The following is a 72,089-nucleotide window of genomic DNA, read 5'->3' as shown; positions in this document are numbered from 1 at the left end:
AAATTCCCTTCCACCCAGCTTTGCCCCAAGTCTCCCGATAACAATGGTACCTCTCTTGTGTGGGTAGGCCTAACGCCCGCGTCAGGAAATGGCCCAAAACACAACGTGGGCACATCCCATTTTTTTAAATAGAAAACAGAGGTGTTTTTTGCAAAGTGCCTACCTGTAGATTTTGGCCTCTAGCTCAGCCGGCACCTAGGGAAACCTACCAAACCTGTGCATGTTTTAAAACTAGAGACCTAGGTGAATCCAAGATGGGGTGACTTGTGGGGCTGTGACCAGGTTCTGTTACCCAGAATCCTTTGCAAACCTCAAAATTTGGCTAAAAAACAAATTTTCCTCACATTTTGGTGACAGAATGTTCTGGAATCTGAGAGGAGCCACAAATTTCCTTCCACCCAGCGTTCCCCCAAGTCTCCCGATAAAAATGGTACCTCACTTGTGTGGATAGGCATAGCTCCCACGAAAGGAAATGGCCCAAAACACAACGTGGACACATCCCATTTTTTTTACAGAAAACAGAGGTGTTTTTTGCAAAGTGCATACCTGTAGATTTTGGCCCCTAGCTCAGCCAGCACCTAGGGAAACCTAACAAACCTGTGCATTTTTTAAAACTAGAGACCATGAGGAATCCAAGATGGGGTGACCTGTGGGGCTCTGACCAGGTTCTGTTACCCAGAATCCTTTGCAAACCTCAAAATGTGGCTAAAAAAACACATTTTCCTCACATTTCGGTGACAGAAAGTTCTGGAATCTGAGAGGAGCCACAAATTTCCTTCCACCCAGCGCTCCCCCAAGTCTCCCGATACAAATGGTACCTCACTTGTCTGGGTAGGCCTAGCGCCCATGAAAGGAAATGGCCCAAAACACAACATGGACACATCCCATTTTTTTTTACAAAAAACGGAGGTGTTTTTTGCAAAGTGCCTACCTGTAGATTTTGGCCCCTAGATCAGCCGGCACCTAGGGAAACCTACCAAACCTGTGCATTTTTGAAAAATAGAGACCCAGGGGAATCCAAGATGGGGTGACTTGTGGGGCTCTGACCAAGTTCTGTTAGCCAAAGTTCTTTGCAAACCTCAACATTTGGCTAAAAAAACAAATTTTCCTCACATTTCGGTGACAGAAAGTTCTGGAATCTAAGAGGAGCCACAAATTCCCTTCCACCCAGCGTTCCCCCAAGTCTCCCGATAAAAATGGTACCTCACTTGTGTGGGTAGGCCTAGCGCCCGCGACAGGAAATGGCCCAAAACACAACGTGGACACATCTCAATTTTTTTACAGAAAACAGAGGTGTTTTTTGCAAAGTGCCTACCTGTAGATTTTGGCCTCTAGCTCAGCCGGCACCTAGGGAAACCTAACAAACCTGTGCATTTTTTTAAACTAGAGACCTAGGGGAATCCAAGATGGGGTGACTTGTGGGGCTGTGACCAGGTTCTGTTACCCAGAATCCTTTGCAAACGTCAAAATTTGGCTAAAAAACACTTTTTCCTCATATTTTGGTGACAGAAAGTTCTGGAATCTGAGAGGAGCCACAAATTTCCTTCCACCCAGCGTTCCCCCAAGTCTCCCGATAAAAATGGTACCTCACTTGTCTGGGTAGGCCTAGCGCCCACGAAAGGAAATGGCCCAAAACACAACGTGGACACATCCCATTTTTTTTATAGAAAACAGAGGTGTTTTTTGCAAAGTGCCTACCTGTAGGTTTTGGCCCCTTGCTCAGCCGGCACCTAAGGAAACCTGCCAAACCTGTGCATTTTTTAAAACTAAAGACCCAGGGGAATCCAAGATGGGGTGACTTGTGGGGCTCTGACCAAGTTCTGTTAGTCAGAGTCCTTTGCAAACCTCAAAATTTGGCTAAAAAAACACATTTTACTCACATTTCGGTGACAGAAAGTTCTGGAATCTGAGAGGAGCCACAAATTCCCTTCCACCCAGCGTTCCCCCAAGTCTCCCGATAAAAATGGTACCTCACTTGTGTGGGTAGGCCTAGCGCCCGCAACAGGAAATGGCCCAAAACACAACGTGGACACATCCCAATTTTTTTACAGAAAACAGAGGTGTTTTTTGCAAAGTGCCTACCTGTAGATTTTGGCCTCTAGCTCAGCCGGCACTTATGGAAACCTACCAAACCTGTGCATTTTTTAAAACTAGAGACCTAGGGGAATCCAAGATGGGGTGACTTGTGGGGCTCTGACCAGGTTCTGTTTCCCAGATTCTTTTGCAAACCTCAAACTTTGGCTAAAAAAACACATTTTCCTCACATTTTGGTGACAGAAAGTACTGGAATCTGAGAGGAGCCACAAATTTCCTTCCACCCAGCGTTTCCCCAAGTCTCCCGATAAAAATGATACCTCACTTGTGTGGGTAGGCCTAGCGCCCGCGACAGGAAATAGCCCAAAACACAACGTGGACACATCCCATTTTTTTACAGAATACAGAGGTGTTTTTTGCAAAGTGCCTACCTGTAGATTTTGGCCTCTAGCTCAGCCGGCACCTAGGGAAACCTACCAAACCTGTGCATGTTTTAAAACTAGAGACCTACGTGAATGCAAGATGGGGTGACTTGTGGGGCTGTGACCAGGTTCTGTTACCCAGAATCCTTTGCAAACCTCAAAATTTGGCTAAAAAACACATTTTCCTCACATTTTGATGACAGAAAGTTCTGGAATCTGAGAGGAGCCACAAATTCCCTTCCACCCAGCGTTGCCCCAAGTCTCCCGATAACAATGGTACCTCTCTTGTGTGGGTAGGCCTAGCGCCCGCGTCAGGAAATGGCCCAAAACACAACGTGGGCACATCCCATTTTTTTTATAGAAAACAGAGGTGTTTTTTGCAAAGTGCCTACCTGTGGATTTTGGCCTCTAGCTCAGCCAGCACCTGGGGAAACCTACCAAACCTATGCATGTTTTAAAACTAGAGACCTAGGTGAATCCATGATGGGGTGACTTGTGGGGCTGTGACCAGGTTCTGTTACCCAGAATCCTTTGCAAACCTCAAAATTTGGCTAAAAAACAAATTTTCCTCACATTTTGGTGACAGAATGTTCTGGAATCTGAGAGGAGCCACAAATTTCCTTCCACCCAGCGTTCCCCCAAGTCTCCCGATAAAAATGGTACCTCACTTGTGTGGATAGACCTAGCTCCCACGAAAGGAAATGGTCCAAAACACAACGTGGACACATCCCATTTTTTTTACAGAAAACAGAGGTGTTTTTTGCAAAGTGCCTACCTGTAGATTTTGGCCCCTAGCTCAGCCAGCACCTAGGGAAACCTAACAAACCTGTGCATTTTTGAAAACTAGAGACCATGAGGAATCCAAGATGGGGTGACCTGTGGGGCTCTGACCAGGTTCTGTTACCCAGAATCCTTTGCAAACCTCAAAATGTGGCTAAAAAAACACATTTTCCTCACATTTCGGTGACAGAAAGTTCTGGAATCTGAGAGGAGCCACAAATTTACTTCCACCCAGCGTTCCCCCAAGTCTCCCGATACAAATGGTACCTCACTTGTCTGGGTAGGCCTAGCGCCCATGAAAGGAAATGGCCCAAAACACAACATGGACACATCCCATTTTTTTTTTACAGAAAACGGAGGTGTTTTTTGCAAAGTGCCTACCTGTAGGTTTTGGCCCCTTGCTCAGCCGGCACCTAAGGAAACCTGCCAAACCTGTGCATTTTTTAAAACTAAAGACCCAGGGGAATCCAAGATGGGGTGACTTGTGGGGCTCTGACCAAGTTCTGTTAGTCAGAGTCCTTTGCAAACCTCAAAATTTGGCTAAAAAAACACATTTTACTCACATTTCGGTGACAGAAAGTTCTGGAATCTGAGAGGAGCCACAAATTCCCTTCCACCCAGCGTTCCCCCAAGTCTCCCGATAAAAATAGTACCTCACTTGTGTGGGTAGGCCTAGCGCCCGCAACAGGAAATGGCCCAAAACACAACGTGGACACATCCCAATTTTTTTACTGAAAACAGAGGTGTTTTTTGCAAAGTGCCTACCTGTAGATTTTGGCCTCTAGCTCAGCCGGCACTTATGGAAACCTACCAAACCTGTGCATTTTTTAAAACTAGAGACCTAGGGGAATCCAAGATGGGGTGACTTGTGGGGCTCTGACCAGGTTCTGTTTCCCAGATTCTTTTGCAAACCTCAAACTTTGGCTAAAAAAACACATTTTCCTCACATTTTGGTGACAGAAAGTACTGGAATCTGAGAGGAGCCACAAATTTCCTTCCACCCAGCGTTTCCCCAAGTCTCCCGATAAAAATGATACCTCACTTGTGTGGGTAGGCCTAGCGCCCGCGACAGGAAATAGCCCAAAACACAACGTGGACACATCCCATTTTTTTACAGAATACAGAGGTGTTTTTTGCAAAGTGCCTACCTGTAGATTTTGGCCTCTAGCTCAGCCGGCACCTAGGGAAACCTACCAAACCTGTGCATGTTTTAAAACTAGAGACCTAGGTGAATGCAAGATGGGGTGACTTGTGGGGCTGTGACCAGGTTCTGTTACCCAGAATCCTTTGCAAACCTCAAAATTTGGCTAAAAAACACATTTTCCTCACATTTTGATGACAGAAAGTTCTGGAATCTGAGAGGAGCCACAAATTCCCTTCCACCCAGCGTTGCCCCAAGTCTCCCGATAACAATGGTACCTCTCTTGTGTGGGTAGGCCTAGCGCCCGCGTCAGGAAATGGCCCAAAACACAACGTGGGCACATCCCATTTTTTTTATAGAAAACAGAGGTGTTTTTTGCAAAGTGCCTACCTGTGGATTTTGGCCTCTAGCTCAGCCGGCACCTGGGGAAACCTACCAAACCTGTGCATGTTTTAAAACTAGAGACCTAGGTGAATCCATGATGGGGTGACTTGTGGGGCTGTGACCAGGTTCTGTTACCCAGAATCCTTTGCAAACCTCAAAATTTGGCTAAAAAACAAATTTTCCTCACATTTTGGTGACAGAATGTTCTGGAATCTGAGAGGAGCCACAAATTTCCTTCCACCCAGCGTTCCCCCAAGTCTCCCGATAAAAATGGTACCTCACTTGTGTGGATAGACCTAGCTCCCACGAAAGGAAATGGTCCAAAACACAGCGTGGACACATCCCATTTTTTTTACAGAAAACAGAGGTGTTTTTTGCAAAGTGCCTACCTGTAGATTTTGGCCCCTAGCTCAGCCAGCACCTAGGGAAACCTAACAAACCTGTGCATTTTTGAAAACTAGAGACCATGAGGAATCCAAGATGGGGTGACCTGTGGGGCTCTGACCAGGTTCTGTTACCCAGAATCCTTTGCAAACCTCAAAATGTGGCTAAAAAAACACATTTTCCTCACATTTCGGTGACAGAAAGTTCTGGAATCTGAGAGGAGCCACAAATTTACTTCCACCCAGCGTTCCCCCAAGTCTCCCGATACAAATGGTACCTCACTTGTCTGGGTAGGCCTAGCGCCCATGAAAGGAAATGGCCCAAAACACAACATGGACACATCCCATTTTTTTTTTACAGAAAACGGAGGTGTTTTTTGCAAAGTGCCTACCTGTAGATTTTGGCCCCTAGCTCAGCCGGCACCTAGGGAAACCTACCAAACCTGTGCATTTTTGAAAAATAGAGACCCAGGGGAATCCAAGATGGGGTGACTTGTGGGGCTCTGACCAAGTTCTGTTAGCCAGAGTCCTTTGCAAACCTCAAAATTATCTAAAAAAACACATTTTCCTCACATTTCGGTGACAGAAAGTTCTGGAAACTGAGAGGAGCCACAAATTCCCTTCCACCCAGCGTTCCCCCAAGTCTCCCGATAAAAATGGTACCTCACTTGTGTGGGTAGGCCTAGCGCCCACGACAGGAAATGGCCCAAAACACAACGTGGACACATTCCATTTTTTTACAGAAAACAGAGGTGTTTTTTGCAAAGTGCCTACCGGTAGATTTTGGCCCCTAGCTCAGCCGGCACCTATTGAAACCTACCAAACCTGTGCATTTTTGAAAAATAGAGACCCAGGGGAATCCAAGATGGGGTGACTTGTGGGGCTCTGACCAAGTTCTGTTAGCCAGAGTCCTTTGCAAACCTCAAAATTTGGCTAAAAAAACACATTTTCCTCACATTTCGGTGACAGAAAGTTCTGGAAACTGAGAGGAGCCACAAATTCCCTTCCACCCAGCGTTCCCCCAAGTCTCCTGATAAAAATGGTACCTCACTTGTGTGGGTAGGCCTAGCGCCCGCGACAGGAAATGGCCCAAAACACAACGTGGACACATCCCATTTTTTTACAGAAAACAGAGGGTTTTTTTGCAAAGTGCCTACCTGTAGATTTTGGCCCCTAGCTCAGCCGGCACATAAGGAAACCTACCAAACATGTGCATTTTTGAAAACTAGAGACCCAGGGGAATCCAAGATGGGGTGACTTGTGGGGCTCTGACCAGGTTCTGTTACCCAGAATCCTTTGTAAACCTCAAAATCTGGCTAAAAAAACACATTTTCCTCACATTTCGGTGACAGAAAGTTCTGGAATCTGAGAGGAGCCACAAATTTCCTTCCACCCAGCGTTCCCCTAAGTTTCCCGATACAAATGGTACCTCACTTGTGTGGGTAGGCCTATCGCCCAGGAAAGGAAATGGCCCAAAACTCAACGTGGACACATCCCATTTTTTTTTTACAGAAAACAGAGGTGTTTTTTGCAAAGTGCCTACCTGTAGATTTTGGCCTCTAGCTCAGCCGGCACTTATGGAAACCTACCAAACCTGTGCATTTTTTAAAACTAGAGACCGAGGGGAATCCAAGATGGGGTGACTTGTGGGGCTCTGACCAGGTTCTGTTACCCAGATTCTTTTGCAAACCTCAAACTTTGGCTAAAAAAACACATTTTCCTCACATTTTGGTGACAGAAAGTTCTGGAATCTGAGAGGAGCCACAAATTTCCTTCCACCCAGCGTTCCCCCAAGTCTCCCGATAAAAATGGTACCTCACTTGTGTGGATAGGCATAGCTCCCACGAAAGGAAATGGCCCAAAACACAACGTTGACACATCCCATTTGTTTTACAGAAAACAGAGGTGTTTTTTGCAAAGTGCCTACCTGTAGATTTTGGCCCCTAGCTCAGCCAGCACCTAGGGAAACCTAACAAACCTGTGCATTTTTTAAAACTAGAGACCATGAGGAATCCAAGATGGGGTGACCTGTGGGGCTCTGACCAGGTTCTGTTACCCAGAATCCTTTGCAAACCTCAAAATGTGGCTAAAAAAACACATTTTCCTCACATTTCGGTGACAGAAAGTTCTGGAATCTGAGAGGAGCCACAAATTTCCTTCCACCCAGCGTTCCCCCAAGTCTCCCGATACAAATGGTACCTCACTTGTCTGGGTAGGCCTAGCGCCCATGAAAGGAAATGGCCCAAAACACAACATGGACACATCCCATTTTTTTTTACTGAAAACAGAGGTGTTTTTTGCAAAGTGCCTACCTGTAGATTTTGGCCCCTAGCTCAGCCGGCACCTAGGGAAACCTACCAAACCTGTGCATTTTTGAAAAATAGAGACCCAGGGGAATCCAAGATGGGGTGACTTGTGGGGCTCTGACCAAGTTCTGTTAGCCAGAGTCCTTTGCAAACCTCAAAATTTGGCTAAAAAAACACATTTTCCTCACATTTCGGTGACAGAAAGTTCTGGAAACTGAGAGGAGCCACAAATTCCCTTCCACCCAGCGTTCCCCCAAGTCTCCCGATAAAAATGGTACCTCACTTGTGTGGGTAGGCCTAGCGCCCGTGACAGGAAATGGCCCAAAACACAACGTGGACACATCTCAATTTTTTTACAGAAAACAGAGGTGTTTTTTGCAAAGTGCCTACCTGTAGATTTTGGCCTCTAGCTCAGCCGGCACCTAGGGAAACCTAACAAACCTGTGCATTTTTTTAAACTAGAGACCTAGGGGAATCCAAGATGGGGTGACTTGTGGGGCTGTGACCAGGTTCTGTTACCCAGATTCCTTTGCAAACGTCAAAATTTGGCTAAAAAACACATTTTCCTCACATTTTGGTGACAGAAAGTTCTGGAATCTGAGAGGAGCCACAATTTCCTTCCACCCAGCGTTCCCCCAAGTCTCCCGATAAAAATGGTACCTTACTTGTCTGGGTAGGCCTAGCGCCCACGTAAGGAAATGGCCCAAAACACAACGTGGACACATCCCATTTTTTTAATATAAAACAGAGGTGTTTTTTGCAAAGTGCCTACCTGTAGGTTTTGGCCCCTTGCTCAGCCGGCACCTAAGGAAACCTACCAAACCTGTGCATTTTTGAAAACTAGAGACCCAGGGGAATCCAAGATGGGTTGTCTTGTGGGGCTCTGACCAAGTTCTGTTAGCCAGAGTCCTTTGCAAACCTCAAAATTTGGCTAAAAAAACACATTTTACTCACATTTCGGTGACAGAAAGTTCTGGAATCTGAGAGGAGCCACAAAATCCCTTCCACCCAGCGTTCCCCCAAGTCTCCCGATAAAAATGGTACCTCATTTGTGTGGGTAGGCCTAGCGCCCGCGACAGGAAATGGCCCAAAACACAACGTGGACACATCCCATTTTTTTACAGAAAACAGAGATGTTTTTTGCAAAGTGCCTATCTGTAGATTTTGGCCTCTAGCTCAGCTGGCACCTAGGGAAACCTACCAAACCTGTGCATGTTTTAAAACTAGAGACCTAGGTGAATCCAAGATGGGGTGACTTGTGGGGCTGTGACCAGGTTCTGTTACCCAGAATCCTTTGCAAATGTCAAAATTTGGATAAAAAACACATTTTCCTCACATTTTGGTGACAGAAAGTTCTGGAATCTGAGAGGAGCCACAAATTCCCTTCCACCCAGCGTTCCCCCAAGTCTCCCGATAAAAATGGTACCTCACTTGTGTGGGTAGGCCTAGCGCCCGCAACAGGAAATGGCCCAAAACACAACGTGGACACATCCCATTTTTTTACAGAAAACAGAGATGTTTTTTGCAAAGTGCCTATCTGTAGATTTTGGCCTCTAGCTCAGCTGGCACCTAGGGAAACCTACCAAACCTGTGCATGTTTTAAAACTAGAGACCTAGGTGAATCCAAGATGGGGTGACTTGTGGGGCTCTGACCAGGTTCTGTTTCCCAGAATCCTTTGCAAACCTCAAAATGTGGCTAAAAAAACACATTTTCCTCACATTTCGGTGACAGAAAGTTCTGGAATCTGAGAGGAGCCAGAAATTTCCTTCCACCCAGCGTTCCCCCAAGTCTCCCGATACAAATGGTACCTCACTTGTGTGGGTAGGCCTAGCGCCCATGAAAGGAAATGGCCCAAAACACAACATGGACACATTCCATTTTTTTTTTACAGAAAACAGAGGTGTTTTTTGCAAAGTGCCTACCTGTAGATTTTGGCCCCTAGCTCAGCCGGCACCTAGGGAAACCTACCAAACCTGTGCATTTTTGAAAAATAGAGACCCAGGGGAATCCAAGATGGGGTGACTTGTGGGGCTCTGACCAAGTTCTGTTAGCCAGAGTCCTTTGCAAACCTCAAAATTTGGCTAAAAAAACACATTTTCCTCATATTTCGGTGACAGAAAGTTCTGGAAACTGAGAGGAGCCACAAATTCCCTTCCACCCAGCGTTTCCCCAAGTCTCCCGATAAAAATGGTACCTCACTTGTGTGGGTAAGCCTAGCGCCCGCGACAGGAAATGGCCCAAAACACAACGTGGACACATCCCATTTTTTTACAGAAAACAGAGGTGTTTTTTGCAAAGTGCCTACCTGTAGATTTTGGCCCCTAGCTAAGCCGGCACCTAAGGAAACCTACCAAACCTGTGCATTTTTGAAAACTAGAGACCCAGGGGAATCCAAGATGGGGTGACTTGTGGGGCTCTGACCAGGTTCTGTTACCCAGAATCCTTTGCAAACCTCACAATTTGGCTAAAAAAACTCATTTTCCTCACATTTCGGTGACAGAAAGTTCTGGAATCTGAGAGGAGCCACAAATTCCCTTCCACCCAGCGTTCCCCCAAGTCTCCCGATAAAAATGGTACCTCACTTGTGTGGGTAGGCCTAGCGCCCGCAACAGGAAATGGCCCAAAACACAACGTGGACACATCCCATTTTTTTACAGAAAACAGAGGTGTTTTTTGCAAAGTGCCTACCTGTAGATTTTGGCCCCTAGCTAAGCCGGCACCTAAGGAAACCTACCAAACCTGTGCATTTTTGAAAACTAGAGACCCAGGGGAATCCAAGATGGGGTGACTTGTGGGGCTCTGACCAGGTTCTGTTACCCAGAATCCTTTGTAAACCTCAAAATTTGGCTAAAAAAACACATTTTCCTCACATTTCGGTGACAGAAAGTTCTGGAATCTGAGAGGAGCCACAAATTTCCTTCCACCCAGCGTTCCCCTAAGTTTCCCGATACAAATGGTACCTCACTTGTGTGGGTAGGCCTATCGCCCAGGAAAGGAAATGGCCCAAAACTCAACGTGGACACATCCCATTTTTTTTTTACAGAAAACAGAGGTGTTTTTTGCAAAGTGCCTACCTGTAGATTTTGGCCCCTAGCTCAGCCGGCACCTAAGGAAACCTACCAAACCTGTGTATTTTTTAAAACTAGAGACCCAGGGGAATCCAAGATGGGGTGACTTGTGGGGCTCTGACCAAGTTCTGTTTGCCAATGTCCTTTGCAAACCTCAAAATTTGGCTAAAAAAACACATTTTCCTCACATTTCGGTGACAGAAAGTTCTGGAATCTGAGAGGAGCCACAAATTCCCTTCCACCCAGCGTTCCCCCAAGTCTCCCGATAAAAATGGTACCTCACTTGTGTGGGTAGGCCTAGCGCCCGCGACAGGAAATGGCCCAAAACTCAACGTGGACACATCCCATTTTTTTAATAGAAAACAGAGGTGTTTTTTGCAAAGTGCCTACCTGTAGGTTTTGGCCCCTTGCTCAGCCGGCACCGAAGGAAACCTACCAAACCTGTGCATTTTTGAAAACTAGAGACCCAGGGGAATCCAAGATGGGGTGACTTGTGGGGCTCTGACCAAGTTCTGTTAGCCAGAGTCCTTTGCAAACCTCAAAATTTAGCTAAAAAAACACATTTTCCTCACATTTCGGTGACAGAAAGTTCTGGAATCTGAGAGGAGCCACAAATTCCCTTCCACCCAGCGTTCCCCCAAGTCTCCCGATAAAAATGGTACCTCACTTGTCTGGGTAGGCCTAGCGCCCACGAAAGGAAATGGCCCAAAACACAATGTGGACACATCCCATTTTTTTAATAGAAAACAGAGGTGTTTTTTGCAAAGTGCCTACCTGTAGGTTTTGGCCCCTTGCTCAGCCGCCACCGAAGGAAACCTACCAAACCTGTGCATTTATGAAAACTAGAGACCCAGGGGAATCCAAGATGGGGTGACTTGTGGGGCTCTGACCAAGTTCTGTTTGCCAATGTCCTTTGCAAACCTCAAAATTTGGCTAAAAAACACATTTTCCTCACATTTCGGTGACAGAAAGTTCTGGAATCTGAGAGGAGCCACAAATTCCCTTCCACCCAGCGTTCCCCCAAGCCTCCCGATAAAAATGGTACCTCACTTGTGTGGGTAGGCCTAGCGCCCGCAACAGGAAATGGCCCAAAACTCAACGTGGACACATCTCAATTTTTTTACAGAAAACAGAGGTGTTTTTTGCAAAGTGCCTACCTGTAGATTTTGGCCTCTAGCTCAGCCGGCACCTAGGGAAACCTAACAAACCTGTGCATTTTTTTAAACTAGAGACCTAGGGGAATCCAAGATGGGGTGACTTGTGGGGCTCTGACCAAGTTCTGTTAGCCAGAGTCCTTTGCAAACCTCAAAATTTGGCTAAAAAAACACATTTTCCTCACATTTCGGTGACAGAAAGTTCTGGAATCTGAGAGGAGCCACAAATTCCCTTCCACCCAGCGTTCCCCCAAGTCTCCCGATAAAAATGGTACCTCACTTGTGTGGGTAGGCCTAGCGCCCGCAACAGGAAATGGCCCAAAACACAACGTGGACACATCCCATTTTTTTACAGAAAACAGAGATGTTTTTTGCAAAGTGCCTATCTGTAGATTTTGGCCTCTAGCTCAGCTGGCACCTAGGGAAACCTACCAAACCTGTGCATGTTTTAAAACTAGAGACCTAGGTGAATCCAAGATGGGGTGACTTGTGGGGCTGTGACCAGGTTCTGTTACCCAGAATCCTTTGTAAATGTCAAAATTTGGCTAAAAAACACATTTTCCTCACATTTTGGTGACAGAAAGTTCTGGAATCTGAGAGGAGCCACAAATTTCCTTCCACCCAGAGTTCCCCCAAGTCTCCCGATAAAAATGGTACCTCACTTGTCTGGGTAGGCCTAGCGCCCACGAAAGGAAATGGCCCAAAACACAATGTGGACACATCCCATTTTTTTAATAGAAAACAGAGGTGTTTTTTGCAAAGTGCCTACCTGTAGGTTTTGGCCCCTTGCTCAGCCGGCACCGAAGGAAACCTACCAAACCTGTGCATTTTTGAAAACTAGAGACCCAGGGGAATCCAAGATGGGGTGACTTGTGGGGCTCTGACCAAGTTCTGTTAGCCAGAGTCCTTTGCAAACCTCAAAATTTAGCTAAAAAAACACATTTTACTCACATTTCGGTGACAGAAAGTTCTGGAATCTGAGAGGAGCCACAAATTCCCTTCCACCCAGCGTTCCCCCAAGTCTCCCGATAAAAATGGTACCTCACTTGTGTGGGTAGGCCTAGCGCCCGCAACAGGAAATGGCCCAAAACACAATGTGGACACATCCCATTTTTTTACAGAAAACAGAGATGTTTTTTGCAAAGTGCCTATCTGTAGATTTTGGCCTCTAGCTCAGCTGGCACCTAGGGAAACCTACCAAACCTGTTCATTTTTTAAAACTAGAGACCTAGGGGAATCCAAGATGGGGTGACTTGTGGGGCTCTGACGAGGTTCTGTTACCCAGAATCCTTTGCAAACCTCAAAATTTGGCTAAAAAAAACAAATTTTCCTCACATTTTGCTGACAGAAAGTTCTGGAATCTGAGAGGAGCCACAAATTTCCTTCCACACAGCGTTCCCCCAAGTCTCCCGATAAAAATGGAACCTCACTTGTGTGGATAGGCCTAGCTCCCACGAAAGGAAATGGCCCAAAACACAACGTGGACACATCCCATTTTTTTTACAGAAAACAGAGTTGTTTTTTGCAAAGTGCCTACCTGTAGATTTTGGCCCCTAGCTCAGCCAGCACCTAGGGAAACTTACCAAACCTGTGCATTTTTGAAAACTAGAGACCATGGGGAATCCAAGATGGGGTGACCTGTGGGGCTCTGACCAGGTTCTGTTTCCCAGAATCCTTTGCAAACCTCAAAATGTGGCTAAAAAAACACATTTTCCTCACATTTTGGTGACAGAAAGTTCTGGAATCTGAGAGGAGCCACAAATTTCCTTCCACCCAGCGTTCCCCCAAGTCTCCCAATACAAATGGTACCTCACTTGTATGGGTAGGCCTAGCGCCCATGAAAGGAAATGGCCCAAAACTCAACGTGGACACATCCCATTTTTTTACAAAAAACAGAGGTGTTTTTTGCAAAGTGCCTACCTGTAGATTTTGGCCCCTAGCTCAGCCGGCACCTAGGGAAACCTACCAAACCTGTGCATTTTTGAAAAATAGAGACCCTGGGGAATCCAAGATGGGGTGACTTGTGGGGCTCTGACCAAGTTCTGTTAGCCAGAGTCCTTTGCAAACCTCAAAAGTTGGCTAAAAAAACACATTTTCCTCATATTTCGGTGACAGAAAGTTCTGGAAACTGAGAGGAGCCACAAATTCCCTTCCACCCAGCGTTTCCCCAAGTCTCCCGATAAAAATGGTACCTCACTTGTGTGGGTAAGCCTAGCGCCCGCGACAGGAAATGGCCCAAAACACAACGTGGACACATCCCATTTTTTTACAGAAAACAGAGGTGTTTTTTGCAAAGTGCCTACCTGTAGATTTTGGCCCCTAGCTAAGCCGGCACCTAAGGAAACCTACCAAACCTGTGCATTTTTGAAAACTAGAGACCCAGGGGAATCCAAGATGGGGTGACTTGTGGGGCTCTGACCAGGTTCTGTTACCCAGAATCCTTTGCAAACCTCACAATTTGGCTAAAAAAACACATTTTCCTCACATTTCGGTGACAGAAAGTTCTGGAATCTGAGAGGAGCCACAAATTCCCTTCCACCCAGCGTTCCCCCAAGTCTCCCGATAAAAATGGTACCTCACTTGTGTGGGTAGGCCTAGCGCCCGCGACAGGAAATGGCCCAAAACACAACGTGGACACATCCCATTTTTTTACAGAAAACAGAGGTGTTTTTTGCAAAGTGCCTACCTGTAGATTTTGGCCCCTAGCTAAGCCGACACCTAAGGAAACCTACCAAACCTGTGCATTTTTGAAAACTAGAGACCCAGGGGAATCCAAGATGGGGTGACTTGTGGGGCTCTGACCAGGTACTGTTACCCAGAATCCTTTGTAAACCTCAAAATTTGGCTAAAAAAACACATTTTCCTCACATTTCGGTGACAGAAAGTTCTGGAATCTGAGAGGAGCCACAAATTTCCTTCCACCCAGCGTTCCCCTAAGTTTCCCGATACAAATGGTACCTCACTTGTGTGGGTAGGCCTATCTTCCAGGAAAGGAAATGGCCCAAAACTCAACGTGGACACATCCCATTTTTTTTTTACAGAAAACAGAGGTGTTTTTTGCAAAGTGCCTACCTGTAGATTTTGGCCCCTAGCTCAGCCGGCACCTAAGGAAACCTACCAAACCTGTGTATTCTTTAAAACTAGAGACCCAGGGGAATCCAAGATGGGGTGACTTGTGGGGCTCTGACCAAGTTCTGTTTGCCAATGTCCTTTGCAAACCTCAAAATTTGGCTAAAAAAACACATTTTCCTCACATTTCGGTGACAGAAAGTTCTGGAATCTGAGAGGAGCCACAAATTCCCTTCCACCCAGCGTTCCCCCAAGTCTCCCGATAAAAATGGTACCTCACTTGTGTGGGTAGGCCTAGCGCCCGCGACAGGAAATGGCCCAAAACTCAACGTGGACACATCTCAATTTTTTTACAGAAAACAGAGGTGTTTTTTGCAAAGTGCCTACCTGTAGATTTTGGCCTCTAGCTCAGCCGGCACCTAGGGAAACCTAACAAACCTGTGCATTTTTTTTAAACTAGAGACCTAGGGGAATCCAAGATGGGGTGACTTGTGGGTCTCTGACCAAGTTCTGTTAGCCAGAGTCCTTTGCAAACCTCAAAATTTGGCTAAAAAAACACATTTTCCTCACATTTCGGTGACAGAAAGTTCTGGAATCTGAGAGGAGCCACAAATTCCCTTCCACCCAGCGTTCCCCCAAGTCTCCCGATAAAAATGGTACCTCACTTGTGTGGGTAGGCCTAGCGCCCGCGACAGGAAATGGCCCAAAACACAACGTGGACACATCCCATTTTTTTACAGAAAACAGAGATGTTTTTTGCAAAGTGCCTACCTGTAGATTTTGGCCTCTAGCTCAGCCGGCACCTAGGGAAACCTAACAAACCTGTGCATTTTTTTAAACTAGAGACCTAGGTGAATCCAAGATGGGGTGACTTGTGGGGCTCTGACCAAGTTCTGTTAGCCAGAGTCCTTTGCAAACCTCAAAATTTGGCTAAAAAAACACATTTTCCTCACATTTCGGTGACAGAAAGTTCTGGAATCTGAGAGGAGCCACAAATTCCCTTCCACCCAGCGTTCCCCCAAGTCTCCCGATAAAAATGGTACCTCACTTGTGTGGGTAGGCCTAGCGCCCGCGACAGGAAATGGCCCAAAACACAACGTGGACACATCCCATTTTTTTACAGAAAACAGAGGTGTTTTTTGCAAAGTGCCTACCTGTAGATTTTGGCCCCTAGCTAAGCCGGCACCTAAGGAAACCTACCAAACCTGTGCATTTTTGAAAACTAGAGACCCAGGGGAATCCAAGATGGGGTGACTTGTGGGGCTCTGACCAGGTTCTGTTACCCAGAATCCGTTGTAAACCTCAAAATTTGGCTAAAAAAACACATTTTCCTCACATTTCGGTGACAGAAAGTTCTGGAATCTGAGAGGAGCCACAAATTTCCTTCCACCCAGCGTTCCCCTAAGTTTCCCGATACAAATGGTACCTCACTTGTGTGGGTAGGCCTATCGCCCAGGAAAGGAAATGGCCCAAAACTCAACGTGGACACATCCCATTTTTTTTTTACAGAAAACAGAGGTGTTTTTTGCAAAGTGCCTACCTGTAGATTTTGGCCCCTAGCTCAGCCGGCACCTAAGGAAACCTACCAAACCTGTGTATTTTTTAAAACTAGAGACCCAGGGGAATCCAAGATGGGGTGACTTGTGGGGCTCTGACCAAGTTCTGTTTGCCAATGTCCTTTGCAAACCTCAAAATTTGGCTAAAAAAACACATTTTCCTCACATTTCGGTGACAGAAAGTTCTGGAATCTGAGAGGAGCCACAAATTCCCTTCCACCCAGCGTTCCCCCAAGTCTCCCGATAAAAATGGTACCTCACTTGTGTGGGTAGGCCTAGCGCCCGCGACAGGAAATGGCCCAAAACTCAACGTGGACACATCCCATTTTTTTTTTACAGAAAACAGAGGTGTTTTTTGCAAAGTGCCTACCTGTAGGTTTTGGCCCCTTGCTCAGCCGGCACCGAAGGAAACCTACCAAACCTGTGCATTTTTTGAAAACTAGAGACCCAGGGGAATCCAAGATGGGGTGACTTGTGGGGCTCTGACCAAGTTCTGTTAGCCAGAGTCCTTTGCAAACCTCAAAATTTAGCTAAAAAAACACATTTTACTCACATTTCGGTGACAGAAAGTTCTGGAATCTGAGAGGAGCCACAAATTCCCTTCCACCCAGCGTTCCCCCAAGTCTCCCGATAAAAATGGTACCTCACTTGTGTGGGTAGGCCTAGCGCCCGCAACAGGAAATGGCCCAAAACACAATGTGGACACATCCCATTTTTTTACAGAAAACAGAGATGTTTTTTGCAAAGTGCCTATCTGTAGATTTTGGCCTCTAGCTCAGCTGGCACCTAGGGAAACCTACCAAACCTGTTCATTTTTTAAAACTAGAGACCTAGGGGAATCCAAGATGGGGTGACTTGTGGGGCTCTGACCAGGTTCTGTTACCCAGAATCCTTTGCAAACCTCAAAATTTGGCTAAAAAAAACAAATTTTCCTCACATTTTGCTGACAGAAAGTTCTGGAATCTGAGAGGAGCCACAAATTTCCTTCCACACAGCGTTCCCCCAAGTCTCCCGATAAAAATGGAACCTCACTTGTGTGGATAGGCCTAGCTCCCACGAAAGGAAATGGCCCAAAACACAACGTGGACACATCCCATTTTTTTTACAGAAAACAGAGTTGTTTTTTGCAAAGTGCCTACCTGTAGATTTTGGCCCCTAGCTCAGCCAGCACCTAGGGAAACTTACCAAACCTGTGCATTTTTGAAAACTAGAGACCATGGGGAATCCAAGATGGGGTGACCTGTGGGGCTCTGACCAGGTTCTGTTTCCCAGAATCCTTTGCAAACCTCAAAATGTGGCTAAAAAAACACATTTTCCTCACATTTTGGTGACAGAAAGTTCTGGAATCTGAGAGGAGCCACAAATTTCCATCCACCCAGCATTCCCCCAAGTCTCCCAATACAAATGGTACCTCACTTGTGTGGGTAGGCCTAGCGCCCATGAAAGGAAATGGCCAAAAACACAACATGGACACATCCCATTTTTTTTTTACAGAAAACAGAGGTGTTTTTTGCAAAGTGCCTACCTGTAGATTTTGGCCCCTAGCTCAGCCGGCACCTAGGGAAACCTACCAAACCTGTGCATTTTTGAAAAATAGAGACCCAGGGGAATCCAAGATGGGGTGACTTGTGGGGCTCTGACCAAGTTCTGTTAGCCAGAGTCCTTTGCAAACCTCAAAATTTGGCTAAAAAAACACATTTTCCTCATATTTCGGTGACAGAAAGTTCTGGAAACTGAGAGGAGCCACAAATTCCCTTCCACCCAGCGTTTCCCCAAGTCTCCCGATAAAAATGGTACCTCACTTGTGTGGGTAAGCCTAGCGCCCGCGACAGGAAATGGCCCAAAACACAACGTGGACACATCCCATTTTTTTACAGAAAACAGAGGTGTTTTTTGCAAAGTGCCTACCTGTAGATTTTGGCCCCTAGCTAAGCCGGCACCTAAGGAAACCTACCAAACCTGTGCATTTTTGAAAACTAGAGACCCAGGGGAATCCAAGATGGGGTGACTTGTGGGGCTCTGACCAGGTTCTGTTACCCAGAATCCTTTGCAAACCTCACAATTTGGCTAAAAAAACACATTTTTCTCACATTTCGGTGACAGAAAGTTCTGGAATCTGAGAGGAGCCACAAATTTCCTTCCACCCAGCGTTCCCCTAAGTTTTCCGATACAAATGGTACCTCACTTGTCTGGGTAGGCCTATCGCCCAGGAAAGGAAATGGCCCAAAACTCAACGTGGACACATCCCATTTTTTTACAAAAAACAGAGGTGTTTTTTGCAAAGTGCCTGCCTGTAGATTTTGGCCCCTAGCTCAGCCGGCACCTAAGGAAACCTACCAAACATGTGCATTTTTGAAAACTAGAGACCCAGGGGAATCCAAGATGGGGTGACTTGTGGGTCTCTGGCCAGGTTCTGTTACCCAGAATCCTTTGCAAACCTCTAAATTTGGCTAAAAAAACAAAATTTCCTCACATTTCGGTGACAGAAAGTTCTGGAATCTGAGAGGAGCCACAAATTTCCTTCCACCCAGCGTTCCCCTAAGTTTCCCGATACAAATGGTACCTCACTTGTGTGGGTAGGTCTATCGCCCAGGAAAGGAAATGGCCCAAAACTCAACGTGGACACATCCCTTTTTTTTTTTACAGAAAACAGAGGTGTTTTTTGCAAAGTGCCTACCTGTAGATTTTGGCCCCTAGCTCAGCCGGCACCTAAGGAAACCTACCAAACCTGTGTATTTTTGAAAACTAGAGACCCAGGAATCCAAGATGGGGTGACTTGTGGGGCTCTGACCAAGTTCTGTTAGCCAAAGTCCTTTGCAAACCTCAAAATTTGGCTAAAAAAAACACATTTTCCTCACATTTCGGTGACAGAAAGTTCTGGAATCTGAGAGGAGCCACAAATTCCCTTCCACCCAGCGTTCCCCCAAGTCTCCCGATACAAATGGTACCTCACTTGTGTGGGTAGGCCTAGCGACCATGAAAGGAAATGGCCCAAAACACAACATGGACACATCCCATTTTTTTTTACAGAAAACAGAGATGTTTTTTGCAAAGTGCCTATCCGTAGATTTTGGCCTCTAGCTCAGCTGGCACCTATGGAAACCTACCAAACCTGTTCATTTTTTAAAACTAGAGACCTAGGGGAATCCAAGATGGGGTGACTTGTGGGGCTCTGACCAGGTTCTGTTACCCAGAATCCTTTGCAAACCTCAAAATTTGGCAAAAAAAAAAAAATTTTCCTCACATTTTGGTGACAGAAAGTTCTGGAATCTGAGAGGAGCCACAAATTTCCTTCCATACAGCGTTCCCCCAAGTCTCCAGATAAAAATGGAACCTCACTTGTGTGGATAGGCCTAGCTCCCACGAAAGGAAATGGCCCAAAACACAACGTGGACACATCCCATTTTTTTTTACAGAAAACAGATTTGTTTTTTGCAAAGTGCCTACCTGTAGATTTTGGCCCCTAGCTCAGCCAGCACCTAGGGAAACCAACCAAACCTGTGGATTTTTGAAAACTAGAGACCATGGGGAATCCAAGATGGGGTGACCTCTGGGGCTCTGACCAGGTTCTGTTTCCCAGAATCCTTTGCAAACCTCAAAATGTGGCTAAAAAAACACATTTCCCTTACATTTTGGTGACAGATAGTTCTGGAATCTGAGAGGAGCCACAAATTTCCTTCCACCCAGCGTTCCCCCAAGTCTCCCGATACAAATGGTACCTCACTTGTGTGGGTAGGCCTAGCGACCATGAAAGGAAATGGCCCAAAACACAACATGGACACATCCCATTTTTTTTTTTACAGAAAACAGAGGTGTTTTTTGCAAAGTGCCTACCTGTAGATTTTGGCCCCTAGCTCAGCCGGCACCTAGGGAAACCTACCAAACCTGTGTATTTTTGAAAAATAGAGACCCAGGGGAATCCAAGATGGGGTGACTTGTGGGGCTCTGACCAAGTTCTGTTAGCCAGAGTCCTTTGCAAACCTCAAAATTTGGCTAAAAAAACACATTTTCCTCACATTTCGGTGACAGAAAGTTCTGGAAACTGAGAGGAGCCACAAATTCCCTTCCACCCAGCGTTTCCCCAAGTCTCCCGAAAAAATGGTACCTCACTTGTGTGGGTAAGCCTAGCGCCCGCGACAGGAAATAGCCCAAAACACAACGTGGACACATCCCATTTTTTTTTACAGAAAACAGAGGTGTTTTTTGCAAAGTGCCTACCTGTAGATTTTGGCCCCTAGCTCAGCCGGCACCTAAGGAAACCTACCAAACCTGTGTATTTTTTAAAACTAGAGACCCAGGGGAATCCAAGATGGGGTGACTTGTGGGGCTCTGACCAAGTTCTGTTAGCCAAAGTCCTTTGCAAACCTCAAAATTTGGCTAAAAAAAACACATTTTCCTCACATTTCGGTGACAGAAAGTTCTGGAATCTGAGAGGAGCCACAAATTCCCTTCCACCCAGCGTTCCCCCAAGTCTCCCGATACAAATGGTACCTCACTTGTGTGGGTAGGCCTAGCGACCATGAAAGGAAATGGCCCAAAACACAACATGGACACATCCCATTTTTTTTTACAGAAAACAGAGATGTTTTTTGCAAAGTGCCTATCTGTAGATTTTGGCCTCTAGCTCAGCTGGCACCTAGGGAAACCTACCAAACCTGTTCATTTTTTAAAACTAGAGACCTAGGGGAATCCAAGATGGGGTGACTTGTGGGGCTCTGACCAGGTTCTGTTACCCAGAATCCTTTGCAAACCTCAAAATTTGGCAAAAAAAACCAAATTTTCCTCACATTTTGGTGACAGAAAGTTCTGGAATCTGAGAGGAGCCACAAATTTCCTTCCATACAGCGTTCCCCCAAGTCTCCAGATAAAAATGGAACCTCACTTGTGTGGATAGGCCTAGCTCCCACGAAAGGAAATGGCCCAAAACACAACGTGGACACATCCCATTTTTCTTTACAGAAAACAGATTTGTTTTTTGCAAAGTGCCTACCTGTAGATTTTGGCCCCTAGCTCAGCCAGCACCTAGGGAAACCAAGCAAACCTGTGCATTTTTGAAAACTAGAGACCATGGGGAATCCAAGATGGGGTGACCTCTGGGGCTCTGACCAGGTTCTGTTTCCCAGAATCCTTTGCAAACCTCAAAATGTGGCTAAATAAACACATTGCCCTTACATTTTGGTGACAGATAGTTCTGGAATCTGAGAGGAGCCACAAATTTCCTTCCACCCAGCGTTCCCCCAAGTCTCCCGATACAAATGGTACCTCACTTGTGTGGGTAGGCCTAGCGACCATGAAAGGAAATGGCCCAAAACACAACATGGACACATCCCATTTTTTTTTTTACAGAAAACAGAGGTGTTTTTTGCAAAGTGCCTACCTGTAGATTTTGGCCCCTAGCTCAGCCGGCACCTAGGGAAACCTACCAAACCTGTGTATTTTTGAAAAATAGAGACCCAGGGGAATCCAAGATGGGGCGACTTGTGGGGCTCTGACCAAGTTCTGTTACCCAGAGTCCTTTGCAAACCTCAAAATTTGGCTAAAAAAACACATTTTCCTCACATTTCGGTGACAGAAAGTTCTGGAAACTGAGAGGAGCCACAAATTCCCTTCCACCCAGCGTTTCCCCAAGTCTCCCGATAAAAATGGTACCTCACTTGTGTGGGTAAGCCTAGCGCCCGCGACAGGAAATAGCCCAAAACACAACGTGGACACATCCCATTTTTTTTTACAGAAAACAGAGGTGTTTTTTGCAAAGTGCCTACCTGTAGATTTTGGCCCCTAGCTCAGCCGGCACCTAAGGAAACCTACCAAACCTGTGCATTTTTGAAAACTAGAGACCCAGGGGAATCCATGATGGGGTGACTTGTGGGGCTCAGACCAGGTTATGTTACCCAGAATCCTTTGCAAACCTCACAATTTAGCTGAAAAAACTCATTTTTCTCACATTTCGGTGACAGAAAGTTCTGGAATCTGAGAGGAGCCACAAATTTCCTTCCACCCAGCATTCCCCCAAGTCTCCCGATACAAATGGTACCTCACTTGTGTGGGTAGGCCTAGCGCCCATGAAAGGAAATGGCCCAAAACACAACATGGACACATCCCGTTATTTTTTTTTACAGAAAACAGAGGTTTTTTTTGCAAAGTGCCTACCTGTAGATTTTGGCCCCTAGCTCAGCCGGCACCTAGGGAAACCTACCAAACATGTCCATTTTTGAAAAATAGAGACCCAGGGGAATCCAAGATGGGGTGACTTGTGGGGCTCTGACCAAGTTCTGTTAGCCAGAGTCCTTTGCAAACCTCAAAATTTGGCTAAAAAAACACATTTTCCTCACATTTCGGTGACAGAAAGTTCTGGAAACTGAGAGGAGCCACAAATTCCCTTCCACCCAGCGTTTCCCCAAGTCTCCCGATAAAAATGGTACCTCACTTGTGTGGGTAAGCATAGCGCCCGCGACAGGAAATGGCCCAAAACACAACGTGGACACATCCCATTTTTTTACAGAAAACAGAGGTGTTTTTTGCAAAGTGCCTACCTGTAGATTTTGGCCCCTAGCTCAGCCGGCACCTAAGGAAACCTACCAAACCTGTGCATTTTTGAAAACTAGAGACCCAGGGGAATCCAAGATGGGGTGACTTGTGGGGCTCTGACCAGGTTCTGTTACCCAGAATCCTTTGCAAACCTCACAATTTGGCTAAAAAAACAAATTTTTCTCACATTTCGGTGACAGAAAGTTCTGGAATCTGAGAGGAGGCACAAATTTCCTTCCACCCAGCGTTCCCCTAAGTTTTCAGATACAAAATTACCTCACTTGTGTGGGTAGGCCTATCGCCCAGGAAAGGAAATGGCCCAAAACTCAACGTGGACACATCCCATTTTTTTACAGAAAACAGAGGTGTTTTTTGCAAAGTGCCTACCTGTAGATTTTGACCCCTAGCTCAGCCGGCACCTAAGGAAACCTACCAAACATGTGCATTTTTGAAAACTAGAGACCCAGGGGAATCCAAAATGGGGTGACTTGTGGGGCTCTGACCAGGTTCTGTTACCCAGAATCTTTTGCAAACCTCAAAATTTGGCTAAAAAAACAAATTTTCCTCACATTTCGGTGACAGAAAGTTCTGGAATCTGAGAGGAGCCACAAATTTCCTTCCACCCAGCGTTCCCCTAAGTTTCCCGATACAAACGGTACCTCACTTGTGTGGGTAGGCCTATCGCCCAGTGAAGAAAATGGCCCAAAACTCAACGTGGACACATCCCATTTTCTTTTTTACAGAAAACAGAGGTGTTTTTTGCAAAGTGCCTACCTGTAGATTTTGGCCCCTAGCTCAGCCGGCACCTAAGGAAACCTACCAAACCTGTGTATTTTTGAAAACTAGAGACCCAGGGGAATCCAAGATGGGGTGACTTGTGGGGCTCTGACCAAGTTCTGTTAGCCAAAGTCCTTTGCAAACCTCAAAATTTGGCTAAAAAAACACTCTTTCCTCACATTTCGGTGACAGAAAGTTCTGGAATCTGAGAGGAGCCACAAATTCCCTTCCACCCAGCGTTCCCCCAAGTCTCCCGATAAAAATGGTACCTCACTTGTGTGGGTAGGCCTAGCGCCCGCGACAGGAAATGGCCCAAAACACAACGTGGACACATCCCAATTTTTTACAGAAAACAGAGGTGTTTTTTGCAAAGTGCATACCTGTAGATTTTGGCCTCTAGCTCAGCCGGCACCTAGGGAAACCTAACAAACCTGTGCATTTTTTTAAACTAGAGACCTAGGGGAATCCAAGATGGGGTGACTTGTGGGGCTCTGACCAGGTTCTGTTACCCAGATTCTTTTGCAAACCTCAAACTTTGGCTAAAAAAACACATTTTCCTCACATTTTGGTGACAGAAAGTTCTGGAATCTGAGAGGAGCCACAAATGTCCTTCCACCCAGCGTTCCCCCAAGTCTCCCGATAAAAATGGTAACTCACTTGTCTGGGTAGGCCTAGCGCCCACGAAAGGAAATGGCCCAAAACACAACGTGGACACATCCCATTTTTTTACAGAAAACAGAGATGTTTTTTGCAAAGTGCCTATCTGTAGATTTTGGCCTTTAGCTCAGCTGGCACCTAGGGAAACCTACCAAACCTGTTCATTTTTTAAAACTAGAGACCTAGGGAAATCCAAGATGGGGTGACTTGTGGGGCTCTGACCAGGTTCTGTTACCCAGAATCCTTTGCAAACCTCAAAATTTGGCTAAAAAAAACAAATTTTCCTCACATTTTGGTGACAGAAAGTTCTGGAATCTGACAGGGGCCACAAATTTCCTTCCACACAGCGTTCCCCCAAGTCTCCCGATAAAAATGGAACCTCACTTGTGTGGATAGGCCTAGCTCCCACAAAAGGAAATGGCCCAAAACACAACGTGGACACATCCCATTTTTTTTTACAGAAAACAGAGTTGTTTTTTGCAAAGTGCCTACCTTTAGATTTTGGCCCCTAGCTCAGCCAGCACCTAGGGAAACCTACAAAACCTGTGCATTTTTGAAAACTAGAGACCATGGAGAATCCAAGATGGGGTGACCTGTGGGGCTGTGACCAGGTTCTGTTTCCCAGAATCCTTTGCAAACCTCAAAATGTGCCTAAAAAAACACATTTCCCTCACATTTCGGTGACAGAAAGTTCTGGAATCTGAGAGGAGCCACAAATTTCCTTCCACCCAGCGTTCCCCCAAGTCTCCCGATGCAAATGGTACCTCACTTGTGTGGGTAGGCCTAGCGACCATGAAAGGAAATGGCCCAAAACACAACATGGACACATCCCATTTTTTTTTTACAGAAAACAGAGGTGTTTTTTGCAAAGTGCCTACCTGTAGATTTTGGCCCCTAGCTCAGCCGGCACCTAGGGAAACCTACCAAACCTGTGCATTTTTGAAAAATAGAGACCCAGGGGAATCCAAGATGGGGTGACTTGTGAGGCTCTGACCAAGTTCTGTTAGCCAGATTCCTTTGCAAACCTCAAAATTTGGCTAAAAAAACACATTTTACTCACATTTCGGTGACAGAAAGTTCTGGAATCTGAGAGGAGCCACAAATTTCCTTCCACCCAGCGTTCCCCTAAGTTTCCCGATACAAATGGTACCTCACTTGTGTGGGTAGGCCTATCGCCCAGGAAAGGAAATGGCTCAAAACTCAACGTGGACACATCCCATTTTTTTTTTACAGAAAACAGAGGTGTTTTTTGCAAAGTGCCTACCTGGAGATTTTGGCCCCTAGCTCAGCCGGCACCTAAGGAAACCTACCAAACCTGTGTATTTTTGAAAACTAGAGACCCAGGGGAATCCAAGATGGGGTGACTTGTGGGGCTCTGACCAGGTTCTGTTACCCAGATTCTTTTGCAAACCTCAAACTTTGGCTAAAAAAACACATTTTCCTCACATTTTGGTGACAGAAAGTTCTGAAATCTGAGAGGAGCCACAAATTTCCTTCCACCCAGCGTTCCCCCAAGTCTCCCGATAAAAATGATACCTCACTTGTGTGGGTAGGCCTAGCGCCCGCGACATGAAATAGCCCAAAACACAACGTGGAGACATCCCATTTTTTTACAGAAAACAGAGGTGTTTTTTGCAAAGTGCCTACCTGTAGATTTTGGCCTCTAGCTCAGCCGGCACCTAGGGAAACCTACCAAACCTGTGCATGTTTTAAAACTAGAGACCTAGGTGAATGCAAGATGGGGTGACTTGTGGGGCTGTGACCAGGTTCTGTTACCCAGAATCCTTTGCAAACCTCAAAATTTGACTAAAAAACACATTTTCCTCACATTTTGGTGACAGAAAGTTCTGGAATCTGAGAGGAGCCACAAATTCCCTTCCACCCAGCGTTGCCCCAAGTCTCCCGATAACAATGGTACCTCTCTTGTGTGGGTAGGCCTAGCGCCCGCGTCAGGAAATGGCCCAAAACACAACGTGGGCACATCCCATTTTTTTTATAGAAAACAGAGGTGTTTTTTGCAAAGTGCCTACCTGTAGATGTTGGCCTCTAGCTCAGCCGGCACCTAGGGAAACCTACCAAACCTGTGCATGTTTTAAAACTAGAGACCTAGGTGAATCCAAGATGGGGTGACTTGTGGGGCTGTGACCAGGTTCTGTTACCCAGAATCCTTTGCAAACCTCAAAATTTGGCTAAAAAACACATTTTCCTCACATTTTGGTGACAGAATGTTCTGGAATTTGAGAGGAGCCACAAATTTCCTTCCACCCAGCGTTCCCCCAAGTCTCCCGATAAAAATGGTACCTCACTTGTCTGGGTAGGCCTAGCGCCCACGAAAGGAAATGGCCCAAAACACAACGTGGACACATCCCATTTTTTTTTATAGAAAACAGAGGTGTTTTTTGCAAAGTGCCTACCTGTAGATTTTGGCCCCTAGCTCAGTAGGGAAACCTACCAAACCTGTGCATTTTTGAAAACTAGAGACCATGGGGAATCCAAGATGGGGTGACTTGTGGGGCTCTGACCAGGTTCTGTTAACCAGAATCCTTTGCAAACCTCAAAATTTGGCAAAAAAAAACACATTTTCCTCATATTTTGGTGACAGAAAGTTCTGGAATCTGAGAGGAGCCACAAATTTCCTTCCTCCCAGCGTTCCCCTAAGTTTCCCGATACAAATGGTACCTCACTTGTGTGGGTAGGCCTATCGCCCAGGAAAGGAAATGGCTCAAAACTCAACGTGGACACATCCCATTTTTTTTTTACAGAAAACAGAGGTGTTTTTTGCAAAGTGCCTACCTGGAGATTTTGGCCCCTAGCTCAGCCGGCACCTAAGGAAACCTACCAAACCTGTGTATTTTTGAAAACTAGAGACCCAGGGGAATCCAAGATGGGGTGACTTGTGGGGCTCTGACCAAGTTCTGTTAGCCAGAGTCCTTTGCAAACCTCAAAATTTGGCTAAAAAAACACATTTTCCTCACATTTCGGTGACAGAAAGTTCTGGAATCTGAGAGGAGCCACAAATTTCCTTCCACCCAGCGTTCCCCCAAGTCTCCCGATAAAAATGGTACCTCACTTGTGTGGGTAGGCCTAGCGCTCGCGACAGGAAATGGCCCAAAACAGAACGTGGACACATCCCAATTCTTTTAAAAGAAAACAGAGGTGTTTTTTGCAAAGTGCCTACCTGTAGATTTTGGCCTCTAGCTCAGCCGGCACTTAGGGAAACCTACCAAACCTGTGCATTTTTTAAAACTAGAGACGTAGGGGAATCCAAGATGGGGTGACTTGTGGGGCTCTGACCAGGTTCTGTTACCCAGATTCTTTTGCAAACCTCAAACTTTGGCTAAAAAAACACATTTTCCTCACATTTTGGTGACAGAAAGTTCTGGAATCTGAGAGGAGCCACAAATTTCCTTCCACCCAGCGTTCCCCCAAGTCTCCCGATAAAAATGATACCTCACTTGTGTGGGTAGGCCTAGCGCCCGCGACAGGAAATAGCCCAAAACACAACGTGGAGACATCCCATTTTTTTACAGAAAACAGAGGTGTTTTTTGCAAAGTGCCTACCTGTAGATTTTGGCCTCTAGCTCAGCCGGCACCTAGGGAAACCTACCAAACCTGTGCATGTTTTAAAACTAGAGACCTAGGTGAATGCAAGATGGGGTGACTTGTGGGGCTGTGACCAGGTTCTGTTACCCAGAATCCTTTGCAAACCTCAAAATTTGACTAAAAAACACATTTTCCTCACATTTTGGTGACAGAAAGTTCTGGAATCTGAGAGGAGCCACAAATTCCCTTCCACCCAGCGTTGCCCCAAGTCTCCCGATAACAATGGTACCTCTCTTGTGTGGGTAGGCCTAGCGCCCGCGTCAGGAAATGGCCCAAAACACAACGTGGGCACATCCCATTTTTTTTATAGAAAACAGAGGTGTTTTTTGCAAAGTGCCTACCTGTAGATGTTGGCCTCTAGCTCAGCCGGCACCTAGGGAAACCTACCAAACCTGTGCATGTTTTAAAACTAGAGACCTAGGTGAATCCAAGATGGGGTGACTTGTGGGGCTGTGACCAGGTTCTGTTACCCAGAATCCTTTGCAAACCTCAAAATTTGGCTAAAAAACACATTTTCCTCACATTTTGGTGACAGAATGTTCTGGAATTTGAGAGGAGCCACAAATTTCCTTCCACCCAGCGTTCCCCCAAGTCTCCCGATAAAAATGGTACCTCACTTGTCTGGGAAGGCCTAGCGCCCACGAAAGGAAATGGCCCAAAACACAACGTGGACACATCCCATTTTTTTTATAGAAAACAGAGGTGTTTTTTGCAAAGTGCCTACCTGTAGATTTTGGCCCCTAGCTCAGTAGGGAAACCTACCAAACCTGTGCATTTTTGAAAACTAGAGACCATGGGGAATCCAAGATGGGGTGACTTGTGGGGCTCTGACCAGGTTCTGTTAACCAGAATCCTTTGCAAACCTCAAAATTTGGCAAAAAAAAACACATTTTCCTCATATTTTGGTGACAGAAAGTTCTGGAATCTGAGTGGAGCCACAAATTTCCTTCCACCCAGCGTTCCCCCAAGTCTCCCGATAAAAATGGTACCTCACTTTTGTGGGTAGGCCTAGCGCCCACGAAAGGAAATGGCCCAAAACACAACGTGGACACATCACATTTTTTTACAGAAAACAGAGGTGTGTTTTGCAAGGTGCCTACTTGTAGATTTTGGCCCCTAGCTCAGCCGGCACCTAAGGTAACCTACCAAACCAGTGCATTTTTGAAAACTAGAGACCCAGGGGAATCCAAGATGGGGTGACTTGTGGGCTCTGACCAGGTTCTGTTACCCAGAATCCTTTGCAAACCTCAAAATTTGGCTAAAAAAACACATTTTCCTCACATTTCGGTGACAGAAAGTTCTGGAATCTGAGAGGAGCCACAAATTTCCTTCCACCCAGCGTTCCCCTAAGTCTCCCGATACAAATGGTACCTCACTTGTGTGGGTAGGCCTATCGCCCATGAAAGGAAATGGCCCAAAACTCAACGTGGACACATCCCATTTTTTTTTTTACAGAAACCAGAGGTGTTTTTTGCAAAGTGCCTACCTGTAGATTTTGGCCCCTAGCTCAGCCGGCACCTAAGGAAACCTACCAAACCTGTGCATTTTTGAAAACTAGAGACCCAGTGGAATCCAAGATGGGGTGACCTGTGGGGCTGTGACCAGGTTCTGTTTCCCAGAATCCTTTGCAAACCTCAAAATGTGCCTAAAAAAACACATTTCCCTCACATTTCGGTGACAGAAAGTTCTGGAATCTGAGAGGAGCCACAAATTTCCTTCCACCCAGCGTTCCCCCAAGTCTCCCGATGCAAATGGTACCTCACTTGTGTGGGTAGGCCTAGCGACCATGAAAGGAAATGGCCCAAAACACAACATGGACACATCCCATTTTTTTTTTACAGAAAACAGAGGTGTTTTTTGCAAAGTGCCTACCTGTAGATTTTGGCCCCTAGCTCAGCCGGCACCTAGGGAAACCTACCAAACCTGTGCATTTTTGAAAAATAGAGACCCAGGGGAATCCAAGATGGGGTGACTTGTGAGGCTCTGACCAAGTTCTGTTAGCCAGATTCCTTTGCAAACCTCAAAATTTGGCTAAAAAAACACATTTTACTCACATTTCGGTGACAGAAAGTTCTGGAATCTGAGAGGAGCCACAAATTTCCTTCCACCCAGCGTTCCCCTAAGTTTCCCGATACAAATGGTACCTCACTTGTGTGGGTAGGCCTATCGCCCAGGAAAGGAAATGGCTCAAAACTCAACGTGGACACATCCCATTTTTTTTTTACAGAAAACAGAGGTGTTTTTTGCAAAGTGCCTACCTGGAGATTTTGGCCCCTAGCTCAGCCGGCACCTAAGGAAACCTACCAAACCTGTGTATTTTTGAAAACTAGAGACCCAGGGGAATCCAAGATGGGGTGACTTGTGGGGCTCTGACCAGGTTCTGTTACCCAGATTCTTTTGCAAACCTCAAACTTTGGCTAAAAAAACACATTTTCCTCACATTTTGGTGACAGAAAGTTCTGGAATCTGAGAGGAGCCACAAATTTCCTTCCACCCAGCGTTCCCCCAAGTCTCCCGATAAAAATGATACCTCACTTGTGTGGGTAGGCCTAGCGCCCGCGACAGGAAATAGCCCAAAACACAACGTGGAGACATCCCATTTTTTTACAGAAAACAGAGGTGTTTTTTGCAAAGTGCCTACCTGTAGATTTTGGCCTCTAGCTCAGCCGGCACCTAGGGAAACCTACCAAACCTGTGCATGTTTTAAAACTAGAGACCTAGGTGAATGCAAGATGGGGTGACTTGTGGGGCTGTGACCAGGTTCTGTTACCCAGAATCCTTTGCAAACCTCAAAATTTGACTAAAAAACACATTTTCCTCACATTTTGGTGACAGAAAGTTCTGGAATCTGAGAGGAGCCACAAATTCCCTTCCACCCAGCGTTGCCCCAAGTCTCCCGATAACAATGGTACCTCTCTTGTGTGGGTAGGCCTAGCGCCCGCGTCAGGAAATGGCCCAAAACACAACGTGGGCACATCCCATTTTTTTTATAGAAAACAGAGGTGTTTTTTGCAAAGTGCCTACCTGTAGATGTTGGCCTCTAGCTCAGCCGGCACCTAGGGAAACCTACCAAACCTGTGCATGTTTTAAAACTAGAGACCTAGGTGAATCCAAGATGGGGTGACTTGTGGGGCTGTGACCAGGTTCTGTTACCCAGAATCCTTTGCAAACCTCAAAATTTGGCTAAAAAACACATTTTCCTCACATTTTGGTGACAGAATGTTCTGGAATTTGAGAGGAGCCACAAATTTCCTTCCACCCAGCGTTCCCCCAAGTCTCCCGATAAAAATGGTACCTCACTTGTCTGGGAAGGCCTAGCGCCCACGAAAGGAAATGGCCCAAAACACAACGTGGACACATCCCATTTTTTTTATAGAAAACAGAGGTGTTTTTTGCAAAGTGCCTACCTGTAGATTTTGGCCCCTAGCTCAGTAGGGAAACCTACCAAACCTGTGCATTTTTGAAAACTAGAGACCATGGGGAATCCAAGATGGGGTGACTTGTGGGGCTCTGACCAGGTTCTGTTAACCAGAATCCTTTGCAAACCTCAAAATTTGGCAAAAAAAAACACATTTTCCTCATATTTTGGTGACAGAAAGTTCTGGAATCTGAGTGGAGCCACAAATTTCCTTCCACCCAGCGTTCCCCCAAGTCTCCCGATAAAAATGGTACCTCACTTTTGTGGGTAGGCCTAGCGCCCACGAAAGGAAATGGCCCAAAACACAACGTGGACACATCACATTTTTTTACAGAAAACAGAGGTGTGTTTTGCAAGGTGCCTACTTGTAGATTTTGGCCCCTAGCTCAGCCGGCACCTAAGGTAACCTACCAAACCAGTGCATTTTTGAAAACTAGAGACCCAGGGGAATCCAAGATGGGGTGACTTGTGGGCTCTGACCAGGTTCTGTTACCCAGAATCCTTTGCAAACCTCAAAATTTGGCTAAAAAAACACATTTTCCTCACATTTCGGTGACAGAAAGTTCTGGAATCTGAGAGGAGCCACAAATTTCCTTCCACCCAGCGTTCCCCTAAGTCTCCCGATACAAATGGTACCTCACTTGTGTGGGTAGGCCTATCGCCCATGAAAGGAAATGGCCCAAAACTCAACGTGGACACATCCCATTTTTTTTTTTACAGAAACCAGAGGTGTTTTTTGCAAAGTGCCTACCTGTAGATTTTGGCCCCTAGCTCAGCCGGCACCTAAGGAAACCTACCAAACCTGTGCATTTTTGAAAACTAGAGACCCAGTGGAATCCAAGATGGGGTGACGTGCGGGGCTCTGACCAAGTTCTGTTAGCCAGAGTCCTTTGCAAACCTCAAAATTTGGCTAAAAAAACACATTTTCCTCACATTTCGGTGACAGAAAGTTCTGGAATCTGAGAGGAGCCACAAATTCCCTTACATCCAGCGTTCCCCAAAGTCTCCCGATAAAAATGATACCTCACTTGTGTGGGTAGGCCTAGCGCCCGCGACAGGATATGGCCCAAAACACAACGTGGACACATCCCATTTTTTTTACAGACAACAGAGGTGTTTTTTGCAAAGTGGCTACCTGTAGATTTTGGCCCCTAGCTCAGCCGGCACCTAGGGGAACCTACCAAACCTGTGCATTTTTGAAAACTAGAGACCCAGCGGAATCTAAGATGGGGTGACTTGTGGGGCTCTGACCAGGTTCTGTTACCCAGAATCCTTTGCAAACCTCAAAATTTGGCTAAAAAAACACATTTTCCTCACATTTCGGTGACATAAAGTTCTGGAATCTGAGAGGAGCCACAAATTTCCTTCCACCCAGCGCTCCCCCAAGTCTCCCAATATGAGTGGTACCTCACTTCTGTGGGTAGGCCTAGCGCCCACAAAAAGGAAATGGCCCAAAACACAATGTGGACACATCCCATTTTTGTTACAGAAAACAGAGGTGTTTTTTGCAAAGTGCGTACCTGTAGATTTTGGCCCCTAGCTCACCCGGCACCTAGGGAAACCTACCAAACTTGTGCATTTTTTAAAACTAGAGACCCAGGGGAATCCAAGATAGGGTGACTTGTGGGGCACTGACCAGGTTCTGTTACCCAGAATCCTTTGCAAACCTCAAGATTTGGCTAAAAAAACACAATTTCCTCAAATTTCGGTGACAGAAAGTTCTGGAATCTGAGAGGAGCCACAAATTTCCTTCCACCCAGCGTTCCCCCAAGTCTCCCGATAAAAATGGTACCTCACTTGTGTGGGTAGGCCTAGCGTCCATGAAAGGAAATGGCCAACAACACAACGTGGACACATACCTTTTTTTTTTTACAGAAAACAGAGGTGTTTTTTGCAAAGTGCCTACCTGTAGATTTTGGCCCCTAGCTCAGTAGGGAAACGTACCAAACCTGTGCATTTTTTAAAACTAGAGACCATGGGGAATCAAAGATGGGGTGACTTGTGGGGCTCTGACCAGGTTCTGTTACCCAGAATCCTTTGCAAACCTCAAAATTGTGCTAAAAAAACACATTTTCCTCACATTTTGGTGACAGAAAGTTCTGGAATCTGAGAGGAGCCACAAATTTGCCTTCCACCCAGCGTTCCCCTAAGTCTCCCGATACAAATGGTACCTCACTTGTGTGGGTAGGCCTATCGCCCATGAAAGGAAATGTCCCAAAACTCAACGTGGACACATCCCATTTTTTTTACAGAAAACAGAGGTGTTTTTTGCAAAGTGCCTACCTGTAGGTTTTGGCCACTAGCTCAGCCGGCACCTAAGGAAACCTACCAAACCTGTGCATTTTTTAAAACTAGAGACCCAGGGGAATCCAAGATGGGGAGACTTGTGGGGCTCTGACCAAGTTCTGTTAGCCAGGGTCCTTTGCAAACCTCAAAAATTGGCTAAAAAAACACATTTTCCTCACATTTCGGTGACAGAAAGTCCTGGAATCTGAGAGGAGCCACAAATTCCCTTCCACCTAGCGTTCCCCCAAGTCTCCCGATAAAAATGGTACCTCACTTGTGTGGGTAGGCCTAGCGCCCACAAAAGGAAATGGCCCAAAACACAACGTGGTCACATCCCATTTTTTTACAGAAAACAGAGGTGTTTTTTGCAAAGTGCCTACCTGTAGATTTTGGCCCCTAGTTGAGTAGGGAAACCTACCAAACCTGTGTATTTTTGAAAATTAGAGACCATGGGGAATCCAAGATGGGGTGACTTGTGGGGCTCTGACCAGGTTCTGTTACCCAGAATCCTTTGCAAACCTCAAAATTCGGCTAAAAAAACACATTTTCCTAACATTTTGGTGACAGAAAGTTCTGGAATCTGAGAGGAGCCACAAATTTCCTTCCACCCAGCGTTCCCCCGAGTCTCCCGATAAGAATGGTACCTCACTTCTGTGGGTAGGCCTAGCGCCCATGAAAGGAAATGGCCCAAAACACAATGTGGACACATCCCATTTTTTTTTACAGAAAACAGAGGTGTTTTTTGCAAAGTGCCTACCTGTAGATTTTGGCCCCTAGCTCACCCGGCACCTAGGGAAACCTACCAAACCTGTGCATTTTTGAAAACTAGAGACCCAGGGGAATCCAAGATGGGGTGACTTGTGGGGCACTGACCATGTTCTGTTACCCAGAATCCTTTGCAAATCTCAAAATTTGGCCAAAAAAAACACATTTTCCTCATATTTCGGTGAAAGAAAGTTCTGGAATCTGAAAGTAGCCACAAATTTCCTTCCACCCAGCGTTCCCCCAAGTCTCCCGATAAAAATGGTACCTCACTTGTGTGGGTAGGCCTAGCGCCCGCGACAGGTAATGGCCTAAAACACAACGTGGACACATCCCATTTTTTTACAGAAAACAGAGGTGTTTTTTGCAAAGTGCCTACCTGTATATTTTGGCCTCTAGCTCAGCTGGCACCTAGGGAAACCTACCAAACCTGTTCATTTTTGAAAACTAGAGACCTAGGGGAATCCAAGATGGGGTGACTTGTGGGGCACTGACCAGGTTCTGTTACCCAGAATCCTTTGCAAACCTCAAGATTTGGCTAAAAAAACACAATTTCCTCAAATTTCGGTGACAGAAAGTTCTGGAATCTGAGAGGAGCCACAAATTTCCTTCCACCCAGCGTTCCCCCAAGTCTCCCGATAAAAATGTTACCTCACTTGTGTGGGTAGGCCTAGCGCCCATGAAAGGAAATGGCCCACAACACAACGTGGACACATCCCTTTTTTTTTTTACAGAAAACAGAGGTGTTTTTTGCAAAGTGCCTACCTGTAGATTTTGGCCCCTAGCTCAGTAGGGAAACGTACCAAACCTGTGCATTTTTTAAAACTAGAGACCATGGGGAATCCAAGATGGGGTGACTTGTGGGGCTCTGACCAGGTTCTGTTACCCAGAATCCTTTGCAAACCTCAAAATTGGGCTAAAAAAACACATTTTCCTCACATTTTGGTGACAGAAAGTTGTGGAATCTGAGAGGAGCCACAAATTTCCTTCCACCCAAAGTTCCCCTAAGTCTCCCGATACAAATGGTACCTCACTTGTGTGGGTAGGCCTATCGCCCATGAAAGGAAATGGCCCAAAACTCAACGTGGACACATCCCATTTTTTTTACAGAAAACAGAGGTGTTTTTTGCAAAGTGCCTACCTGTAGGTTTTGGCCACTAGCTCAGCCGGCACCTAAGGAAACCTACCAAACCTGAGCATTTTTTAAAACTAGAGACCCAGGGGAATCCAAGATGGGGTGACTTGTGGGGCACTGATCAAGTTCTGTTAGCCAGAGTCCTTTGCAAACCTCAAAATTTGGCCAAAAAAACACATTTTCCTCACATTTCGGTGACAGAAAGTCCTGGAATCTGAGAGGAGCCACAAATTCCCTTCCACCTAGCGTTCCCCCAAGTCTCCCGATAAAAATGGTACCTCACTTGTGTGGGTATGCCTAGCGCCCACAACAGGAAATGGCCCAAAACACAACGTGGACACATCCCATTTTTTTACAGAAAACAGAGGTGTTTTTTGCAAAGTGCCTACCTGTAGATTTTGGCCCCTAGCTCAGCCGGCACCTAGGGGAACCTACCAAACCTGTGCATTTTTTAAAACTAGAGACCCAGCGGAATCTAAGATGGGGTGACTTGTGGGGCTCTGACCAGGTTCTGTTACCCAGAAACCTTTGCAAACCTCAAAATTTGGCTAAAAAAACACATTTTCATCACATTTCGGTGACAGAAAGTTCTGGAATCTGAGAGGAGCCACAAATTTTCTTCCACCCAGCGTTCCCCCAAGTCTCCCGATAAGAATGGTACCTCACTTCTGTGGGTAGGCCTAGTGCCCACGAAAGGAAATGGCCCAAAACACATTGTGGACACATCCCATTTTTGTTACAGAAAACAGAGGTGTTTTTTGCAAAGTGCCTACCTGTAGATTTTGGCCCCTAGCTCAGTAGGGAAACCTACCAAACCTGTTCATTTTTTAAAAACTAGAGACCTAGGGGAATCCAAGATGGGGTGACTTGTGGGGCTCTGACCAGGTTCTGTTACCCAGAATCCTTTGCAAACCTCAAAATTTGGCTAAAAAAACAAATTTTCCTCACATTTCGGTGACAGAAAGTTCTGGAATCTGAGAGGAGCCACAAATTCCCTTCCACCCAGCGTTCCCCCAAGTCTCCCGATAAAAATGATACCTCACTTGTGTGGGTAGGCCTAGCGCCCACAAAAGGAAATGGCCCAAAACACAACGTGGACACATCCCATTTTTTTACAGAAAACAGAGGTGTTTTTTGCAAAGTGCCTACCTGTAGATTTTGGCCCCTAGTTGAGTAGGGAAACCTACCAAACCTGTGTATTTTTGAAAATCTGAGACCCAGGGGAATCCAAGATGGGGTGACTTGTGGGGCTCTGACCAAGTTCTGTTAGCCAGAGTCCTTTGCAAACCTCAAAATTTGGCTAAAAAAACACATTTTCCTCACATTTCGGTGACAGAAAGTTCTGGAATCTGAGAGGAGCCACAAATTCCCTTCCACCCAGCGTTCCCCCAAGTCTCCCGATAAAAATGATACCTCACTTGTGTGGGTAGGCCTAGCGCCCACAAAAAGGAAATGGCCCAAAACACAACGTGGACACATCCCATTTTTTTACAGAAAACAGAGGTGTTTTTTGCAAAGTGCCTACCTGTAGATTTTGGCCCCTAGTTGAGTAGGGAAACCTACCAAACCTGTGTATTTTTGAAAATTAGAGACCATGGGGAATCCAAGATGGGGTGACTTGTGGGGCTCTGACCAGGTTCTGTTACCCAGAATCCTTTGCAAACCTCAAAATTCGGTTAAAAAAACACATTTTCCTAACATTTTGGTGACAGAAAGTTCTGGAATCTGAGAGGAGCCACAAATTTCCTTCCACCCAGCGTTCCCCCGAGTCTCCCGATAAGAATGGTACCTCACTTCTGTGGGTAGGCCTAGCGCCCATGAAAGGAAATGGCCCAAAACACAACATGGACACATCCCATTTTTTTTTTACAGAAAACAGAGGTGTTTTTTGCAAAGTGCCTACCTGTAGATTTTGGCCCCTAGCTCAGCCGGCACCTAGGGAAAAATACCAAACCTGTGCATTTTTTAAAACTAGAGACCCAGGGGAATCCAAGATGGGGTGACTTGTGGGGCTCTGACCAAGTTCTGTTAGCCAGAGTCCTTTGCAAACCTCAAAATTTGGCTGAAAAAACACATTTTCCTCACATTTCGGTGACAGAAAGTTCTGGAAACTGAGAGGAGCCACAAATTTCATTCCACCCAGCGTTCCCCCAAGTCTCCTGATAAAAATGGTACCTCACTTGTGTGGGTAGGCCTAGCGCCCACAAAAAGGAAATGGCCCAAAACACAACGTGGACACATCCCATTTTTTTACAGAAAACAGAGGTGTGTTTTGCAAAGTGCCTACTTGTAGATTTTGGCCCCTAGCTCAGCCGGCACCTAAGGAAACCTACCAAACCAGTGCATTTTTGAAAACTAGAGACCCAGGGGAATCCAAGATGGGGTGACTTGTGGGGCTCTGACAAGGTTCTGTTACCCAGAATCCTTTGCAAACCTCAAAATTTGGCTAAAAAAACACATTTTCCTCACATTTCGGTGACAGAAAGTTCTGGAATCTGAGAGGAGCCACAAATTTCCTTCCACCCAGCGTTCCCCTAAGTCTCCCGATACAAATGGTACCTCACTTGTGTGGGTAGGCCTATCGCCCATGAAAGGAAATGGCCCAAAACTCAACGTGGACACATCCCATTTTTTTTTTACAGAAAACAGAGGTGTTTTTTGCAAAGTGGCTACCTGTAGATTTTGGCCCCTAGCTCAGCCGGCACCTAGGGGAACCTACCAAACCTGTGCATTTTTGAAAACTAGAGACCCAGCGGAATCTAAGATGGGGTGACTTGTGGGGCTCTGACCAGGTTCTGTTACCCAGAATCCTTTGCAAACCTCAAAATTTGGCTAAAAAAACACATTTTCCTCACATTTCGGTGACATAAAGTTCTGGAATCTGAGAGGAGCCACAAATTTCCTTCCACCCAGCGTTCCCCCAAGTCTCCCAATATGAGTGGTACCTCACTTCTGTGGGTAGGCCTAGCGCCCACAAAAAGGAAATGGCCCAAAACACAATGTGTACACATCCCATTTTTGTTACAGAAAACAGAGGTGTTTTTTGCAAAGTGCGTACCTGTAGATTTTGGCCCCTAGCTCACCCGGCACCTAGGGAAACCTACCAAACTTGTGCATTTTTTAAAACTAGAGACCCAGGGGAATCCAAGATAGGGTGACTTGTGGGGCACTGACCAGGTTCTGTTACCCAGAATCCTTTGCAAACCTCAAGATTTGGCTAAAAAAACACAATTTCCTCAAATTTCGGTGACAGAAAGTTCTGGAATCTGAGAGGAGCCACAAATTTCCTTCCACCCAGCGTTCCGCCAAGTCTCCCGATAAAAATGGTACCTCACTTGTGTGGGTAGGCCTAGCGCCCATGAAAGGAAATGGCCAACAACACAACGTGGACACATACCTTTTTTTTTTTACAGAAAACAGAGGTGTTTTTTGCAAAGTGCCTACCTGTAGATTTTGGCCCCTAGCTCAGTAGGGAAACGTACCAAACCTGTTCATTTTTTAAAACTAGAGACCATGGGGAATCAAAGATGGGGTGACTTGTGGGTCTCTGACCAGGTTCTGTTACCCAGAATCCTTTGCAAACCTCAAAATTGTGCTAAAAAAACACATTTTCCTCACATTTTGGTGACAGAAAGTTCTGGAATCTGAGAGGAGCCACAAATTTGCCTTCCACCCAGCGTTCCCCTAAGTCTCCCGATACAAATGGTACCTCACTTGTGTGGGTAGGCCTATCGCCCATGAAAGGAAATGTCCCAAAACTCAACGTGGACACATCCCATTTTTTTTACAGAAAACAGAGGTGTTTTTTGCAAAGTGCCTACCTGTAGGTTTTGGCCACTAGCTCAGTCGGCACCTAAGGAAACCTACCAAACCTGTGCATTTTTTAAAACTAGAGACCCAGGGGAATCCAAGATGGGGAGACTTGTGGGGCTCTGACCAAGTTCTGTTAGCCAGAGTCCTTTGAAAACCTCAAAAATTGGCCAAAAAAAAACATTTTCCTCACATTTCGGTGACAGAAAGTCCTGGAATCTGAGAGGAGCCACAAATTCCCTTCCACCTAGCGTTCCCCCAAGTCTCCCGATAAAAATGGTACCTCACTTGTGTGGGTAGGCCTAGCGCCCACAAAAGGAAATGGCCCAAAACACAACGTGGACACATCCCATTTTTTTACAGAAAACAGAGGTGTTTTTTGCAAAGTGCCTACCTGTAGATTTTGGCCCCTAGTTGAGTAGGGAAACCTACCAAACCTGTGTATTTTTGAAAATTAGAGACCATGGGGAATCCAAGATGGGGTGACTTGTGGGGCTCTGACCAGGTTCTGTTACCCAGAATCCTTTGCAAACCTCAAAATTCGGCTAAAAAAACACATTTTCCTAACATTTTGGTGACAGAAAGTTCTGGAATCTGAGAGGAGCCACAAATTTCCTTCCACCCAGCGTTCCCCCGAGTCTCCCGATAAGAATGGTACCTCACTTCTGTGGGTAGGCCTAGCACCCATGAAAGGAAATGGCCCAAAACACAATGTGGACACATCCCATTTTTTTTTACAGAAAACAGAGGTGTTTTTTGCAAAGTGCCTACCTGTAGATTTTGGCCCCTAGCTCACCCGGCACCTAGGGAAACCTACCAAACCTGTGCATTTTTGAAAACTAGAGACCCAGGGGAATCCAAGATGGGGTGACTTGTGGGGCACTGACCATGTTCTGTTACCCAGAATCCTTTGCAAACCTCAAAATTTGGCCAAAAAAACCACATTTTCCTCATATTTCGGTGACAGAAAGTTCTGGAATCTGAGAGTAGCCACAAATTTCCTTCCACCCAGCGTTCCCCCAAGTCTCCCGATAAAAATGGTACCTCACTTGTGTGGGTAGGCCTAGCGCACGCGACAGGTAATGGCCCAAAACACAACGTGGACACATCCCATTTTTTTACAGAAAACAGAGGTGTTTTTTGCAAAGTGCCTACCTGTAGATTTTGGCCTCTAGCTCAGCTGGCACCTACGGAAACCTACCAAACCTGTTCATTTTTGAAAACTAGAGACCTAGGGGAATCCAAGATGGGGTGACTTGTGGGGCACTGACCAGGTTCTGTTACCCAGAATCCTTTGCAAACCTCAAGATTTGGCTAAAAAACACAATTTCCTCAAATTTCGGTGACAGAAAGTTCTGGTATCTGAGAGGAGCCACAAATTTCCTTCCACCCAGCGTTCCCCCAAGTCTCCCGATAAAAATGGTACCTCACTTGTGTGGGTAGGCCTAGCGCCCATGAAAGGAAATGGCCCACAACACAACGTGGACACATCCCTTTTTTTTTTTTACAGAAAACAGAGGTGTTTTTTGCAAAGTGCCTACCTGTAGATTTTGGCCCCTAGCTCAGTAGGGAAACGTACCAAACCTGTGCATTTTTTAAAACTAGAGACCATGGGGAATCCAAGATGGGGTGACTTGTGGGGCTCTGACCAGGTTCTGTTACCCAGAATCCTTTGCAAACCTCAAAATTGGGCTAAAAAAACACATTTTCCTCACATTTTGGTGACAGAAAGTTGTGGAATCTGAGAGGAGCCACAAATTTCCTTCCACCCAGAGTTCCCCTAAGTCTCCCGATACAAATGGTACCTCACTTGTGTGGGTAGGCCTATCGCCCATGAAAGGAAATGGCCCAAAACTCAACGTGGACACATCCCATTTTTTTTACAGAAAACAGAGGTGTTTTTTGCAAAGTGCCTACCTGTAGGTTTTGGCCACTAGCTCAGCCGGCACCTAAGGAAACCTACCAAACCTGAGCATTTTTTTAAACTAGAGACCCAGGGGAATCCAAGATGGGGTGACTTGTGGGGCACTGATCAAGTTCTGTTAGCCAGAGTCCTTTCCAAACCTCAAAATTTGGCTAAAAAAACACATTTTCCTCACATTTCGGTGACAGAAAGTCCTGGAATCTGAGATGAGCCACAAATTCCCTTCCACCTAGCGTTCGCCCAAGTCTCCCGATAAAAAGGGTACCTCACTTGTGTGGGTAGGCCTAGCGCCCACAACAGGAAATGGCCCAAAACACAACGTGGACACATCCCATTTTTTTACAGAAAACAGAGGTGTTTTTTGCAAAGTGCCTACCTGTAGATTTTGGCCCCTAGCTCAGCCGGCACCTAGGGGAACCTACCAAACCTGTGCATTTTTTAAAACTAGAGACCCAGCGGAATCTAAGATGGGGTGACTTGTGGGGCTCTGACCAGGTTCTGTTACCCAGAAACCTTTGCAAACCTCAAAATTTGGCTAAAAAAACAGATTTTCCTCACATTTCGGTGACAGAAAGTTCTGGAATCTGAGAGGAGCCACAAATTTCCTTCCACACAGCGTTCCCCCAAGTCTCCCGATAAAAATGGTACCTCACTTGTGTGGATAGGCCTAGCTCCCACGAAAGGAAATGGCCCAAAACACAACGTGGACACATCCCATTTTTTTTTACAGAAAACAGAGGTGTTTTTTGCAAAGTGCCTACCTGTAGATTTTGGCCCCTAGCTCAGTAGGGAAACCTACCAAACCTGTGCATTTTTGAAAACTAGAGACCCAGCGGAATCTAAGATAGGGTGACTTGTGGGGCTCTGACCAGGTTCTGTTACCCAGAATCCTTTGCAAACCTCAAAATTTGGCTAAAAAAACACATTTTCCTCACATTTCGGTGACAGAAAGTTCTGGAATCTGAGAGGAGCCACAAATTTCCTTCCACCCAGCGTTCCCCCAAGTCTCCCGATAAGAATGGTACCTCACTTCTGTGGGTAGGCCTAGCGCCCACAAAAGGAAATGGCCCAAAACACAATGTGGACACATCCCATTTTTTTTACAGAAAACAGAGGTGTTTTTTGCAAAGTGCCTACCTGTAGGTTTTGGCCCCTAGCTCAGCCGGCACCTAAGGAAAACTACCAAACCTGTGCATTTTTGAAAACTAGAGACCCAGGGGAAACCAAGATGGGGTGACTTGTGGGGCTCTGACCAAGTTCTGTTAGCCAGAGTCCTTTGCAAACCTCAAAATTTGGCTAAAAAAACACATTTTCCTCACATTTCGGTGACAGAAAGTTCTGGAATCTGAGAGGAGCCACAAATTCCCTTCCACCCAGCGTTCCCCCAAGTCTCCTGATAAAAATGGTACCTCACTTGTGTGGGTAGGCCTAGCGCCCACGAAAGGAAATGGCCCAAAACACAACATGGACACATCCCATTTTTTTTACAGAAAACAGAGGTGTTTTTTGCAAAGTGCATACCTGTAGATTTTGGCCCCTAGCTCAGCCAGCAACTAGGGAAACCTACCAAACCTGTGCATTTTTGAAAAATAGAGACCCAGGGGAATCCAAGATGGGGTGACTTGTGGGGCTCTGACCAAGTTCTGTTAGCCAGAGTCCTATGCAAACCTCAAAATTTGGCTGAAAAAACACATTTTCCTCACATTTCGGTGACAGAAAGTTCTGGAATCTGAGAGGAGCCACAAATTTCCTTCCACCCAGCGTTCCCCCAAGTCTCCCGATACAAATGGTACCTCACTTGTGTGGGTAGGCCTAGTGCCCATGAAAGGAAATGGCCCAAAACACAACATGGACACATCCCATTTTTTTTTTACAGAAAACAGAGGTGTTTTTTGCAAAGTGCCTACCTGTAGATTTTGGCCCCTAGCTCAGCCGGCACCTAGGGAAAAATACCAAACCTGTGCATTTTTTAAAACTAGAGACCCAGGGGAATCCAAGATGGGGTGACTTGTGGGGCTCTGACCAAGTTCTGTTAGCCAGAGTCCTTTGCAAACCTCAGAATTTGGCTGAAAAAACACATTTTCCTCACATTTCGGTGACAGAAAGTTCTGGAAACTGAGAGGAGCCACAAATTTCATTCCACCCAGCGTTCCCCCAAGTCTCCTGATAAAAATGGTACCTCACTTGTGTGGGTAGGCCTAGCGCCCACGAAAGGAAATGGCCCAAAACACAACGTGGACACATCCCATTTTTTTACAGAAAACAGAGGTGTGTTTTGCAAAGTGCCTACTTGTAGATTTTGGCCCCTAGCTCAGCCGCCACCTAAGGAAACCTACCAAACCAGTGCATTTTTGAAAACTAGATACCCAGGGGAATCCAAGATGGGGTGACTTGTGGGGCTCTGACCAGGTTCTGTTACCCAGAATCCTTTGCAAACCTCAAAATTTGGCTAAAAAAACACATTTTCCTCACATTTCGGTGACAGAAAGTTCTGGAATCTGAGAGGAGCCACAAATTTCCTTCCACCCAGCGTTCCCCTAAGTCTCCCGATACAAATGGAACCTCACTTGTGTGGGTAGGCCTATCGCCCATGAAAGGAAATGGCCCAAAACTCAACGTGGACACATCCCATTTTTTTTTTACAGAAAACAGAGGTGTTTTTTGCAAAGTGCCTACCTGTAGATTTTGGCCCCTAGCTCAGCCGGCACCTAAGGAAACCTACCAAACCTGTGCATTTTTGAAAACTAGAGACCCAGGGGAATCCAAGATGGGGTGACTTGTGGGGCTCTGACCAAGTTCTGTTAGCCAGAGTCCTTTGCAAACCTCAAAATTTGGCTAAAAAAACACATTTTCCTCACATTTCGGTGACAGAAAGTTCTGGAATCTGAGAGGAGCCACAAATTCCCTTCCATCCAGCGTTCCCCCAAGTCTCCCGATAAAAATGATACCTCACTTGTGTGGGTAGGCCTAGCGCCCGCGACAGGATATGGCCCAAAACACAACGTGGACTCATCCCATTTTTTTTACAGACAACAGAGGTGTTTTTTGCAAAGTGGCTACCTGTAAATTTTGGCCCCTAGCTCAGCCGGCACCTAGGGGAACGTACCAAACCTGTGCATTTTTGAAAACTAGAGACCCAGCGGAATCTAAGATGGGGTGACTTGTGGGGCTGTGACCAGGTTCTGTTACCCAGAATCCTTTGCAAACCTCAAAATTTGGCTAAAAAAACACATTTTCCTCACATTTCGGTGACATAAAGCTCTGGAATCTGAGAGGAGCCACAAATTTCCTTCCACCCAGCGTTCCCCCAAGTCTCCTGATAAGAATGGTACCGTACTTCTGTGGGTAGGCCTAGCGCACACAAAAAGGAAATGGCCCAAAACACAATGTGGACACATCCCATTTTTGTTACAGAAAACAGAGGTGTTTTTTGCAAAGTGCCTACCTGTAGATTTTGGCCCCTAGCTCACCCGGCACCTAGGGAAACCTACCAAACTTGTGCATTTTTTTAAACTAGAGACCCAGGGGAATCCAAGATAGGGTGACTTGTGGGGCACTGACCAGGTTCTGTTACCCAGAATCCTTTGCAAACCTCAAAATTTGGCTAAAAAAACACATTTTCCTCACATTTCGGTGACATAAAGTTCTGGAATCTGAGAGGAGCCACAAATTTCCTTCCACCCAGCGTTCCCCCAAGTCTCCCGATAAGAATGGTACCTCACTTCTGTGGGTAGGCCTAGCGCCCACAAAAAGAAAATGGCCCAAAACACAATGTGGACACATCCCATTTTTGTTACAGAAAACAGAGGTGTTTTTTGCAAAGTGCCTACCTGTAGATTTTGGCCCCTAGCTCACCCGGCACCTAGGGAAACCTACCAAACTTGTGCATTTTTTTAAACTAGAGACCCAGGGGAATCCAAGATAGGGTGACTTGTGGGGCACTGACCAGGTTCTGTTACCCAGAATCCTTTGCAAACCTCAAAATTTGGCTAAAAAAACACATTTTCCTCACATTTCGGTGACATAAAGTTCTGGAATCTGAGAGGAGCCACAAATTTCCTTCCACCCAGCGTTCCCCCAAGTCTCCCGATAAGAATGGTACCTCACTTCTGTGGGTAGGCCTAGCGCCCACAAAAAGAAAATGGCCCAAAACACAATGTGGACACATCCCATTTTTGTTACAGAAAACAGAGGTGTTTTTTGCAAAGTGCCTACCTGTAGATTTTGGCCCCTAGCTCACCCGGCACCTAGGGAAACCTACCAAACTTGTGCATTTTTTAAAACTAGAGACCCAGGGGAATCCAAGATAGGGTGACTTGTGGGGCACTGACCAGGTTCTATTACCCAGAATCCTTTGCAAACCTCAAGATTTGGCTAAAAAAACACAATTTCCTCAAATTTCGGTGACAGAATGTTCTGGAATCTGAGAGGAGCCACAAATTTCCTTCCACCCAGCGTTCCCCCAAGTCTCCTGATAAAAATGGTACCTCACTTGTGTGGGTAGGCCTAGCGCCCATGAAAGGAAATGGCCCACAACACAACGTGGACACATCCCTTTTTTTTTTTACAGAAAACAGAGGTGTTTTTTGCAAAGTGCCTACCTGTAGATTTTGGCCCCTAGCTCAGCCGGCACCTAGGGGAACCTACCAAACCTGTGCATTTTTTAAAACTAGAGACCCAGCGGAATCTAAGATGGGGTGACTTGTCGGGCTCTGACCAGTTTCTGTTACCCAGAAACCTTTGCAAACCTCAAAATTTGGCTAAAAAAACACATTTTCCTCACATTTCGGTGACAGAAAGTTCTGGAATTTGAGAGGAGCCACAAATTTTCTTCCACCCAGCGTTCCCCCACGTCTCCCGATAAGAATGGTACCTCACTTCTGTGGGTAGGCCTAGCGCCCACGAAAGGAAATGGCTCAAAACACAATGTGGACACATCCCATTTTTGTTACAGAAAACAGAGGTGTTTTTTACAAAGTGCCTACCTGTAGATTTTGGCCCCTAGCTCAGTAGGGAAACCTACCAAACCTGTGCATTTTTTAAAACTAGAGACCATGGGGAATCCAAGATGAGGTGACTTGTGGGGCTCTGACCAGGTTCTGTTACCCAGAAACCTTTGCAAACCTCAAAATTTGGCTAAAAAAAGCAAATTTTCCTCACATTTTGGTGACAGAAAGTTCTGGAATCTGAGAGGAGCCACAAACTTCCTTCCACACAGCGTTCCCCCAAGTCTCCCGATAAAAATGGTACCTCACTTGTGTGGATAGGCCTAGCTCCCACGAAAGGAAATGGCCCAAAACACAACGTGGACACATCCCATTTTTTTTACAGAAAACAGAGGTGTTTTTTGCAAAGTGCCTACCTGTAGATTTTGGCCCCTAGCTCAGTAGGGAAACCTACCAAACCTGTGCATTTTTGAAAACTAGAGACCCAGCGGAATCTAAGATGGGGTGACTTGTGGGGCTCTGACCAGGTTCTGTTCCCCAGAATCCTTTGCAAACCTCAAAATTTGGCTAAAAAAACACATTTTCCTCACATTTCGGTGACAGAAAGTTCTGGAATCTGAGAGGAGCCACAAATTTCCTTCCACCCAGCGTTCCCCCAAGTCTCCCGATAAGAATGGTACCTCACATCTGTGGGTAGGCCTAGCGCCCACAAAAGGAAATGGCCCAAAACACAATGTGGACACATCCCATTTTTTTTTACAGAAAACAGAGGTGTTTTTTGCAAAGTGCCTACCTGTAGGTTTTGGCCCCTAGCTCAGCCGGCACCTAAGGAAACCCACCAAACCTGTGCATTTTTGAAAACTAGAGACCCAGGGGAATCCAAGAGGGGGTGACTTGTGGGGCTCTGACCAAGTTCTGTTAGCCAGAGTCCTTTGCAAACCTCAAAATTTGGCTAAAAAAACACATTTTCCTCACATTTCGGTGACAGAAAGTTCTGGAATCTGAGATGAGCCACAAATTCCCATCCACTCAGCGTTCCCCCAAGTCTCCCGATAAAAATGGTACCTCACTTGTGTGGGTAGGCCTAGCACCCGCAACAGGAAATGGCCCAAAACACAACGAGAACACATCCCATTTTTTTACAGAAAACAGAGATGTTTTTTGCAAAGTGCCTACCTGTAGATTTTGGCCTCTAGCTCAGCTGGCACCTAGGGAAACCTACCAAACCTGTTCATTTTTTAAAAACTAGAGACCTAGGGGAATCCAAGATGGGGTGACTTGTGGGGCTCTGACCAGGTTCTGTTACCCAGAATCCTTTGCAAACCTCAAAATTTGGCTAAAAAAACAAATTTTCCTCACATTTTGGTGACAGAAAGTTCTGGAATCTGAGAGGAGCCACAAATTTCCTTCCACACAGCGTTCCCCCAAAGTCTCCCGATAAAAATGGTACCGCACTTGTGTGGATAGGCCTAGCTCCCACGAAAGGAAATGGCCCAAAACACAACGTGGACACATCCCATTTTTTTTACAGAAAACAGAGGTGTTTTTTGCAAAGTGCATACCTGTAGATTTTGGCCCCTAGCTCAGCCAGCACCTAGGGAAACCTACCAAACCTGTGCATTTTTGAAAAATAGAGACCATGGGGAATCCAAGATGGGGTGACTTGTGGGGCTCTGTCCAAGTTCTGTTAGCCAGAGTCCTTTGCAAACCTCAAAATTTGGCTGAAAAAACACATTTTCCTCACATTTCGGTGACAGAAAGTTCTGGAATCTGAGAGGAGCCACAAATTTCCTTCCACCCAACGTTCCCCCAAGTCTCCCGATACAAATGGTACCTCACTTGTGTGGGTAGGCCTAGTGCCCATGAAAGGAAATGGCCCAAAACACAACATGGACACATTCCATTTTTTTTTTACAGAAAACAAAGGTGTTTTTTGCAAAGTGCCTACCTGTAGATTTTGGCCCCTAGCTCAGCCGGCACCTAGGGAAAAATACCAAACCTGTGCATTTTTTTAAACTAGAGACCCAGGGGAATCCAAGATGGGGTGACTTGTGGGGCTCTGACCAAGTTCTGTTAGCCAGAGTCCTTTGCAAACCTCAAAATTTGGCTGAAAAAACACATTTTCCTCACATTTTGGTGACAGAAAGTTCTCGAAACTGAGAGGAGCCACAAATTTCATTCCACCCAGCGTTCCCCCAAGTCTCCTTATAAAAATGGTACCTCACTTGTGTGGGTAGGCCTAGCGCCCACGAAAGGAAATGGCCCAAAACACAACGTGGACACATCCCATTTTTTTACAGAAAACAGAGGTGTGTTTTGCAAAGTGCCTACTTGTAGATTTTGGCCCCTAGCTCAGCCGGCACCTAAGGAAACCTACCAAACCAGTGCATTTTTGAAAACTAGAGACCCAGGGGAATCCAAGATGGGGTGACTTGTGGGGCTCTGACCAGGTTCTGTTACCCAGAATCCTTTGCAAACCTCAAAATTTGGCTAAAAAAACACATTTTCCTCACATTTCGGTGACAGAAAGTTCTGGAATCTGAGAGGAGCCACAAATTTCCTTCCACCCAGCGTTCCCCCAAGTCTCCCGATACAAATGGTACCTCACTTGTGTGGGTAGGCCTAGTGCCCATGAAAGGAAATGGCCCAAAACACAACATGGACACATCCCATTTTTTTTTTACAGAAAACAGAGGTGTTTTTTGCAAAGAGCCTACCTGTAGATTTTGGCCCCTAGCTCAGCCGGCACCTAGGGAAAAATACCAAACCTGTGCATTTTTTAAAACTAGAGACCCAGGGGAATCCAAGATGGGGTGACTTGTGGGGCTCTGACCAAGTTCTGTTAGCCAGAGTCCTTTGCAAACCTCAAAATTTGGCTGAAAAAACACATTTTCCTCACATTTTGGTGACAGAAAGTTCTCGAAACTGAGAGGAGCCACAAATTTCATTCCACCTAGCGTTCCCCCAAGTCTCCTTATAAAAATGGTACCTCACTTGTGTGGGTAGGCCTAGCGCCCACGAAAGGAAATGGCCCAAAACACAACGTGGACACATCCCATTTTTTTACAGAAAACAGAGGTGTGTTTTGCAAAGTGCCTACTTGTAGATTTTGGCCCCTAGCTCAGCCGGCACCTAAGGAAACCTACCAAACCAGTGCATTTTTGAAAACTAGAGACCCAGGGGAATCCAAGATGGGGTGACTTGTGGGGCTCTGACCAGGTTCTGTTACCCAGAATCCTTTGCAAACCTCAAAATTTGGCTAAAAAAACACATTTTCCTCACATTTCGGTGACAGAAAGTTCTGGAATCTGAGAGGAGCCACAAATTTCCTTCCACCCAGCGTTCCCCTAAGTCTCCCGATACAAATGGTACCTCACTTGTGTGGGTAGGCCTATCGCCCATGAAAGGAAATGGCCCAAAACTCAACGTGGACACATCCCATTTTTGTTTTACAGAAAACAGAGGTGTTTTTTGCAAAGTGCCTACCTGTAGATTTTGGCCCCTAGCTCAGCCGGCACCTAAGGAAACCTACCAAACCTGTGCATTTTTGAAAACTAGAGACCCAGGGGAATCCAAGATGGGGTGACTTGTGGGGCTCTGACCAAGTTCTGTTAGCCAGAGTCCTTTGCAAACCTCAAAATTTGGCTAAAAAAACACGTTTTCGTCACATTTCGGTGACAGAAAGTTCTGGAATCTGAGAGGAGCCACAAATTCCCTTCCACCCAGCGTTCCCCCAAGTCTCCCGATAAAAATGATACCTCACTTGTGTGGGTAGGCCTAGCGCCCGCAACAGGATATGGCCCAAAACACAACGTGGACACATCCCATTTTTTTTACAGACAACAGAGGTGTTTTTTGCAAAGTGGCTACCTGTAGATTTTGGAACCTAGCTCAGCTGGCACCTAGGGGAACGTACCAAACCTGTGCATTTTTGAAAACTAGAGACCCAGCGGAATCTAAGATAGGGTGACTTGTGGGGCTCTGACCAGGTTCTGTTACCCAGAATCCTTTGCAAACCTCAAAATTTGGCTAAAAAAACACATTTTCCTGACATTTCGGTGACATAAAGTTCTGGAATCTGAGAGGAGCCACAAATTTCCTTCCACCCAGCGTTCCCCCAAGTCTCCTGATAAGAATGGTACCGTACTTCTGTGGGTAGGCCTAGCGCACACAAAAAGGAAATGGCCCAAAACACAATGTGGACACATCCCATTTTTGTTACAGAAAACAGAGGTGTTTTTTGCAAAGTGCCTACCTGTAGATTTTGGCCCCTAGCTCACCCGGCACCTAGGGAAACCTACCAAACTTGTGCATTTTTTTAAACTAGAGACCCAGGGGAATCCAAGATAGGGTGACTTGTGGGGCACTGACCAGGTTCTGTTACCCAGAATCCTTTGCAAACCTCAAGATTTGGCTAAAAAAACACAATTTCCTCAAATTTCGGTGACAGAAAGTTCTGGAATCTGAGAGGAGCCACAAATTTCCTTCCACCCAGCGTTCCCCCAAGTCTCCCGATAAAAATGGTACCTCACTTGTGTGGGTAGGCCTAGCGCCCATGAAAGGAAATGGCCCACAACACAACGTGGACACATCCCTTTTTTTTTTTACAGAAAACAGAGGTGTTTTTTGCAAAGTGCCTACCTGTAGATTTTGGCCCCTATCTCACCCGGCACCTAGGGAAACCTACCAAACTTGTGCATTTTTTAAAACTAGAGACCCAGGGGAATCCAAGATAGGGTGACTTGTGGGGCACTGACCAGGTTCTGTTACCCAGAATCCTTTGCAAACCTCAAAATTTGGCTAAAAAAACCCATTTTCCTCAGATTTCGGTGACATAAAGTTCTGGAATCTGAGAGGAACCACAAATTTCCTTCCACCCAGCGTTCCCCCAAGTCTACCGATAAGAATGGTACCTCACTTCTGTGGGTCGGCCTAGCGCCCACAAAAAGGAAATGGCCCAAAACACAATGTGGACACATCCCATTTTTGTTACAGAAAACAGAGGTGTTTTTTCAAAGTGCCTACCTGTAGATTTTGGCCCCTAGCTCACCCGGCACCTAGGGAAACCTACCAAACTTGTGCATTTTTTAAAACTAGAGACCAAGGGGAATCCAAGATAGGGTGACTTGTGGGGCACTGACCAGGTTCTATTACCCAGAATCCTTTGCAAACCTCAAGATTTGGCTAAAAAAACACAATTTCCTCAAATTTCGGTGACAGAATGTTCTGGAATCTGAGAGGAGCCACAAATTTCCTTCCACCCAGCGTTCCCCCAAGTCTCCCGATAAAAATGGTACCTCACTTGTGTGGGTAGGCCTAGCGCCCATGAAAGGAAATGGCCCACAACACAACGTGGACACATCCCTTTTTTTTTTTACAGAAAACAGAGGTGTTTTTTGCAAAGTGCCTACCTGTAGATTTTGGCCCCTAGCTCAGCCGGCACCTAGGGGAACCTACCAAACCTGTGCATTTTTGAAAACTAGAGACCCAGCGGCATCTAAGATGGGGTGACTTGTCGGGCTCTGACCAGGTTCTGTTACCCAGAAACCTTTGCAAAACTCAAAATTTGGCTAAAAAAACACATTTTCCTCACATTTCGGTGACAGAAAGTTCTGGAATCTGAGAGGAGCCACAAATTTTCTTCCACCCAGCGTTCCCCCAAGTCTCCCGATGAGAATGGTACCTCACTTCTGTGGGTAGGCCTAGCGCCCACGAAAGGAAATGGCCCAAAACACAATGTGGACACATCCCATTTTTGTTACAGAAAACAGAGGTGTTTTTTGCAAAGTGCCTACCTGTAGATTTTGGCCCCTAGCTCAGTAGGGAAACCTACCAAACCTGTGCATTTTTTAAAACTAGAGACCATGGGGAATCCAAGATGAGGTGACTTGTGGGGCTCTGACCAGGTTCTGTTACCCAGAAACCTTTGCAAACCTCAAAATTTGGCTAAAAAAAGCAAATTTTCCTCACATTTTGGTGACAGAAAGTTCTGGAATCTGAGAGGAGCCACAAATTTCCTTCCACACAGCGTTCCCCCAAGTCTCCCGATAAAAATGGTACCTCACTTGTGTGGATAGGCCTAGCTCCCACGAAAGGAAATGGCCCAAAACACAACGTGGACACATTCCATTTTTTTTACAGAAAACAGAGGTGTTTTTTGCAAAGTGCCTACCTGTAGGTTTTGGCCCCTAGCTCAGCCGGCACCTAAGGAAACCCACCAAACCTGTGCATTTTTGAAAACTAGAGACCCAGGGGAATCCAAGATGGGGTGACTTGTGGGGCTCTGACCAAGTTCTGTTAGCCAGAGTCCTTTGCAAACCTCAAAATTTGGCTAAAAAAACACATTTTCCTCACATTTCGGTGACAGAAAGTTCTGGAATCTGAGAGGAGCCACAAATTCCCTTCCACTCAGCGTTCCCTCAAGTCTCCCGATAAAAATGGTACCTCACTTGTGTGGGTAGGCCTAGCTCCCACGAAAGGAAATGGCCCAAAACACAACGTGGACACATCCCATTTTTTTTACAGAAAACAGAGATGTTTTTTGCAAAGTTCATACCTGTAGATTTTGGCCCCTAGCTCAGCCAGCACCTAGGGAAACCTACCAAACCTGTGCATTTTTGAAAAATAGAGACCCAGGGGAATCCAAGATGGGGTGACTTGTGGGGCTCTGACCAAGTTCTGTTAGCCAGAGTCCTTTGCAAACCTCAAAATTTGGCTGAAAAAACACATTTTCCTCACATTTCGGTGACAGAAAGTTCTGGAATCTGAGAGGAGCCACAAATTTCCTTCCACCCAGCGTTCCCCCAAGTCTCCCGATACAAATGGTACCTCACTTGTGTGGATAGGCCTAGCTCCCACGAAAGGAAATGGCCCAAAACACAACGTGGACACATCCCATTTTTTTTTACAGAAAACAGAGGTGTTTTTTGCAAAGTGCCTACCTGTAGGTTTTGGCCCCTAGCTCAGCCGGCACATAAGGAAACCCACCAAACCTGTGCATTTTTGAAAACTAGAGACCCAGGGGAATCCAAGATGGGGTGACTTGTGGGGCTCTGACCAAGTTCTGTTAGCCAGAGTCCTTTGCAAACCTCAAAATTTGGCTAAAAAAACACATTTTCCTCACATTTCGGTGACAGAAAGTTCTGGAATCTGAGAGGAGCCACAAATTCCCTTCCACTCAGCGTTCCCCCAAGTCTCCCGATAAAAATGGTACCTCACTTGTGTGGGTAGGCCTAGCACCCGCAACAGGAAATGGCCCAAAACACAACGAGAACACATCCCATTTTTTTACAGAAAACAGAGATGTTTTTTGCAAAGTGCCTATCTTTAGATTTTGGCCTCTAGCTCAGCTGGCACCTAGGGAAACCTACCAAACCTGTTCATTTTTTAAAAACTAGAGACCTAGGGGAATCCAAGATGGGGTGACTTGTGGGGCTCTGACCAAGTTCTGTTAGCCAGAGTCCTTTGCAAACCTCAAAATTTGGCTGAAAAAACACATTTTCCTCACATTTTGGTGACAGAAAGTTCTGGAATCTGAGAGGAGCCACAAATGTCATTCCACCCAGCGTTCCCCCAAGTCTCCTGATAAAAATGGTACCTCACTTGTGTGGGTAGGCCTAGCGCCCACGAAAGGAAATGGCCCAAAACACAACGTGGACACATCCCATTTTTTTACAGAAAACAGAGGTGTGTTTTGCAAAGTTCCTACTTGTAGATTTTGGCCCCTAGCTCAGCCGGCACCTAGGGAAACCTACCAAACCAGTGCATTTTTGAAAACTAGAGACCCAGGGGAATCCAAGATGGGGTGACTTGTGGAGCTCTGACCAGGTTCTGTTACCCAGAATCCTTTGCAAACCTCAAAATTTGGCTAAAAAAACACATTTTCCTCACATTTCGGTGACAGAAAGTTCTGGAATCTGAGAGGAGCCACAAATTTCCTTCCACCCAGCGTTCCCCTAAGTCTCCCAATACAAATGGTACCTCACTTGTGTGGGTAGGCCTATCGCCCATGAAAGGAAATGGCCCAAAACTCAACGTGGACACATCCCATTTTTTTTTTACAGAAAACAGAGGTGTTTTTTGCAAAGTGCCTACCTGTAGATTTTGGCCCCTAGCTCAGCCGGCACCTAAGGAAACCTACCAAACCTGTGCATTTTTGAAAACTAGAGACCCAGGGGAATCCAAGATGGGGTGACTTGTGGGGCTCTGACCAAGTTCTGTTAGCCAGAGTCCTTTGCAAACCTCAAAATTTGGCTAAAAAAACACATTTTCCTCACATTTCGGTGACAGAAAGTTCTGGAATCTGAGAGGAGCCACAAATTCCCTTCCACCCAGCGTTCCCCCAAGTCTCCCGATAAAAATGATACCTCACTTGTGTGGGTAGGCCTAGCGCCCGCGACAGGATATGGCCCAAAACACAACGTGGACACATCCCATTTTTTTTACAGACAACGGAGGTGTTTTTTGCAAAGTGGCTACCTGTAGATTTTGGCCCCTAGCTCAGCCGGCACCTAGGGGAACGTACCAAACCTGTGCATTTTTGAAAACTAGAGACCCAGCGGAATCTAAGATGGGGTGACTTGTGGGGCTCTGACCAGGTTCTGTTACCCAGAATCCTTTGCAAACCTCAAAATTTGGCTAAAAAAAAACATTTTCCTCACATTTCGGTGACATAAAGTTCTGGAATCTGAGAGGAGCCACAAATTTCCTTCCACCCAGCGTTCCCCCAAGTCTCCTGATAAGAATGGTACCGTACTTCTGTGGGTAGGCCTAGCGCACACAAAAAGGAAATGGCCCAAAACACAATGTGGACACATCCCATTTTTGTTACAGAAAACAGAGGTGTTTTTTGCAAAGTGCCTACCTGTAGATTTTGGCCCCTAGCTCACCCGGCACCTAGGGAAACCTACCAAACTTGTGCATTTTTTAAAACTAGAGACCCAGGGGAATCCAAGATAGGGTGACTTGTGGGGCACTGACCAGGTTCTGTTACCCAGAATCCTTTGCAAACCTCAAGATTTGGCTAAAAAAACACAATTTCCTCAAATTTCGGTGACAGAAAGTTCTGGAATCTGAGAGGAGCCACAAATTTCCTTCCACCCAGCGTTCCCCCAAGTCTCCCGATAAAAATGGTACCTCACTTGTGTGGGTAGGCCTAGCGCCCACGAAAGGAAATGGCCCAAAACACAATGTGGACACATCCCATTTTTGTTATAGAAAACAGAGGTGTTTTTTGCAAAGTGCCTACCTGTAGATTTTGGCCCCTAGCTCAGTAGGGAAACCTACCAAACCTGTGAATTTTTGAAAACTAGAGACCCAGCGGAATCTAAGATGGGGTAACTTGTGGGGCTCTGACCAGGTTCTGTTACCCAGAAACCTTTGCAAACCTCAACATTTGGCTAAAAAAACAAATTTTCCTCACATTTTGGTGACAGAAAGTTCTGGAATCTGAGAGGAGCCACAAATTTCCTTCCACACAGCGTTCCCCCAAGTCTCCCGATAAAAATGGTACCTCACTTGTGTGGATAGGCCTGGCACCCACGAAAGGAAATGGCCCAAAACACAACGTGGACACATCCCATTTTTTTTACAGAAAACAGAGGTGTTTTTTGCAAAGTGCCTACCTGTAGATTTTGGCCCCTAGCTCAGTACGGAAACCTACCAAACCTGTGCATTTTTGAAAACTAGAGACCCAGCGGAATCTAAGATGGGGTAACTTGTGGGGCTCTGACCAGGTTCTGTTACCCAGAATCCTTTGCAAACCTCAACATTTGGCTAAAAAAACACATTTTCCTCACATTTCGGTGACAGAAAGTTCTGGAATCTGAGAGGAGCCACAAATTTCCTTCCACCCAGCGTTCCCCCAAGTCTCCCGATAAGAATGGTACCTCACTTCTGTGGGTAGGCCTAGCGCCCACAAAAGGAAATGGCCCAAAACACAATGTGGACACATCCCATTTTTTTTACAGAAAACAGAGGTGTTTTTTGCAAAGTGCCTACCTGTAGGTTTTGGCCCCTAGCTCAGCCGGCACCTAAGGAAACCCACCAAACCTGTGCATTTTAGAAAACTAGAGACCCAGGGGAATCCAAGATGGGGTGACTTGTGGGGCTCTGACCAAGTTCTGTTAGCCAGAGTCCTTTGCAAACCTCAAAATTTGGCTAAAAAAACACATTTTCCTCACATTTCGGTGACAGAAAGTTCTGGAATCTGAGAGGAGCCACAAATTCCCTTCCACTCAGCGTTCCCCCAAGTCTCCCGATAAAAATGGTACCTCACTTGTGTGGGTAGGCCTAGCACCCGCAACAGGAAATGGCCCAAAACACAACGAGAACACATCCCATTTTTTTACAGAAAACAGAGATGTTTTTTGCAAAGTGCCTATCTGTAGATTTTGGCCTCTAGCTCAGCTGGCACCTAGGGAAACCTACCAAACCTGTTCATTTTTTAAAAACTAGAGACCTAGGGGAATCCAAGATGGGGTGACTTGTGGGGCTCTGACCAGGTTCAGTTACCCAGAATCCTTTGCAAACCTCAAAATTTGGCTAAAAAAACAAATTTTCCTCACATTTTGGTGACAGAAAGTTCTGGAATCTGAGAGGAGCCACAAATTTCCTTCCACACAGCGTTCCCCCAAAGTCTCCCGATAAAAATGGTACCTCACTTGTGTGGATAGGCCTAGCTCCCACGAAAGGAAATGGCCCAAAACACAACGTGGACACATCCCTTTTTTTTTACAGAAAACAGAGGTGTTTTTTGCAAAGTGCATACTTGTAGATTTTGGCCCCTAGCTCAGCCAGCACCTAGGGAAACCTACCAAACCTGTGCATTTTTTAAAAATAGAGACCCAGGGGAATCCAAGATGGGGTGACTTGTGGGGCTCTGACCAAGTTCTGTTAGCCAGAGTCCTTTGCAAACCTCAAAATTTGGCTGAAAAAACACATTTTCCTCACATTTCGGTGACAGAAAGTTCTGGAATCTGAGAGGAGCCACAAATTTCCTTCCACCCAGCGTTCCCCCAAGTCTCCCGATAGAAATGGTACCTCACTTGTGTGGGTAGGCCTAGTGCCCATGAAAGGAAATGGCCCAAAACACAACATGGACACATCCCATTTTTTTTTTACAGAAAACAGAGGTGTTTTTTGCAAAGTGCCTACCTGTAGATTTTGGCCCCTAGCTCAGCCGGCACCTAGGGAAAAATACCAAACCTGTGCATTTTTTAAAACTAGAGACACAGGGGAATCCAAGATGGGGTGACTTGTGGGGCTCTGACCAAGTTCTTTTAGCCAGAGTCCTTTGCAAACCTCAAAATTTGGCTGAAAAAACACATTTTCCTCACATTTTGGTGACAGAAAGTTCTGGAAACTGAGAGGAGCCACAAATGTCATTCCACCCAGCGTTCCCCCAAGTCTCCTGATAAAAATGGTACCTCACTTGTGTGGGTAGGCCTAGCGCCCACGAAAGGAAATGGCCCAAAACACAATGTGGACACATCCCATTTTTGTTACAGAAAACAGAGGTGTTTTTTGCAAAGTGCCTACCTGTAGATTTTGGCCCCTAGCTCAGTAGGGAAACCTACCAAACCTGTGAATTTTTTAAAACTAGAGACCCGGGGGAATCCAAGATGAGGTGACTTGTGGGGCTCTGACCAGGTTCTGTTACCCAGAAACCTTTGCAAACCTCAAAATTTGGCTAAAAAAAGCAAATTTTCCTCACATTTTGGTGACAGAAAGTTCTGGAATCTGAGAGGAGCCACAAATTTCCTTCCACACAGCGTTCCCCCAAGTCTCCCGATAAAAATGGTACCTCACTTGTGTGGATAGGCCTAGCTCCCACGAAAGGAAATGGCCCAAAACACAACGTGGACACATCCCATTTTTTTTACAGAAAACAGAGGTGTTTTTTGCAAAGTGCCTACCTGTAGATTTTGGCCCCTAGCTCAGTAGGGAAACCTACCAAACCTGTGCATTTTTGAAAACTAGAGACCCAGCGGAATCTAAGATGGGGTAACTTGTGGGGCTCTGACCAGGTTCTGTTACCCAGAATCCTTTGCAAACCTCAACATTTGGCTAAAAAAACACATTTTCCTCACATTTCGGTGACATAAAGTTCTGGAATCTGAGAGGAGCCACAAATTTCCTTCCACCCAGCGTTCCCCCAAGTCTCCTGATAAGAATGGTACCGTACTTCTGTGGGTAGGCCTAGCGCACACAAAAAGGAAATGGCCCAAAACACAATGTGGACACATCCCATTTTTGTTACAGAAAACAGAGGTGTTTTTTGCAAAGTGCCTACCTGTAGATTTTGGCCCCTAGCTCACCCGGCACCTAGGGAAACCTACCAAACTTGTGCATTTTTTAAAACTAGAGACCCAGGGGAATCCAAGATAGGGTGACTTGTGGGGCACTGACCAGGTTCTGTTACCCAGAATCCTTTGCAAACCTCAAAATTTGGCTAAAAAAACACATTTTCCTCACATTTCGGTGACAGAAAGTTCTGGAATCTGAGAGGAGCCACAAATTCCCTTCCACTCAGCGTTCCCCCAAGTCTCCCGATAAAAATGGTACCTCACTTGTGTGGGTAGGCCTAGCACCCGCAACAGGAAATGGCCCAAAACACAACGAGAACACATCCCATTTTTTTACAGAAAACAGAGATGTTTTTTGCAAAGTGCCTATCTGTAGATTTTGGCCTCTAGCTCAGCTGGCACCTAGGGAAACCTACCAAACCTGTTCATTTTTTAAAAACTAGAGACCTAGGGGAATCCAAGATGGGGTGACTTGTGGGGCTCTGACCAGGTTCAGTTACCCAGAATCCTTTGCAAACCTCAAAATTTGGCTAAAAAAACAAATTTTCCTCACATTTTGGTGACAGAAAGTTCTGGAATCTGAGAGGAGCCACAAATTTCCTTCCACACAGCGTTCCCCCAAAGTCTCCCGATAAAAATGGTACCTCACTTGTGTGGATAGGCCTAGCTCCCACGAAAGGAAATGGCCCAAAACACAACGTGGACACATCCCTTTTTTTTACCGAAAACAGAGGTGTTTTTTGCAAAGTGCATACCTGTAGATTTTGGCCCCTAGCTCAGCCAGCACCTAGGGAAACCTACCAAACCTGTGCATTTTTTAAAAATAGAGACCCAGGGGAATCCAAGATGGGGTGACTTGTGGGGCTCTGACCAAGTTCTGTTAGCCAGAGTCCTTTGCAAACCTCTAAATTTGGCTGAAAAAACACATTTTCCTCACATTTCGGTGACAGAAAGTTCTGGAATCTGAGAGGAGCCACAAATTTCCTTCCACCCAGCGTTCCCCCAAGTCTCCCGATACAAATGGTACCTCACTTGTGTGGGTAGGCCTAGTGCCCATGAAAGGAAATGGCCCAAAACACAACATGGACACATCCCATTTTTTTTTTACAGAAAACAGAGGTGTTTTTTGCAAAGTGCCTACCTGTAGATTTTGGCCCCTAGCTCAGCCGGCACCTAGGGAAAAATACCAAACCTGTGCATTTTTTAAAACTAGAGACACAGGGGAATCCAAGATGGGGTGACTTGTGGGGCTCTGACCAAGTTCTGTTAGCCAGAGTCCTTTGCAAACCTTAAAATTTGGCTGAAAAAACACATTTTCCTCACATTTTGGTGACAGAAAGTTCTGGAAACTGAGAGGAGCCACAAATGTCATTCCACCCAGCGTTCCCCCAAGTCTCCTGATAAAAATGGTACCTCACTTGTGTGGGTAGGCCTAGCGCCCACGAAAGGAAATGGCCCAAAACACAACGTGGACACATCCCATTTTTTTACAGAAAACAGAGGTGTGTTTTGCAAAGTGCCTACTTGTAGATTTTGGCCCCTAGCTCAACCGGCACCTAAGGAAACCTACCAAACCAGTGCATTTTTGAAAACTAGAGACCCAGGGGAATCCAAGATGGGGTGACTTGTGGAGCTCTGACCAGGTTCTGTTACCCAGAATCCTTTGCAAACCTCAAAATTTGGCTAAAAAAACACATTTTCCTCACATTTCGGTGACAGAAAGTTCTGGAATCTGAGAGGAGCCTCAAATTTCCTTCCACCCAGCGTTCCCCTAAGTCTCCCGATACAAATGGTACCTCACTTGTGTGGGTAGGCCTATCGCCCATGAAAGGAAATGGCCCAAAACTCAACGTGGACACATCCCATTTTTTTTTTACAGAAAACAGAGGTGTTTTTTGCAAAGTGCCTACCTGTAGATTTTGGCCCCTAGCTCAGCCGGCACCTAAGGAAACCTACCAAACCTGTGCATTTTTTAAAACTAGAGACCCAGGGGAATCCAAGATGGGGTGACTTGTGGGGCTCTGACCAAGTTCTGTTAGCCAGAGTCCTTTGCAAACCTCAAAATTTGGCTAAAAAAACACATTTTCCTCACTTTTCGGTGACAGAAAGTTCTGGAATCTGAGAGGAGCCACAAATTCCCTTCCACCCAGCGTTCCCCCAAGTCTCCCGATAAAAATGATACCTCACTTGTGTGGGTAGGCCTAGCGCCCGCGACAGGATATGGCCCGAAACACAACGTGGACACATCCCATTTTTTTTACAGACAACAGAGGTGTTTTTTGCAAAGTGGCTACCTGTAGATTTTGGCCCCTAGCTCAGCCGGCACCTAGGGGAACGTACCAAACCTGTGCATTTTTGAAAACTAGAGACCCAGCGGAATCTAAGATGGGGTGACTTGTGGGGCTCTGACCAGGTTCTGTTACCCAGAATCCTTTGCAAACCTCAAAATTTGGCTAAAAAAAAACATTTTCCTCACATTTCGGTGACATAAAGTTCTGGAATCTGAGAGGAGCCACAAATTTCCTTCCACCCAGCGTTCCCCCAAGTCTCCTGATAAGAATGGTACCGTACTTCTGTGGGTAGGCCTAGCGCACACAAAAAGGAAATGGCCCAAAACACAATGTGGACACATCCCATTTTTGTTACAGAAAACAGAGGTGTTTTTTGCAAAGTGCCTACCTGTAGATTTTGGCCCCTAGCTCACCCGGCACCTAGGGAAACCTACCAAACTTGTGCATTTTTTAAAACTAGAGACCCAGGGGAATCCAAGATAGGGTGACTTGTGGGGCACTGACCAGGTTCTGTTACCCAGAATCCTTTGCAAACCTCAAGATTTGTCTAAAAAAACACAATTTCCTCAAATTTCGGTGACAGAAAGTTCTGGAATCTGAGAGGAGCCACAAATTTCCTTCCACCCAGCGTTCCCCCAAGTCTCCCGATAAAAATGGTACCTCACTTGTGTGGGTACGCCTAGCGCCCATGAAAGGAAATGGCCCACAACACAACGTGGACACATCCCTTTTTTTTTTTTAAAGAAAACAGAGGTGTTTTTTGCAAAGTGCCTACCTGTAGATTTTGGCCCCTATCTCACCCGGCACCTAGGGAAACCTACCAAACTTGTGCATTTTTTAAAACTAGAGACCCAGGGGAATCCAAGATAGGGTGACTTGTGGGGCACTGACCAGGTTCTGTTACCCAGAATCCTTTGCAAACCTCAAGATTTGTCTAAAAAAACACAATTTCCTCAAATTTCGGTGACAGAAAGTTCTGGAATCTGAGAGGAGCCACAAATTTCCTTCCACCCAGCGTTCCCCCAAAGTCTCCCGATAAAAATGGTACCTCACTTGTGTGGATAGGCCTAGCTCCCACGAAAGGAAATGGCCCAAAACACAATGTGGACACATCCCATTTTTTTTACAGAAAACAGAGGTGTTTTTTGCAAAGTGCCTACCTGTAGGTTTTGGCCCCTAGCTCAGCCGGCACCTAAGGAAACCTACCAAACCTGTGCATTTTTGAAAACTAGAGACCCAGGGGAATCCAAGATGGGGTGACTTGTGGGGCTCTGACCAAGTTCTGTTAGCCAGAGTCTTTTGCAAACCTCAAAATTTGGCTGAAAAAACACATTTTCCTCACATTTCGGTGACAGAAAGTTCTGGAATCTGAGAGGAGCCACAAATTTCCTTCCACCCAGCATTCCCCCAAGTCTCCCGATACAAATGGTACCTCACTTGTGTGGGTAGGCCTAGTGCCCATGAAAGGAAATGGCCCAAAACACAACATGGACACATCCCATTTTTTTTTTTTACAGAAAACAGAGGTGTTTTTTGCAAAGTGCCTACCTGTAGATTTTGGTCCCTAGCTCAGCCGGCACCTAGGGAAAAATACCAAACCTGTGCATTTTTTAAAACTAGAGACCCAGGGGAATCCAAGATGGGGTGACTTGTGGGGCTCTGACCAAGTTCTGTTAGCCAGAGTCCTTTGCAAACCTCAAAATTTGGCTGAAAAAACACATTTTCCTCACATTTCGGTGACAGAAAGTTCTGGAAACTGAGAGGAGCCACAAATTTCATTCCACCCAGCGTTCCCCCAAGTCTCCTGATAAAAATGGTACCTCACTTGTGTGTGTAGGCCTAGCGCCCACGAAAGGAAATGGCCCAAAACACAACGTGGACACATCCCATTTTTTTACAGAAAACAGAGGTGTGTTTTGCAAAGTGCCTACTTGTAGATTTTGGCCCCTAGCTCAGCCGGCACCTAAGGAAACCTACCAAACCAGTGCATTTTTGAAAACTAGAGACCCAGGGGAATCCAAGATGGGGTGACTTGTGGGGCTCTGACCAGGTTCTGTTACCCAGAATCCTTTGCAAACCTCAAAATTTGGCTAAAAAAACACATTTTCCTCACATTTCGGTGACAGAAAGTTCTGGAATCTGAGAGGAGCCACAAATTTCCTTCCACCCAGCGTTCCCCTAAGTCTCCCGATACAAATGGTACCTCACTTGTGTGGGTAGGCCTATCGCCCACGAAAGATAATGGCCCACAACTCAACGTGGACACATCCCATTTTTTTTTTTACAGAAAACAGAGGTGTTTTTTGCAAAGTGCCTACCTGTAGATTTTGGCCCCTAGCTCAGCCGGCACCTAAGGAAACCTACCAAACCTGTGCATTTTTTAAAACTAGAGACCCAGGGGAATCCAAGATAGGGTGACTTGTGGGGCTCTGACCAAGTTCTGTTAGCCAGAGTCCTTTGCAAACCTCAAAATTTGGCTAAAAAAACACATTTTCCTCACATTTCGGTGACAGAAAGTTCTGGAATCTGAGAGGAGCCACAAATTCCCTTCCACCCAGCGTTCCCCCAAGTCTCCCGATAAAAATGATACCTCACTTGTGTGGGTAGGCCTAGCGCCCGCGACAGGATATGGCCCAAAACACAACGTGGACACATCCCATTTTTTTTACAGACAACAGAGGTGTTTTTTGCAAAGTGGCTACCTGTAGATTTTGGCCCCTAGCTCAGCCGGCACCTAGGGGAACGTACCAAATCTGTGCATTTTTGAAAACTAGAGACCCAGCGGAATCTAAGATGGGGTGACTTGTGGGGCTCTGACCAGGTTCTGTTACCCAGAATCCTTTGCAAACCTCAAAATTTGGCTAAAAAAAAACATTTTCCTCACATTTCGGTGACATAAAGTTCTGGAATCTGAGAGGAGCCACAAATTTCCTTCCACCCAGCGTTCCCCCAAGTCTCCTGATAAGAATGGTACCGTACTTCTGTGGGTAGGCCTAGCGCACACAAAAAGGAAATGGCCCAAAACCCAATGTGGACACATCCCATTTTTGTTACAGAAAACAGAGGTGTTTTTTGCAAAGTGCCTACCTGTAGATTTTGGCCCCTAGCTCACCCGGCACCTAGGGAAACCTACCAAACTTGTGCATTTTTTAAAACTAGAGACCCAGGGGAATCCAAGATAGGGTGACTTGTGGGGCACTGACCAGGTTCTGTTACCCAGAATCCTTTGCAAACCTCAAGATTTGTCTAAAAAAACACAATTTCCTCAAATTTCGGTGACAGAAAGTTCTGGAATCTGAGAGGAGCCACAAATTTCCTTCCACCCAGCGTTCCCCCAAGTCTCCCGATAAAAATGGTACCTCACTTGTGTGGGTACGCCTAGCGCCCATGAAAGGAAATGGCCCACAACACAACGTGGACACATCCCTTTTTTTTTTACTGAAAACAGAGGTGTTTTTTGCAAAGTGCCTACCTGTAGATTTTGGCCCCTATCTCACCCGGCACCTAGGGAAACCTACCAAACTTGTGCATTTTTTAAAACTAGAGACCCAGGGGAATCCAAGATAGGGTGACTTGTGGGGCACTGACCAGGTTCTGTTACCCAGAATCCTTTGCAAACCTCAAAATTTGGCTAAAAAAACACATTTTCCTCACATTTCGGTGACATAAAGTTCTGGAATCTGAGAGGAGCCACAAATTTCCTTCCACCCAGCGTTCCCCCAAGTCTCCCGATAAGAATGGTACCTCACTTCTGTGGGTAGGCCTAGCGCCCACAAAAAGGAAATGGCCCAAAACACAATGTGGACACATCCCATTTTTGTTACAGAAAACAGAGGTGTTTTTTGCAAAGTGCCTACCTGTAGATTTTGGCCCCTAGCTCACCCGGCACCTAGGGAAACCTACTAAACCTGTGCATTTTTTAAAACTAGAGACCATGGCGAATCCAAGATGGGGTGACTTGTGGGGCTCTGACCAGGTTCTGTTACCCAGAATCCTTTGCAAACCTCAAAATTGTGCTAAAAAAACACATTTTCCTCACATTTTGGTGACAGAAAGTTCTGGAATCTGAGAGGAGCCACAAATTTTCTTCCACCCAGCGTTCCCCTAAGTCTCCCGATACAAATGGTACCTCACTTGTGTGGGTAGGCCTATCGCCCATGAAAGGATATGGCCCAAAACTCAACGTGGACACATCCCTTTTTTTTACAGAAAACAGAGGTGTTTTTTGCAAAGTGTCTACCTGTAGGTTTTGGCCACTAGCTCAGCCGGCACCTAAGGAAACCTACCAAACCTGTGCATTTTTTAAAACTAGAGACCCAGGGGAATCCAAGATGCGGTGACTTGTGGGGCTCTGACCAAGTTCTGTTAGCCAGAGTCCTTTGCAAACCTCAAAAATTGGCTAAAAAAACACATTTTCCTCACATTTCGGTGACAGAAAGTCCTGGAATCTGAGAGGAGCCACAAATTTCCTTCCACCCAGCGTTCCCTTAAGTCTCCCGATACAAATGGTACCTCACTTGTGTGGGTAGGCCTAGTGCCCACAAAAGGAAATGGCCCAAAACTCAACGTGGACACATCCCATTTTTTTTTAAAAGAAAACAGAGGTGTTTTTTGCAAAGTGCCTACCTGTAGGTTTTGGCCCCTAGCTCAGCCGGCACCTAAGGAAACCTACCAAACCTGTGCATTTTTGAAAACTAGAGACCCAGGGGAATCCAAGATGGGGTGACTTGTGGGGCTCTGACCAAGTTCTGTTAGCCAGAGTCCTTTGCAAACCTCAAAATTTGGCTAAAAAAACACATTTTCCTCACATTTCGGTGACAGAAAGTCCTGGAATCTGAGAGGAGCCACAAATTCCCTTCCATCTAGCGTTCCCCCTAGTCTCCCGATAAAAATGGTACCTCACTTGTGTGGGTAGGCGTAGCGCCCACAACAGGAAATGGCCCAAAACACAACGTGGACACATCCCATTTTTTTACAGAAAACAGAGGTGTTTTTTGCAAAGTGCCTACCTGTAGATTTTGGCCCCTAGCTCCCCCGGCACCTAGGGGAACCTACCAAACCTGTGCATTTTTGAAAACTAGAGTCCCATCGGAATCTAAGATGGGGTGACTTGTGGGGCTCTGACCAGGTTCTGTTACCCAGAAACCTTTGCAAACCTCAAAATTTGGCTAAAAAAACACATTTTCCTCACATTTCGGTGACAGAAAGTTCTGGAATCTGAGAGGAGCCACAAATTTTCTTCCACCCAGCGTTCCCCCAAGTCTCCCGATAAGAATGGTACCTCACTTCTGTGGGTAGGCCTAGCGCCCACGAAAGGAAATGGCCCAAAACACAATGTGGACACATCCCATTTTTGTTACAGAAAACAGAGGTGTTTTTTGCAAAGTGCCTACCTGTAGATTTTGGCCCCTAGCTCACCCGGCACCTAGGGAAACCTACCAAACCTGTGCATTTATTAAACTAGAGACCCAGGGGAATCCAAGATGGGGTGACTTGTGGGGCACTGACCAGGTTCTGTTACCCAGAATCCTTTGCAAACCTCAAGATTTGGCTAAAAAAACACAATTTCCTCAAATTTCGGTGACAGAAAGTTCTGAAATCTGAGAGGAGCCACAAATTTCCTTCCACCCAGCGTTCCCCCAAGTCTCCCGATGAAAATGGTACCTCACTTGTGTTGGTAGGCCTAGCGCCCACGAAAGGAAATGGCCCACAACACAACGTGGACACGTCCCTTTTTTTTTTTACAGAAAACAGAGGTGTTTTTTGCAAAGTGCCTACCTGTAGATTTTGGCCCCTAGCTCAGTAGGGAAACCTACCAAACCTGTGCATTTTTTAAAACTAGAGACCATGGGGAATCCAAGATGAGGTGACTTGTGGGGTTCTGACCAGGTTCTGTTACCCAGAAACCTTTGCAAACCTCAAAATTTGGCTAAAAAAAGCAAATTTTCCTCACATTTTGGTGACAGAAAGTTCTGGAATCTGAGAGGAGCCACAAATTTCCTTCCACACAGCGTTCCCCCAAGTCTCCCGATAAAAATGGTACCTCACTTGTGTGGATAGGCCTAGCTCCCACGAAAGGAAATGGCCCAAAACACAACGTGGACACATCCCATTTTTTTTTACAGAAAACAGAGGTGTTTTTTGCAAAGTGCCTACCTGTAGATTTTGGCCCCTAGCTCAGTAGGGAAACCTACCAAACCTGTGCATTTTTGAAAACTAGAGACCCAGCGGAATCTAAGATGGGCTGACTTGTGGGGCTCTGACCAGGTTCTGTTACCCAGAATCCTTTGCAAACCTCAAAATTTGGCTAAAAAAACTCATTTTCCTCACATTTCGGTGACAGAAAGTTCTGGAATCTGAGAGGAGCCACAAATTTCCTTCCACCCAGCGTTCCCCCAAGTCTCCCGATAAGAATGGTACCTCACTTCTGTGGGTAGGCCTAGCGCCCACAAAAGGAAATGGCCCAAAACACAATGTGGACACATCCCATTTTTTTTACAGAAAACAGAGGTGTTTTTTGCAAAGTGCCTACCTGTAGGTTTTGGCCCCTAGCTCAGCCGGCACCTAAGGAAACCTACTAAACCTGTGCATTTTTGAAAACTAGAGACCCAGGGGAATCCAAGATGGGGTGACTTGTGGGGCTCTGACCAAGTTCTGTTAGCCAGAGTCCTTTGCAAACCTCAAAATTTGGCTAAAAAAACACATTTTCCTCACATTTCAGTGACAGAAAGTTCTGGAATCTGAGAGGAGCCACACATTCCCTTCCACCCAGCGTTCCCCCAAGTCTCCCGATAAAAATGGTACCTCACTTGTGTGGGTAGGCCTAGCGCCCGCAACAGGAAATGGCATAAAACACAACGAGAACACATCCCATTTTTTTACAGAAAACAGAGATGTTTTTTGCAAAGTGCCTAACTGTAGATTTTGGCCTCTAGCTCAGCTGGCACCTAGGGAAACCTACCAAACCTGTTCATTTTTTAAATACTAGAGACCTAGGGGAATCTAAGATGGGGTGACTTGTGGGGCTCTGACCAGGTTCTGTTACCCAGTATCCTTTGCAAACCTCAAAATTTGGCTAAAAAAACAAATTTTCCTCACATTTTGGTGACAGAAAGTTCTGGAATCTGAGAGGAGCCACAAATTTCCTTACACACAGCGTTCCCCCAAAGTCTCCCGATAAAAATGGTACCTCACTTGTGTGGATAGGCCTAGCTCCCACGAAAGGAAATGGCCCAAAACACAATGTGGACACATCCCATTTTTTTTTACAGAAAACAGAGGTGTTTTTTGCAAAGTGCCTACCTGTAGGTTTTGGCCCCTAGCTCAGCCGGCACCTAAGGAAACCTACCAAACCTGTGCATTTTTGAAAACTAGAGACCCAGGGGAATCCAAGATGGGGTGACTTGTGGGGCTCTGACCAAGTTCTGTTAGCCAGAGTCTTTTGCAAACCTCAAAATTTGGCTGAAAAAACACATTTTCCTCACATTTCGGTGACAGAAAGTTCTGGAATCTGAGAGGAGCCACAAATTTCCTTCCACCCAGCATTCCCCCAAGTCTCCCGATACAAATGGTACCTCACTTGTGTGGGTAGGCCTAGTGCCCATGAAAGGAAATGGCCCAAAACACAACATGGACACATCCCATTTTTTTTTTTACAGAAAACAGAGGTGTTTTTTGCAAAGTGCCTACCTGTAGATTTTGGTCCCTAGCTCAGCCGGCACCTAGGGAAAAATACCAAACCTGTGCATTTTTTAAAACTAGAGACCCAGGGGAATCCAAGATGGGGTGACTTGTGGGGCTCTGACCAAGTTCTGTTAGCCAGAGTCCTTTGCAAACCTCAAAATTTGGCTGAAAAAACACATTTTCCTCACATTTCGGTGACAGAAAGTTCTGGAAACTGAGAGGAGCCACAAATTTAATTCCACCCAGCGTTCCCCCAAGTCTCCTGATAAAAATGGTACCTCACTTGTGTGTGTAGGCCTAGCGCCCACGAAAGGAAATGGCCCAAAACACAACGTGGACACATCCCATTTTTTTACAGAAAACAGAGGTGTGTTTTGCAAAGTGCCTACTTGTAGATTTTGGCCCCTAGCTCAGCCGGCACCTAAGGAAACCTACCAAACCAGTGCATTTTTGAAAACTAGAGACCCAGGGGAATCCAAGATGCGGTGACTTGTGGGGCTCTGACCAGGTTCTGTTACCCAGAATCCTTTGCAAACCTCAAAATTTGGCTAAAAAAACACATTTTCCTCACATTTCGGTGACCGAAAGTTCTGGAATCTGAGAGGAGCCACAAATTTCCTTCCACCCAGCGTTCCCCTAAGTCTCCCGATACAAATGGTACCTCACTTGTGTGGGTAGGCCTATCGCCCACGAAAGATAATGGCCCACAACTCAACGTGGACACATCCCATTTTTTTTTTACAGAAAACAGAGGTGTTTTTTGCAAAGTGCCTACCTGTAGATTTTGGCCCCTAGCTCAGCCGGCACCTAAGGAAACCTACCAAACCTGTGCATTTTTGAAAACTAGAGACCCAGGGGAATCCATGATGGGGTGACTTGTGGGGCTCTGACCAAGTTCTGTTAGCCAGAGTCCTTTGCAAACCTCAAAATTTGGCTAAAAAAACACATTTTCCTCACATTTCGGTGACAGAAAGTTCTGGAATCTGAGAGGAGCCACAAATTCCCTTCCACCCAGCGTTCCCCCAAGTCTCCCGATAAAAATGATACCTCACTTGTGTGGGTAGGCCTAGCGCCCGCGACAGGATATGGCCCGAAACACAACGTGGACACATCCCATTTTTTTTACAGACAACAGAGGTGTTTTTTGCAAAGTGGCTACCTGTAGATTTTGGCCCCTAGCTCAGCCGGCAGCTAGGGGAACCTACCAAACCTGTGCATTTTTGAAAACTAGAGACCCAGCGGAATCTAAGATGGGGTGACTTGTGGGGCTCTGACCAGGTTCTGTTACCCAGAATCCTTTGCAAACCTCAAAATTTGGCTAAAAAAACACATTTTCCTCACATTTCGGTGACATAAAGTTCTGGAATCTGAGAGGAGCCACAAATTTCCTACCACCCAGCGTTCCCCCAAGTCTCCTGATAAGAATGGTACCTCACTTCTGTGGGTAGGCCTAGCGCCCACAAAAAGGAAATGGCCCAAAACACAATGTGGACACATCCCATTTTTGTTACAGAAAACAGAGGTGTTTTTTGCAAAGTGCCTACCTGTAGATTTTGGCCCCTAGCTCACCCGGCACCTAGGGAAACCTACCAAACTTGTGCATTTTTTAAAACTAGAGACCCAGGGGAATCCAAGATAGGGTGACTTGTGGGGCACTGACCAGGTTCTGTTACCCAGAATCCTTTGCAAACCTCAAGATTTGGCTAAAAAAACACAATTTCCTCAAATTTCGGTGACAGAAAGTTCTGGAATCTGAGAGGAGCCACAAATTTCCTTCCACCCAGCGTTCCCCCAAGTCTCCCGATAAAAATGGTACCTCACTTGTGTGGGTAGGCCTAGCGCCCATGAAAGGAAATGGCCCACAACACAACGTGGACACATCCCTTTTTTTTTTTACAGAAAACAGAGGTGTTTTTGCAAAGTGCCTACCTGTAGATTTTGGCCCCTATCTCACCCGGCACCTAAGGAAACCTACCAAACCAGTGCATTTTTGAAAACTAGAGACCCAGGGGAATCCAAGATGGGGTGACTTGTGGGGCTCTGACCAGGTTCTGTTACCCAGAATCCTTTGCAAACCTCAAAATTTGGCTAAAAAAACACATTTTCCTCACATTTCGGTGACAGAAAGTTCTGGAATCTGAGAGGAGCCACAAATTTCCTTCCACCCAGCGTTCCCCTAAGTCTCCCGATACAAATGGTACCTCACTTGTGTGGGTAGGCCTATCGCCCACGAAAGATAATGGCCCACAACTCAACGTGGACACATCCCATTTTTTTTTTACAGAAAACAGAGGTGTTTTTTGCAAAGTGCCTACCTGTAGATTTTGGCCCCTAGCTCAGCCGGCACCTAAGGAAACCTACCAAACCTGTGCATTTTTGAAAACTAGAGACCCAGGGGAATCCAAGATGGGGTGACTTGTGGGGCTCTGACCAAGTTCTGTTAGCCAGAGTCCTTTGCAAACCTCAAAATTTGGCTAAAAAAACACATTTTCCTCACATTTCGGTGACAGAAAGTTCTGGAATCTGAGAGGAGCCACAAATTCCCTTCCACCCAGCGTTCCCCCAAGTCTCCCGATAAAAATGATACCTCACTTGTGTGGGTAGGCCTAGCGCCCGCGACAGGATATGGCCCGAAACACAACGTGGACACATCCCATTTTTTTTACAAACAACAGAGGTGTTTTTTGCAAAGTGGCTACCTGTAGATTTTGGCCCCTAGCTCAGCCGGCACCTAGGGGAACCTACCAAACCTGTGCATTTTTGAAAACTAGAGACCCAGCGGAATCTAAGATGGGGTGACTTGTGGGGCTCTGACCAGGTTCTGTTACCCAGAATCCTTTGCAAACCTCAAAATTTGGCTAAAAAAACACATTTTCCTCACATTTCGGTGACATAAAGTTCTGGAATCTGAGAGGAGCCACAAATTTCCTTCCACCCAGCGTTCCCCCAAGTCTCCTGATAAGAATGGTACCTCACTTCTGTGGGTAGGCCTAGCGCCCACAAAAAGGAAATGGCCCAAAACACAATGTGGACACATCCCATTTTTGTTACAGAAAACAGAGGTGTTTTTTGCAAAGTGCCTACCTGTAGATTTTGGCCCCTAGCTCACCCGGCACCTAGGGAAACCTACCAAACTTGTGCATTTTTTAAAACTAGAGACCCAGGGGAATCCAAGATAGGGTGACTTGTGGGGCACTGACCAGGTTCTGTTACCCAGAATCCTTTGCAAACCTCAAGATTTGGCTAAAAAAACACAATTTCCTCAAATTTCGGTGACAGAAAGTTCTGGAATCTGAGAGGAGCCACAAATTTCCTTCCACCCAGCGTTCCCCCAAGTCTCCCGATAAAAATGGTACCTCACTTGTGTGGGTAGGCCTAGCGCCCATGAAAGGAAATGGCCCACAACACAACGTGGACACATCCCTTTTTTTTTTTACAGAAAACAGAGGTGTTTTTGCAAAGTGGCTACCTGTAGATTTTGGCCCCTATCTCACCCGGCACCTAAGGAAACCTACCAAACCAGTGCATTTTTGAAAACTAGAGACCCAGGGGAATCCAAGATGGGGTGACTTGTGGGGCTCTGACCAGGTTCTGTTACCCAGAATCCTTTGCAAACCTCAAAATTTGGCTAAAAAAACACATTTTCCTCACATTTCGGTGACAGAA

Source organism: Pleurodeles waltl, chromosome 11 (genome assembly GCF_031143425.1).
Source record: "Pleurodeles waltl isolate 20211129_DDA chromosome 11, aPleWal1.hap1.20221129, whole genome shotgun sequence".
Classification (NCBI taxonomy): Eukaryota; Metazoa; Chordata; class Amphibia; order Caudata; family Salamandridae; genus Pleurodeles; species Pleurodeles waltl.
The sequence above is the reverse complement of the archived record's forward strand: the minus strand, read 5'-3'. Positions refer to the sequence as shown.